Source organism: Lathamus discolor, chromosome 4, assembly GCF_037157495.1.
Source record: "Lathamus discolor isolate bLatDis1 chromosome 4, bLatDis1.hap1, whole genome shotgun sequence".
NCBI lineage: Eukaryota > Metazoa > Chordata > Aves > Psittaciformes > Psittacidae > Lathamus > Lathamus discolor.
In genome coordinates, this window is record NC_088887.1 from 127,695,128 (window position 1) to 127,756,075 (window position 60,948).

A 60,948-nucleotide genomic window follows, 5' to 3' on the forward strand; every position below is an offset into this window, starting at 1 on the left:
GCACTTAGAGGGCTGAAGCTTCGAGTACGGGGATGGTGCCTTTTGGGGTAATGAGTAAACAAGCAAGCTATAAAATGCTCTTTTTCATGGGCCATTCTTGTGCCAGGTTTTTCTGCTGCTCTTCTGGGGGCCACGGTGGCTGATGCGGAAGAAGTTAAACTCCAGCACTCAGCACTCGAGGAATTCGCTTCCCATCTGCCTGTGCAAACAGGGAATGTGGCATTGTTCAATGGGGGAACATGGCATTGCTCACTGGGGAACGTGGCATTCATTGTTCAATGGGGAATATGGCATTCATTGTTCAATGGGGGAACGTGGCACTGCTCACTGGGGAACGTGGCATTCATTGTTCAATGGGGAATATGGCATTCATTGTTCAATGGGGGAACGTGGCATTCACTGTTCAGTGGAGGCATGCGGCTAAACTCGTTAGCACGCCATGAAGAATGGAATCAGGCTATTTCCAACTGCCCCACTTCCCACACAAAGCTCCAGACATCTGTGCCTCCGCTCTCCCTTTGCCAGCTGAATCATGAGCGGGTGAGTTAAATCAGCAGACAGCTTTCCAGGGCTCTGTAACCACCTTCAACATGCAAATAGATTCAAGCCTTTGAGTCTGGGTGTACAGATGTGAACGTGCTCCTCATCCTCATCATTTGTAAATGTGCTCTGGATGCCCCACAGACATCTCTTGCTCACTCTGTGCATCATTGACTGTTCTGGCCTGGGTGAGTAGCCATTAAACTGAGAAACTCAAGCCACGGGGCTGCCCCAAAGGATGGGCATCCTGCCCACCAGTGCTCCTCTGTGAAGCATTTTGATTGCTCCACAGTGAGCAAAGGAAGGAATATTCCCCGCCTGCTTCTCCCTCCTTGTTGAGGCACACAAGCAACGTGTCTGCACACAGGGGAAGGATGGGTTTGCGCAGCCAGGCTGGGTCTGTGCCATGGGGGAGGCTCCGGCCCTGGTGGATGCTCAGCTCCTACCCAGAAGGATGAACACGGAGCCTGTAGACAGAGCATCATCCTTGCTCAGTCATGCTTTACAGAACCGTCTGCCAGGCTCTGTGAGTAAGGACCAGAGGAGTCAGTTTCCCATCTCTGAGCGTGCTCAGCACCAGCCGCTTCAGAGGCAGGAGCGAAACATCCCATTGGCACATCTGTGTCTAGTGAATGATCCTAGGAAAAAACCCTAGTTCTTAAAGCTTCACTTCAAGGCTTTAGATCCTGCCTGAAGTACAGGATCTAAACAGCACCCACTGCTGTTGCAGCACTGGGTGTTGGTCCCTATAGAAATGTCCCATCCCTCCTCCAGACATCAGCAGCTGCATCCCTGCAGTGTCCCTGTGTTCCAGCAAGAGACACCCGGGCTGTGGAAAACACTGAGAGGAGATGGTTTTGGGGGGAAGAATCAGCGATGGATGATGAAGATGCATGTGGATAGATGGACAAACAGGCAGCAAGGGCTGTGCTGGTGATAGCTGCCTGGGTGGTGCGGTGATGGGTTTGGAGTGCACACGGGCTGGGACAGAGCTCTTTGTCCCCACAGTAGCTCCTCTGGTGCTGTTTTGGGTTAGTGACCAAAGCAGGGTTGGGAAAACACCGACGTTTTCTTTACCTCTGAGCAGTTCTTACTCAGCACCAAGGTCTTCCCTGCCCCACCAGCCAGGGGGCTGGGAGCCTGTGGGCTGGGCAAGCTCAGTCTGACCCCTCTGGTCTGAGAGGCACAGAGATTGTCTCTCCAAGTATGTCTGTAATATAACGTGCAGTGTAAAAGCTACCGGCCACGGTTGTTGCTGCAGGGGCGTGGAGCCATTCGGTGCTGCTGCTGCTGCTGCTTGGGGGAAACAACACCTTGATTTACTTCTCAAGAGCAATAAAGTGTCTTCTGCAGGCCCCGAACAAGTACATTAGCATCCATCCTCATTGCCCTTGGGAAAGCACCACAAGCAGATCGCACGGACGGCTGAGCTGCGCTCTGATCACATCCCAACCCCGCCAGCTCCGAGACCTGTCTTCTGCAGCTCTGGCACTCCTGACAGAGAATTCCCTCTAGAGGCACCAGATCCTTCCTTACACTATATATAACTCCAGCAGAGGCAGCGCAGAGTCACTTAAAGAGTGTTTTTGCCTAATTCTAACTAGTGAACTGCTTTTTTTCCCCCTGCTCCTGTTATTTTGGCAAGTGTGGGGATCAGGATGGATAAAAATAGTTACTCCCGATAGTCCTTTGGTTATCCTGCTCCTTCCACTGACAGGAAGCATTGAACAAGAATCCCTTTAAAGGCTCTGGGGTTTGGTTAACCCGTTACAGGTTTAAGCAGGAGGTTTGAGGGCTGCATCTCAATGTGCTGCAGCATTTAACAAGAGAGGAACCCCACGACCGTTTGTCTCCTAAGCACGAAAGGCACCACCACACCTTTCACTGCAGGGACTCCATTCACTGTCCCAGCACAGCCACCCGGCTGATTCTCTTTCTCAACACCTATAAAACCTGCGAACAAGGATTATTATGAGAGAAACGTGAAGCTTTATTTTCTATCCCAGCGTCTGCAGACCTGGGGGCTCCATTCCCATGATGGGTCTGCAGGGGGGCAGGCTGCAGGAGGAGAGGTGGCACCTGATGGCTGAGCAGAAGCACCATTTCCTAATGCTTTTCCCCACCAATTTTCACAAGAACAAATCCTCCTCTCATGGAATCTACTCAGTAACTAGTCTGCGCTGTTGTTATGGAAATTCCCTTCCTTTCCTCCCAAAGCAACAGGATGTGCTCATCCATCAAAGCTTTGCAGTGCTGTCTTGGGTCTCAGAGAAGCTGCTGTGACAGGAGAACAACCCATCAGCCTGCTGGATGAGCTTCCCATCATTTCAGAGCTGACATTCACGGGCATTCAGGAGGTTTCCATCATTTCTAAACTAGACCTGAACCAAATCTGGGCTGCAGATTGCAATTCCCAAGCAGTGAGAGGACACTAAAAGCACTGGACCAGCCTCATGGTCACAGACCTTCTGGTAACCACATTGCCTGGGTGTGAAGGACATCATCTTACCCCAGTTTCCACCTCAGCCTGCTCTGTCCATGGAAACTGTGCTACCCTGTGTGCCAGCAAAGCCGACCAAAGCCTCCACCAGCCCTGCACAATGTCCTCTCCATGCTGGCCCTCACTGACCTTGGGCTGTCTCCACCACTCCAGGGGTGCCGTGGTCCTTGCCCATGGGGATGAACCCCTACCCCCGTGTGTCCCAGCTCCTCCTCATCTCCTTCCCCACCTCCCTGGACTCAGCAGTGCTTTTTGCCATGCCCCTTGTCCAGCTGATGGCTTCCTGCCCTCCGGGGCTCTGTGACCATGACAGCGGGCAAGAGGGCAGCCAAAACAGGGCTGAGGCACCCACAGAGGAGCGTAGTCCTGCCCATACCCAGGTTCTCCATCTCCTCTGGCTGCCTGTGACCAGGGAACACCTTGTCCCGTCCCCTTTGCCCCCATCCCATGGTGACCTGCCTGCCCTCCAGAGAGACGGCGAACAAGAGCATCTGTGCCCTGGACCTTGTTTCCTTCGCCATGGGTTCAGATCTCCGTTCTGTTGCCCTCTGTCGTGGGCTGTGCGACACCTTCCAGCATTGCCTCCAAGGACAGGGCCCTGCAGGTGGCACAGTCTGAGCCTTCTTCATCCCAGAGCTTGGCTTGGAACCCTGCACAGATTTGGGAAAGAGGCACCCCCATCTTCCACACTGTGCCAGGAAAATCACAGAATCACAGAATCCCAAGGGTTGGAAGGGACCTCAAAAGATCATCCAGTCCAACCCCCCTGCAAGAGCAGGGTAACCTACAGTACATCACACAGGAACTTGTCCAGGCGGGCCTTGAATATCTCCAGTGTCGGAGACTCCACAACCCCCCTGGGCAACCTGTTCCAGTGCTCTGTCACTCTTACAGTAAAGAAGTTCTTCCTGATGTTAACGTGGAACTTCCTATGTTCCAGTTTACACCCATTGCCCCTTGTCCTATCACTGGATATCACTGAAAAAAGCCTAGCTCCATCATCCTGACACCTACCCTTCACATATTTGTAAACATTGATGAGGTCACCCCTCAGTCTCCTCTTCTCCAAGCTAAAGAGACCCAGCTCCCTCAGCCTCTCCTCATAAGGGAGATGTTCCACTCCCTTCATCATCTTTGTGGCTCTGCATCCTCCCCCCACCCCACTTCACCCCTGTCTTTTACAGCGCCCAAACGAAGCAGTTCCAGAGGCACCTTCACATCCTGTCGTTCCCTTCAAAACAAGCCATAGGTGAGAAAAGCCGGCAAAGTTCCGCAGGCTCCGAGGGCAGGACCATGGGATAACGCAGTGGGAAGGGCACGGCAGGAGCCCTGCTCTGATTCCCTGCCCCAGGCAGGGTCAGCACACGCTGCCTGCACAGCCCTGCCAGGAGCTGCCTGCTCTCTGTGGGTCTGGCTCATGGGAGGCGTTTGCTGAGCCCAGGTGAGGTGAGGGCGTGTTTTGAAGGATTATGACCCAAAACAACCGTGTTCTCCATGAGAGCTCCAGAAACATCTATCAGTCAGAGCCAGGCCTCTGCTGCCCCAGGTGCTGTAAACAGCTCTGGTTGTCAGCCCCCTTGTGCAGAGAGTCTCCAGTCTTGGTTTAAGACAGGATTTAAGAGTAAGATGAACACAGTCCTGACCATCTTCATGGGGGGGGGGGGGGGGGGGGGAATGTGGTGCATAATAAAATAGCTAAAAAAAGGAATTTGTCACCATTGTCCCAATGAAGGAACAGCAAAGCCTGACCCACAGCCTTGCTCCACGCATCATGAAGGCCCCTCAGGTGGGAGGAGGAGGGCCAGGCATGGCAAAACCCAGCTACCAGTTACCATGGTGGATTTTATTCACTGGGTGACACTGGGAACCGAGTGCTCCATCCCTGGCGGTGTTCAAGGCCAGGCTGGACAGAGCCTTGGGTGCCATGGTTTAGTGTGAGGTGTCCCTGCGCATGGCAGGGGCTGGAACTGGGTGACCTTAAGGTCCTTTCCACCCCGAACCATTCCATGATTCAATGAGGCTATCTCAGCCTGCAAGGGGCGCCGTTGGCACTGCGGGCGCAGGGGCACGAGGGTCTGACACACGCACGATGGCCCCCCTGGGAGCCAGCGGATTCTTTGCAATCCCTTTCTGTCCCCGTGCCCCCCTTGCAGGGGTTTCCCTGCCGTGCACGGGCAGGGAGCGCGCAGGAGGGAGCGCTCCAGAGCCAAGGAACCGCCCGCAGCAGCCCTCGGACCCCAGGAGCGCGCCCGCAGCGGCCGGCGCTGCCCGGAGCGCACAACGCCCCCGGCCCCCCCTCCCCGGCGCAGAGGCAGGGGCGCTGCAGGCGCGGTGCTGCGGAAGGACTTTATTTGGGGCTCGGTACCCGGGGGCAGCTCCTCGCGCTCGGCAGCGCTGGCGGCCGGGCAGGGCCCCCTCCATCCCGCGGGGGATGCTCAGTGGTACTTGCGGGCCAGAGCGTGAGCCACGACACCCACCAGCTTCTGCCAGGCGAACTGGCAGGCGGGGGTGAAGTCCTTGGCGAAGTGGGAAGCCAGGACGATGATGAGGATGTCCCCGAGGAGCTGGCGGAAAAGAGGGAAGCAGAAGGGTTAACGCTGCAGACCACGGCGCAGGGACCGTAGCTGGGGGGACCGTGCTGGACCCACAACCGCTTGGGGAAGGCTCCTGCTGCACACAGCTCCACAGCCTCACCCTGTGCTGCTGTGTCTTTAGCTCTAAACGGCTCCTTCCTTTCTGCAAGCTCTTCCTGCTGCAGGAGTCTCCCCCCCCAGTCCCTCTCCTCCCCACACAGCCCCACGTAACCCACAGGCCGCGCTTCCTTCCTCCTGACTTCTCCCCCGAGGCTGGATTCCCCTCTGGAAAGGACCCTCACATGCTGCACATCCCTCTTCTTCCTCCTCAGCATCGTCAGAGTGGCCCTGGGGCTGCAGGGCTGGCTATGGGGGCTGGTCTGGCTATGGGGCTGCAGGGCTAGGTATGGGTCACTCCATCTTCCCTGGGACTGCTACAACAAAACTCTCAGCTTTTCCATCGAAAACTCGGGGATTTTTGGAAAGTTTCTGTTGATTCTATAATTCTAAAATTGTATTTGCCTCATTCCTTGAGAAGTGACAAGAAAAACAAAAAGGAAACCTTAAAACTATTCCCCCCCCATTGTGGGGATTTTAAAGCACCTTGGCCTGGGGACCCACCCCACAAAAGGAGGTTTTTTTCTCTTTCTCTTCAGATGTAAATGAAGAAAATGATCTGGTTTTACACAGAAGTGTTGGAGGGAGGCTCCTGTCCCCACAGGCAGCACACGCTGGACGAGGCAGGAGCCTGCCCTGCGGCTCTCAAGCTGCTCATCTCACTGCAGGAGCCACAATTTCCTCTAGTGCTGTGCTTGGCTTCCCTCTGCCCCCTCCAGCCAAGCTGCACCTTCCCCTACGGGTCTTTTATCCCCAGCCAGATCTCCTTCAGGTCTCCCAAGACCTCCTCTTTCCCATTGCTGTGCTGGGGCTAAAAACGGGACTTTGGGGTGTGAAGGTCACCAAAACTGTTAAAACCCGCCCCAAACAAGCTGTCGGCTCACACGGGTACCACCAGCCAAAGAGAGCACCCCCTGACAGTGCTGTGGGGGCAACCCCCCGGTTCCAGAGCAAACCCTGCCTCTCCCCACACGCCACTGGAAGGGGCTGGGGCTGCAAACGCGGCTCACCCTGAAGTTCTCGGGGTCCACGTGCAGCTTCTCGCAGTGCAGCTCCGACAGCTTGGAGTAGGTCGCCTTGATGTTATCCAGGTTCTTGACGGCCTCCCCGAAGGAGGTGAGCACCTTCTTGCCGTGGGCACGGACCTTGGGGTTGCCCACGATGGCCGTGGGGCTGGACAGGTTCCCGAAGGAAGAGAAGAACCTCTGTGTCCAGGGGTAGACGATCAGCAGCCTGCGGGGACACGAGGCACGGGCACGTTAATGCTCCCGAAGGGAAGCGCCGCGGCTGCTGTGCCCGCGGTGCAGACCCCAGGGGCTGGACCTACCTGGCCAGGGCCTCGGCTCCGCATTCCTCCACGTTGACCTTGGCCCAGAGGCTGGCAATGAGCTGCTTCTCCTCGGCTGTCCAGTGCACCATGGTGGCGGCGGAGGCTGCGGCGGCGGCAGGAGGAGGACACGGACCCGTGGCTGCGCTGCGGACCCCACGCAGGCTTTTATCCCCTGGAGCAGCTCCTCCCCGCGGGGCCATTGGCTGGGGCGCGCTGGGGGTCCCCGCACGGGGCAGCAGAAGGGGGTGGTCAGGGTGTGGTGCGTGGAGAAGGGGCCTCTCGTTATCCTGATCGCAAGAGCGTTATCCCTGCCCTTCTGTGCAGGCATCCCCCGAGCAACGTGGGCCCCTCTGCAGGGAAAGGGCTGCAGGAGCCGCTGCAGGGCAGCTCCGTCAGGGTTTAACGTGGGGCTTGGTGGCTGTGGGCCGGCAGCCGTGGCTCTCCCAAATGCTGGATTTGCCTCAGCCTCTACCAGCAAAATCATGGAATCAATGAACTGGATTGGGAAAGAGCTTCAGGAGCATCCAATCCAACCACTCCCAGCACTGCCAAGGCCACCCCTGCCCCATGGCACTGAGGCCTCGTCTCCACGGGATGTGAACCCTTGCAGGGCCGGTGCCTGCAGCCCTGCCCTGGGCAGCCTGTTCCAATGCCTGAGCACCCTCTGGGGCAGGAATTGTTCCTCAGCTCCATCTAAACCTGCCCTGGGGCAGCTTGAGGCCGGTTCCTCTTGTCCCATCCCTTGTTCCTTGGGAGCAGAGCCCAGCCCCTCCTGGCTCCATCCTCCTGGCAGGCACTTGTAGGGAGCCATCAGGTCCCCCCTGAGCCTTCTCTTCTCCATCTGAACCCCCCAGGTCCCTCAGCCGTTCCCCAGCACACTTGGGCTCCAGGCCCTGCACCAGCTCCATTGCCCTTCTCTGGATGTGACGGATGCTCCTGCCAAATGCAGCCCCTGGCAGAGCAGACCCTGCAGGTCCCAGCACTGCAGGAGAGCTCCAGCCTCCTTCCTCCACTGGGACCTGTGGTCAACGCTGGTGTTGTTCAGAGGATGCCCAGGCTTTGCCACTGAAATCTGCCTGAACTCTGCAGTAATGTCCTCCCCCTGTAACTGGACCTGCTTGGTTTACTTGTCCCTTCTGGAGCAGGCAGAAGCTCACCCAAATGTTCTCCCCTCAGATGCGATAGGACCAGCCAGGGGCTGTGCTGCTGGACAGGGAGCAACTATCGAACAGGATCCCCCTTTCCAAACTGCTGTAGTGGAAGGTGTCCCTGCCCATGGCAGGGGTTTGGAACTGGAAGGAGCTTTAAGGTCCCTTCCAACAGAAATCATTCCATGATCCCACGATTTTCTGCATAAAACCCCCACGAAACACTGTCCTTGCTGGAAGCAGAGGGGCTTTGATCCTGATCCCAAAGCCCCTGGGGCAATCCACTGTATTCCTGTTGTTCTCCATGGGATTTGGGTTGGGCTAAGTAAGAGGTGCTGGATCTTGTTGGCTGGGCTGTTTAGGTGGCCAGGCCGCAGCAGAGCTCAAGGGTGACCAAGCTCCTCTCCAGACATCAGGGCTTGCTTTCCTCCATGGGCCACCTCCTGCGAAGTGTCTTCTTGGCCTCCTACTGAAAACACCGGAATGAGGAGGAAAATCAGTGCAAAGAAGTATTGAAAGAGACAATATCTACTTCCCCCTGTAGCTGGGGACGTTCTCCTATGGAGTAGGGATGAATTGTCCCTATCAATCAGACTTGCCTACATCTGCTTTTCCTGCAGGAAATCCAGTGCCTGCGGGCTGCTGAGCTGGAGCACGATGATAAATCACATCGAGCACCTCGCTGAGGACAGAGCATGCAGGAAAAATGTCTCTGAGACAAACTGGGAGCAGGGAAAGCACGCAGGGAGAGCGCATCTCGCAGGACCTGTTTGCTGGGACACAGGCACCGGGGTGTCATCCCCTTGCTGGGGATGGGGACTGGAATGATGCCATGGGCAGCACCAGCGGCACTGCGTCCATCCTGCCATGCTGCTGGTGCTGGGGATGGAAACCCTCATCCCTGCTCCTGGGAAGGGGCATCCTGGTGGGAGCATGGACGGGGGGGAGAGCACGGCCCTCCCTGCACTGACCTGTGGGGTCTCCGCTGAGAGCTCTGCTCAGCTCGTTTCTAGCCCAGACACTTTGCTTGCAGGAGGAGACCCGCTTGTTCACGTAGGTCAGTCTGGGGCCTGTCCACAGTCATTTCGTACGAAAGTCTGTGAAAATCTACCAGAAAACCCAAGAAAAATCATCCAGGAACGTGGTTTTTCTGAGCCGGGACGCCTGCCCCTCGTGCCTGCCCAGACCCCCCCCAGGGAGAAAGCACTTTGGGACTGAACTACAAACATCTCCCCTTCCCGGAGTCTGCCTTCACACCAGAAGCTAAATCATAGCATCAGCGCATTTGATAGGACCGGATGACCTCTGCAGGTCCCTTCCAACCCCAACTATTCTATGATTCTGTTCCTTTGAGCACGAGAAGGGGCGTTTATGGTCACTTTTAATACCCTGCAGTGGGTCAGGGGCACAGGGTGGGATGCCCACGGATGCGCATGAAGCAGGGGCAGGACAGAGTGCAAAGAGGGCGCTGGAGACACGGGCACGTGGAGCTGCGCCTCCTTCGTTCCCTTTACAAGTCCGGCACATCCTTGCAGCAGCGCTTTGGCCGCTGCCCATGCCAAGAACAAGCTCTACCCTGGAGACTCCTGCTCGGCAGGCGCCGAGCAGCCGCAGCGCGAGGGCCTCGGCCGATACCCGCCTCCGGGGGGCATTACCAGCGGCAGGGCTGGACCCCACGGCTGCAGCATGGGCGGCGCGGGGAGAGGGTGAATAAACAAAGTCTGGCCCTGTCTTGATAGCAAAATGTTTATCTCCAGCCGGCCCCCGCCCCGCGGCTGCTTGGCCACCGTGAGTCAGCTCTTTTGGGGCAGGCTTCGTGCCAGCAGCGGGGCTCAGGCGGTTCGTTAAAGTCTTCGTTTACTCCCTAAAAAATACGAATCCTCCGATTTGCCTCCAGCGAACACGCGGGTTTCGCACCGAAACACGTCTCCAAAGCAGACTCCCCAGGGCCCGACCGCAGGGGCAGCAGGGCGGCCCCTCCCCGGCGCTCTGTAAGTGTCGTTTCCAAAGGCGGACGCCACGGAGCCCCCCAAACCCCGCACACAGAGCAAAGGAGGTGGCGCTTCCAGGAGCAAACCACCCGCCCTGCTCAAGCGGGCACCCAGAGCCCCGCATCCCCGTGTCCCCCCCAGCCCTCGGGGCTCCCAGGGACACAGACTCAGCGGAGGCTTCACAGATGAGCTTTATTTGGCTGTTAGAAGCTGTTGGCTCCGCAGCAGCAAGTCAGCGGGCGCTGAGGGTGCTGCCAGGGCTTCGGTGCTGCTCTTTAGTGGTACTTGCGGGCCAGAGCGTGGGCCACGGCGCGGACCAGCTTCTGCCAGGCAGCCTGGCAGTCGGGGCTGAAATCCTTCCCGAAGTGGCCGGCCAGGACGATGATGAGGATGTCACCCAGGAGCTGGGGGAACAAGAGCAGCCCGGGGTTAGCAGCACCCCACACCTCCCCACGACAAACACTCGCATCAGACCCAGGGACACCTCTGGGCATTTCATAGGGTTGAAAGTCCCCCTGGAGTCCTCAAGAGGGATGTTAGGCTTGTTCCCTGCCCTTACTCTAAAGATCTGGGTTCTGCCCTGCTCTGGGGGGAGTGAGCAAAACTTCTCCAGGAATTCTGTGGATTAAATTATCATTTCTGCCCTCTGGCTCTGTTTGGGAGTTTCTCGGGAGCAGAACTCACAGCTCCCGCTCCCCTTTTGCTTTCGGCATCTAGCCGCCACCTCTGGCTCCTCGCTCACGTCTCCTTTCCCCTCCGTGCCAAGCTTCACTCTTGCTCCTTCGCCTTCCCTTGGCCAAAACCTCTTCCTGCTCAACGACTGCTTTCACTTTACTCCCCCCTCCTTTTCCGCACTGAAACCACCTCCTCGCCCCCTTCCCGGCTTCGTCCCGGCTTGCACCCTCCACCGGCCCCTCCGCTACCCAGCGCCTCCCAGCCCCTTCGGTGCCTCCTCGCCAAGCGGCGCGTCGGTCCCTTCGCTCTCCGTCCCTCTCCTGCAGCTCCCCCTCGCCCCAGCCACCAGCCCCTCTTCCCCCTGCACTGGCACGTCCTGGGTCCGTGCCCCCCATGGCGGTGGGACGGGAGCCGCGGCGGGCGCTGGGCTCACCCTGAAGTTCTCGGGGTCCACGTGCAGCTTGTCGCAGTGCAGCTCGGACAGCTGGGCGAAGGTGTTCTTGATGTTGTCCAGGTTCTTGACGGCCTCCCCGAAGGAGGTGAGCACCTTCTTGCCGTGGTTGCGCACATTGGGGTTGCCGAGCACGGCAGAGGCGCTGGACAGGTTCCCGAAGGAAGAGAAGAACCTCTGTGTCCAGGGGTAGACGATCAGCAGCCTGCGGGGACACGAGGCACGGGCACGTTAATGCTCCCGAAGGGAAGCGCCGCGGCTCCTGCGCCCGCGGTGCAGACCCCAGGGGCTGGACCTACCTGCCCAGGGCCTCGGCTCCGCATTCGGCCACGTTGACCTTGCCCCAGAGGCCGGTGATGAGCTGCTTCTCTTCGGCTGTCCAGTGCACCATGGTGGTGGCAGGAGGGTAGCGTGTGGCTGCCGCGGGTACGGAGGAGGTCTGGGCTCTTGCTCCCGAGGGGTCGCACGCTGGCGGCCGGTGCTGCCCGGCCACGCTTTTATAGCGTGCGCCCGGCTCCTCCTCCTGCCCCCGCACCCCCCCACTGCCTGCGCCGGGGGGGCCCCGCGGCCCTGGCACCCGGGGGAGGGGACGCGGTGTCAGGGTGGGGCCCCGGGGCACGGCGCCCAGACCCGCACGGGCGCTTCCCTGCTCCCGGCGACGGGATGCAAGAGGGTGCTGAGGCCTTGGGACAGGCTGCCCAGGGCAGGGTGAGATGGAGCCGAGGAGCAATTCCTGCCCCAGAGGGTGCTCAGGCATTGGAACAGGCTGCCCAGGGCAGGGCTGCAGGCACCGGCCCTGCAAGGGCTCACACCCCGTGGAGACGAGGCCTCAGTGCCATGGGGCAGGGGTGGCCGTGGGGCAGTGGCTGCACTGGGGGATCCCGAAGGGCTTTTCCAACCCTGTTTGTTGTATGAGTTTTGTCCACCCAAAGCCCCAGCACGGCAAAGCTGGTGCCTCCTGATGGTGCAAACCACAGTGCTGTGTGGGGGCAAAGCCAAAGACTTGGGCTTGGGGCTGTTGGGTTCTCCCTCTGAATGCACCAGCGTGTGAGGGGTTGCTCCTTGTCCTCCTTCAGGACGTGTCAGGGTTTGGGTTCTCCTTGTTCCCTATCAGCTGTTTCACAGTTTGATAAGTTAATTCTGCCCTGTGAGGGTGCTGAGGCGCTGGCACAGGGTGCCCAGAGAAGCTGCGGCTGCCCCATCCCTGGCAGTGCTCAAGGCCAGGTTGGACACAGGGGCTTGGAGCAAGCTGCTCCAGTGGAAGGGGTCCCTGCCCGGGGCAGGGGTTGGGGCTGGAGGAGCTTTAAGGTCCCTTCAGCACAAACCCACCCGTGACTCCATGGTTCTGTGACCCTGGTTCAAGCCTGGGGCTGCCCCAGTTCCCAGCCCTCTCACTCAACAGCGCTGTGTTTACCGCAGACCTGCCCCGGAGCCTCTGCCTCCTCCCTGATAAGGGGCGGGAGGAATTCACCCCCCAGAAACCTCAAACACTTCCTGAGCTGCTCGCGGTGCCTTGGGGACGCTGCAGCCCGAGACGGGGGCAGAGGCTGGGGAGGGCCGTGGGGCTCTGCGTGGCACAGAGGCTGCTCGGAGGTCTCTGCAGGGCAGTGAGCAGATGCTCTGTCCCTCCTGGACATGCAATTAGAGTTCTTGGCTTGCTTTTACCATAATGCATGGCTGTGTCTCTTACGTTCTGCCTTTAATAATCATAGAATCACAAATCCCAGACTGGTTTGGGTTGGAGGCACCTTAAAGCTCCTCCAGCTCCAACCCCTGCCCCGGGCAGGGACCCCTTCCACTGGAGCAGCTTGCTCCAAGCCCCTGTGTCCAACCTGGCCTTGAGCACTGCCAGGGATGGGGCAGCCACAGCTTCTCTGGGCACCCTGTGCCAGCGCCTCAGCACCCTCACAGGGAAGAGCTTCTGCCTAAGAGCTCAGCTCAGTCTCCCCTCGGGCAGGTTCAAGCCATTCCCCTTGGCCTGGCCCTGCAGGCCCTTGTCCAAAGTCCCACTTAGTCTGAGAATTATGGTGATTTAGACAAAAAAAACCAAAAAAAAAGCATTTTTCCTTCCCTGGAGGAGGTGACGAACGATTGGCCACGTCTCCCCCTGCACGGTTTTGTACAAGGTTTTGTTCCACTTAACCTAAGGCCTGAACATCAGAGCCAGCCACGTTACCCGACGTCTCAGGATTCCTGTTTGTGTTTTGTAACGTGTTTGTTTCAGCTTTGTCTTGGCCGTTCGCCTGAATTCTCCACCTTAGGCAAGTCCCAGTTGAATGAATTCATAGACAAGACCATGTCTCTTATTACCCCGTGTGTGTGAGCATCCCGCTCCCCAACACCGCCGGCGCTTCCCACCCCATTCCCACAGACAGGCGACACCTCCCCACGCAGTGGGTGTTTGTTGGCAGGGACAGACCAGCGGAACCAGAGGCTGCTCCCCCGGGGCTGGGAGCATCCCTGGCAGCAGGGGCTCGGTGGTGCTCGTGGGGCACCACTCGGAGCATCCTCGGCCAGGCAGCCTGGCCGGCGGGCGTGAAGCCCTTCCCAAAGCGGGAGGCCAGGATGATGCTGAGGATGTCACGCAGGAGCTGGCAGTGGAGGGAGAAGCCATCAGCCTGTGGGTGCCTCTTCCCTCCCCACCGTCCCTCCACCGTTCAGTGTGGATGGACATTGGTTATTGGGGAATTCATCCCAAAGGAACAGATCTATCACAGCCCCGTGCTCCTTGCATGGGTGCACCTCCGGCACTCACCAGGATGCCTGGATGTGCTGGATCCTCCTTCCCAGATGCATCCCTTTGCCTGCTGTGCAATCTTCCCTCCGCTTCAGCTTATCCTTTGTTTCCAAATCCTAACCCACCTTCGCTGTCATGGTCAGGTGCCTTTCTGAAGTGCCTGTGCTCATTTTCTGTCCTGATTTAACCACTCCACCACAGCCAAACTCAATTCTTCCCTCCAAACCCTGCCTGGTTTCTTCCCTTTTGGTCTCTGGCTTCTCCAAGCCAACTTTGCTGCCTACCAGCACCTATCTGACTGTGCGTTTCATTCCCATCCTGGGTCTCTCCTCTCACAGATCCCAGCCCCACAACTCCTCCCTGTTCTCACCACATACACCTATTCACTGCCCCTTTCCCTCCAGCACCGTGCCCTCAGCAGGGCCCCGGGGGTTCTCTGTAGGTCTCGGTGACTGTCGGACACCTCAGAGACCCCTAAATCCCCCTCCGGAGAAGAGGAACCTCCCCATGACCCGCACCCAGCTCACCCTGAAGCTCTCGGGGTCCACGTGCAGCTTCTCGCAGTGGAGTTTGCTCAGTTGAGCAAAGCATCTCTTGATGCTGTCCAGGTTCTTGACGGCCTCCCCGAAGGAGGTGAGCACCTTCTTGCCATGGGCACGGACCTTGGGGTTGCCCACGATGGCCGTGGGGCTGGACAGGTTCCCGAAGGAAGAGAAGAACCTCTGTGTCCAGGGGTAGACGATCAGCAGCCTGCGGGGACACGAGGCACGGGCACGTTAATGCTCCCGAAGGGAAGCGCCGCGGCTCCTGTGCCCGCGGTGCAGACCCCAGGGGCTGGACCTACCTGCCCAGGGCCTCGGCTCCGCATTCAGCCACGTTGACCTTGCCCCAGAGACTGGCAATGAGCTGCTTCTCCTCGGCTGTCCAGTGCACCATGGTGGCGGCGGAGGCTTTCCCTGCGGCTTCCCTGAACAATGGAGGAAACGGAGCCAGGGTCTGCCCAGGGATTTTTATACACCAGTAATGGCCTGTGCTAATCCCAGTTCACGGAGCCATTGACTGGGGCTGCAAAAGGAAAGACAGTGATTTTGGATGCTGTCCAAGGGGAAAAGAGGCCCTTTCCCCCCTCTGTCTTTGAGTGGACAAGCATCACCGCATCCCCATGCACTTGTGTTCACAGCCCATGTGCAGGCTGAGCTGCCTGTGTGGCTCCTCCCCAGTCCAGGCATCCGATATTGCAGAGGTAGCTGGAGGCTGGGGGCTGAACATGGGGTGCAGAGCCAAGAAGACACACACTGATGTTCAAAGAGTTTGTAATCTCCTCCTTGAATGTGTTTTCAGACCCTTAATGGTACCCTGCACTCCTGGGACACAACCTGAACCTGTCTCGTTGGGCATCTTCCACCCCAGCTCAAAGGACCAGAAGCTCACTGGGAACCAAGGATTGAATGATCACCCCAAATCTAGGCTCCAAGCTTTAAATGCAAAAGTCTCCTTTCTTATCTGCCCTAGCAAAGAGCTTCAGAGTTGTTGTCCATCGTCATTGGAGGGCCATGGAGCTGCTGCGAGGGCTGGAGCAGCTCTGCCCTGGAGCCAGGCTGAGAGAGCTGGGCTGGGGCAGCCTGGACAAGAGAAGGCTCCTGAAGGGGAGACCTGAGAGCAGCTCCAGTGCCTAAAGGGGCTGCAGGGAACCTGGAGAGGGGCTTGGGACAAGGGCCTGTAGGGCCAGGCCAAGGGGAATGGCTTGAACCTGCCCGAGGGGAGACTGAGATGAGCTCTTAGGCAGAAGCTCTTCCCTGTGAGGGTGCTGAGGCGCTGGCACAGGGTGCCCAGAGAAGCTGTGGCTGCCCCATCCCTGGCAGTGCTCAAGGCCAGGTTGGACACAGGGGCTTGGAGCAAGCTGCTCCAGTGGAAGGGGTCCCTGCCCGGGGCAGGGGTTGGAGCTGGAGGAGCTTTAAGGTCCCTTCCAACCCAAACCATTCCATGACTCCGCAACCACTGTCCCTGCTGTTCTGAGCCTAAGCTCTCCTGTCTCCCAGGAGCTCATTTTATTTCAGAGCTCAGCTGCCCCGTTGCTGTATGGAGCTGATCGAATGTCCCCCAGTCTAATAAGTGGGTGACACAACCGGGCATAGTTGTGAGGCTGACTAAGTCACACCTGGGCTGTGCACCAAATGATGTCCGAACCAAGTGGGACCCATGTTTGCACGTTCAGACTCCTGGCAGAGGCGTGCAGTAACCCTTGTCTGCATGGCACGGGGTGAGTGCTTTTGCTCTATCAGCCAGCAGCACCGACACGCTCCTGAGAGCTGACGCAGCAGAAGAGTTCTCATACCCCAAGAGAAATCAGCTTTGTCCCGGCACAGCAGCATTTCTGCTGCTGGTTTTGCTGTCATGACCACGTTGCTTGTTCACATTAAATGACTCAGCCTTGCAGGGCTGATCTCCCACCTCATGCAGGATGGAGCCTGTTCTCTTGCCTTCTTGGCAACTGTCGTTACAAATCTGAGGAGCACTATGCTGTCTCTTATCTGCCTGCTCCAGATAACACTGAGTTCTTCCGGCAGATCAAAACTACCCTGCAGTTACTATAGCTTCAAAAGAGTGACTTTTTTCCACCTTCCTGTCTGACAGGGCACTTCAGTCCAACGTGTTTCTCACTAACAGGAGAGGCTGTCAAAGAATCAAAGCATTCTTACCAGTGTAAGATGCGCTTTAAGTCATGCAAGGAGGCTGTGGCAAAGCCAGGGACGAGCCTGCCTCGGTCTGTAACGGGTGACCTGGCCTGAAGCTGGGTTCTCCCACTGCAGCTCTAGTCCTGCCCTGTGTCGGTTCATGCACACGCTCCATCAGTTAACACAGACCTGAGAATCGAGGAGGCTGCAGCGTCAGTAACTGCTCCATGGACACAGCTTCCACGCTGTCAGCAGAGGTGGGGGCATCCACCCCGCGCTACCCCAGCACCATCCCGTGAGCGCAGTTTCAAACGCCCATCCCGGGCAGGAGGTGCTAAACCAAGAGGAGCATCCAGAGGTGAACAGCCCCGGGGGCTGGCTGAGCTTCGCCTCATCCCTCCCTCCTCCTCCAGCCCTGTCCCCACCAGTCCATGCAGCTCCTCCTCAGCCACTGCTGCTGTGGCAGCATCTCCAGAGCTCCCGGTGCCACTGACAGGCAACATCCTCCCATCCTGGCAAGTGATTCCTCCTAAGTGCTTTTCACATCATCTCCAGCAATTACATTAGTGCCACAGGGCAGCCATCAGCTGGGAGAAAGGGGAAAATGAGATTAAATTCCCTATGAAAGACTTCCCGGGGCTCTTCGCTTGTCACATTAGTCACCACAAAGACATTCTGAGGCCAGCAGAAGCACTGGGCAGGCCCAGGGGCTGTTCACAGCACACAGGCCGTGGTCCATAGCGCTGTCAGAGGCACCAGCTCACAGCCAGATACGGCCCCAGAGGTGCCTCAGGGGTGTCAGTGTGCTCCCAGCCAGGACACCAGGAGGATTCAGAGCCCGGTGTGCTGGGGACAGCAGAGGTGCTGGCCAAAAGCAAAGGTCTGGGAACCCAGACAGCCCATACAGTGCGGACAGCACATATAGCCCATACAGCCCAGACAGCCCATACAGTGCAGACAGCACATATAGCCCATACAGCCTGGACAGCCCATACAGTGCAGTCAGCACATATAGCCCATACAGCCCATACAGCCCATACAGTGCGGACAGCACATATAGCCCATACAGCCTGGACAGCCCATACAGTGCAGACAGCACATATAGCCCATACAGCCCATACAGCCCATACAGTGCGGACAGCACATATAGCCCATACAGCCCATACAGTGCAGACAGCACATATAGCCCATACAGCCCGGACAGCCCATACAGTGCAGGCAGCACATATAGCCCATACAGCCCTGACAGCCCATACAGTGCAGACAGCCCATACAGCCCATACAGTGCAGACATCCCAGACATCCCCTGTGCTCCGGCTGCAGCTTCTCCAGGATCCACCTCACCCATTTTAGAGGAAAAAAGTTCATTTTAGCACATTTTAACCAGCGCTCGATGTGCTGGGAGCAGGGACCGGGCCACCAGCGTGAGGATGCTCTGAGCAGCCAGCACAGCCCTGTCTGCTGAGGGGGCTGTTTGGTGGCACAGGGAGGGAGGGGAAATGCTCATCACAACGTGGCAGGTGGAGGCAGTTTCTGTTGCTGTCTCTGCATTCACAGTCGGAGGCAGGTCCTTCCTCTGGTGCACCCACAGCAACACTTGGCAGCACCCTTATCCCAGAAGGAAAGCTGTCTGCCTGGATGGGTGTCACTGTGCTCAGGACTCCTCCCTGGAGCATCCTGCCAGCAAGCTGAGCCCATTGGTGTGAGTGGAAGATGCCCACAGTCACTCTTCACCTCATGGCCCCACACTGATCCATGTCCACTTCCATGGACGGGGACATTCCTCCTTACAGGAATCCATCAATGGCAAAAGGCAACTCCCCCGAGACAAGCAGAGTTTGTTGGTCACTGATTGCAGCAGTCCCGCGCCAAGCTTCACCAGAGCCCTTATCAGCAGGAGCGGGGGCAGCTGTGCCCAGCCTCCACCACCTGGAGCCAGGCCAGACCCTTCTCTGCTCCAGAACACGCAATCTCCTGCGCCTTGAGCAGCACGGCTCGAGGTGCCTGGTTACCGCTTCATGCCATAGAGTGAGCCACGGAACCACAGAAGGGTTTGGGCTGAAGGGACCTTAAAGCTCCTCCAGCTCCAGCCCCTGCCCCGGGCAGGGACCCCTTCCACTGGAGCAGCTTGCTCCAAGCCCCTGTGTCCAACCTGGCCTTGAGCACTGCCAGGGATGGGGCAGCCACAGCTTCTCTGGGCACCCTGTGCCAGCGCCTCAGCACCCTCCCAGGGAAGAGCTTCTGCCTAAGAGCTCAGCTCAGTCTCCCCCCGGGCAGGTTCAAGCCATTGCCCTTGGCCTGGCCCTGCAGGCCCTTGTCCCAAGCCCCTCTCCAGGTTCCCTGCAGCCCCTTTAGGCACTGGAGCTGCTCTCAGGTCTCCCCTTCAGGAGCCTTCTCTTCTCCAGGCTGCCCCAGCCCAGCTCCCTCAGAAGATGTATTCCTGTATCACGCAGGACAGGGTCTCCCCAGTCCGAGCACCACACGTCTGTCCTTGCTGCTCTTTCAGTTATTCCTGATTGAGCACTGCTGGAAGAGATGTGCGGAATCCTCCCTTTGCAGTGCAAAACATTCTCCTATTGAGCCAGCCTGGGTAAAGCAACAACCTCTGCTCAGGCCTGTTTACAGGCTGCCCTCACCCCTCCCTTGGATCATACCCACTTCAGGTACCTGGTTGTGATCAAAATGCACACAAGTCGTGGCAGGAGCATTCTCACTGCTGATCCAGGAGGTGCTTTTGCTCAGCACTTGCGGAACACACCAGCACAGGGACGGGAAGGGCTGGATTTCTGCCCCATCTGCGCTGGCTTCAGTGAATCTCCATGGATTTATCCCCTTGCACGCACCACGGGTTGGGAGGCTGAGGGCCAGAGAGGCCCTTGTTTGCCCTGGAGCTGGTCCTCTGCACACTCCCGGGTGATTTCAACAAGCTCAGAGGCACTGCATGGGCTGGGACGTGCCCATCACTGTTCCAGAGGCCAGTATCCCCCAAGGTCCCACCGGAGCTCTGTACGTGATGGGCCCCCCAGCATCACTCTGTGCATGATGGTCCAGCCCATCTCCCCCCTTTCCCTCCCTCCCACCCCACAGGAAGCCTGAGAGACACCAGAACACAGGAAGAATTGCAGAAAATGTGGGGTTTTATTGACTGTCACGGCCACATCGCCCTGCGGGGGGCTTAATGGTACTTGTAGGCCAGAGCATGGGCAACCACACCGACCAGCTTCTGCCAAGTGGCCTGGCAGGCAGGGGTGAAGTCCTTGGTGAAGTGTGCGGCCAGCACGATGATGAGGATGTCTCCCAGGAGCTGCAGAGAAGGAAGGGAAACGGGTCAGTGCGGTGCCGAGCACCCTTCCCCTGCCAGGACCCCATCGCTGGTGGGTCCTGGAGGCTGCGACCCATTGTCAGTGTAGGAAGAGTCCCGTGCTGACAACAGACGGCAGCAGCCGCCTCCTCTGCCTCTTCCCACACGTTTTTTCCAGCTCTAGACATTATTCCCAGACACTTTCTGTCTCTTTCCTGCTGTGAAGCCCCAGGACTATGTGGGCTTGAGCAGTGTGGGGTCTGCTTCCTACATCCCGAAGTCAGGCTTGGGCAGACTGAGCCAGAAGCTGTCAGCCCCATACAGCCCTCTCCATCCCACCAGCCTGACACCCCCCCGCTCCCACAGTGACATCTCCCCACTGCACCCTCATCTCTTGTGCTTCATTCCCCTCCTGCTCCCTTCCCTCACGGGCTGACCTTGTCTCCACACTCAGACAAGTCCCCTCTGTCTCTGACACCAGTCTGCATCTCTTCCCACTGGTTCCAGCCCCTGCCCATCCCACGCTTGCTTTTCCCTCTCCTGCCCTCTCTGCCAGCCTTGGAAAGAGGGGGATAAGTGATCCCAATCCTTGGGGCCAGGAGGAGTCAGGGAGAGGATGCCTCAGCACAAAGGGACTTCCCTCCATGCTCCCCATCCTCATCCCACTCGACCTCCTGGCATCCTTCTGCTCTTCTCAAGCAATGTCTGCAGGAGCCTCCAGGCTTTCAGAGCATCACCCCTTGCTTGTCCCGTTTAACGTGCCCGCCCTGTCCCCCAGTTCCATCCAGGCCCCTTGGTACCCAAAACACACTATTGATGCCTGCTTGAAACCCCCCCAGGCACTGATGCTCTCGGGATGGAGGGGGGTCAAGCCCCGAGCTCGGCTCACCCTGAAGTTCTCGGGGTCCACGTGCAGCTTCTCGCAGTGCAGCTCCGACAGCTTGGAGTAGGTCGCCTTCAGGTTGTCCAGGTTCTTGACGGCCTCCCCGAAGGAGGTGAGCACCTTCTTGCCGTGGGCACGGACCTTGGGGTTGCCCACGATGGCCGTGGGGCTGGACAGGTTCCCGAAGTTGTCAAAGAACCTCTGTGTCCAGGGGTAGACGATCAGCAGCCTGCGGGGACACGAGGCACGGGCACGTTAATGCTCCCGAAGGGAAGCGCCGCGGCTCCTGTGCCCGCGGTGCAGACCCCAGGGGCTGGACCTACCTGGCCAGGGCCTCGGCTCCGCATTCCTCCACGTTGACCTTGGCCCAGAGGCTGGCAATGAGCTGCTTCTCCTCGGCTGTCCAGTGCACCATGGTGGCGGCGGAGGCTGCGGCGGCGGCAGGAGGAGGACACGGACCCGTGGCTGCGCTGCGGACCCCACGCAGGCTTTTATCCCCTGGAGCAGCTCCTCCCCGCGGGGCCATTGGCTGGGGCGCGCTGGGGGTCCCCGCGGGGGGTCGGTCCCTCCATGGGGGTCGGGTCCGTGCGAGGTGTGGTCTGCAGGGACGGCCCCGGCACTCGATCACCGGGCTCAAGACACGGCTCCCTCTTATCTCCTGCCCTGCCCTGCTGACCACAGGAGGAACAGGTCAGCCCATGGCCTGCGACAGGAGCTGCTGCGAGGGCTGGAGCCAGGCTGAGAGAGCTGGGCTGGGGCAGCCTGGACAAGAGAAGGCTCCTGAAGGGGAGACCTGAGAGCAGCTCCAGTGCCTAAAGGGGCTGCAGGGAACCTGGAGAGGGGCTTGGGACAAGGGCCTGTAGGGGCAGGGCAAGGGGAATGGCTTTAAGGAAGATTTTATCTTATTGCATTCCTGAGGTAGAGGACATGGACCAGGGATCATGCCCCTGTCCTGAGGGGGATCCTGCCCTGAGCACTTCAATGCACATGGGTGATGAGCCGCCCTCTTGGTGCCTCAGTTTCCCTGCAGGAGCTCTCCCTGTGGACCAGCACAGGGGAACACTCTGATCCCTCAGAGCCGTTCCCTGGGACAGGGAGCAGGGCGCTGTGCTTGGGACCAGGACAGGTTTCAGGAGCAGTTGGCACATTTCACACCCCCCATGGCTGGAAACGGGGCGAGAGGGGAGGAAGAAGAGGGGATGGGTATTAGGGCACGGGCAGGACATCTGCAAGGGCCTGCAGGGCCAGGCCGAGGGGAATGGCTTGAACCTGCCCGAGGGGAGACTGAGCTGAGCTCTTAGGCAGAAGCTCTTCCCTGTGAGGGTGCTGAGGCGCTGGCACAGGGTGCCCAGAGAAGCTGTGGCTGCCCCATCCCTGGCAGTGCTCAAGGCCAGGTTGGACACAGGGGCTTGGAGCAAGCTGCTCCAGTGGAAGGGGTCCCTGCCCGGGGCAGGGGCTGGAGCTGGAGGAGCTTTAAGGTCCCTTCAGCCCAAACCATTCCATGCTCCTATGTGCAAGGTTACACGCACTTTACAGCAGCCTCACCCCAGCAGCACCCAACCATTGAGGCTCCACAGCGTTTACAGCCTCTCTAAACCTGAAGGACGTTCCTCTGATGGGAGGGATGACCGGGGTTAGGAACTGAAGCCTCCACGGACCCTTCTGCACCGGAGCACACTCTTCGGGATGCTGAGTGCCGGTGCTGGGGCTGCAGCTCTGGACACACAGGGAATCCATTTCCCTAAGCAGGCTCCTTCCATGGGGCAGAAGCCTGGAAAACATCAGTCTGTTGGTCCAGCCTGAACCCTGTGTGGAGACCCACGGGTTTGCAGCCATGGTTGGTGTTAATGGAACAGGGATCATGTCCTCATGCTCCAGTGCTGAGGAATCCCTCTGGGATGCTGTGACTGGGCCCAGGTTCCTCTGCTCTGCTAATGTTTGTACAGCGTGCACAAGGCCGAGACTTCACTGGCCTCTCTCTGCTTGGAAGTTAGATGCCTTGCAGCAGGAAAGCAGGACATGTTACAGCCCATCATAGAATGCAGGCTTGGAAGGGACCTCCAGGAGCATCTGATGCCATGAAGAAACCCCAAACTAGACCAGCAACATCCATTCCACCAGTTCCAGGTCTGACCAAAGGCTGTAGTTTGTTTCCCATTGACCTACAGGGGTGTTTTTCAGGCTTCAGGTGATGCTGTGCTCCCACGCTGGGCAACCAACGCCAGCATGCACGGGCTGTAGGGCATCCTCAGAACAGCATGGACACTGGGTCTGTCTGAAGGCAGTTTAGGAGGTGCCACTCAACCCCCTCCAGTTACAGATCAATACTGGTGCATTGATCCCACTGGGGACACCCCGAGCATTGGCAGGAGCCCATCACTGTGGCCCAGTTGGGGCAGCGCAGGTCTGTGGTCATGTCCCAGCTCACTGCCGCAGGCTGCTGCCATCATCCATGTGGGGGTGAATTCCTGAGCCCAAGGCAATGCCCAGGGGCCCTTCCCCACTCGGTGGCCGCTCTGATAACACCCCTGAGCCAGGCTGCTCCCTGCAGATAACGGCACCAGCGCCCGCTCAGCCCCTCACCTCCAGAGACAGAGACACCATCACCCACCCTCAGCCCCCCCGAGCACGCAGGCACTGCCCGTTTCAGCAGCGTGGGGCTCAAAGAGTGAAATCAAACATGTGCAATGCTCAATCCATTGCTAACATTCCTGTCATGCCCATGGCAGGGGGCACAGCGCTGACCGAAGCAGCTGTGTGCTCAGCTGGGGGGACAATGCCCTGCCATGGCCCTTCCAGATATTCCTTCTCATCCTGCAGCCTGAATTCCACTGCTTGCATTGGAAATGAAATCCAGGCTACATCTAGGTCTATTATTAGGGGTGGGTTTGCCTCAGCTGCAGTCGGGGTCTCGCTTTCAGCTCTGCAAAGCTGAACTCTAAAAGAGAACAGATAAATGATGCTTTTCTTCTGCATTCAAACCATCAGCATGGGAGTGCTCAGGGAGGGGTGGCAGGGAGCTGGGTGTGAGGCTGGGACAAGCAGGACAACATCCAACAGAGGCGTGGAGGAAAATACTAACTGCAGCATGAAAATCAACCCGAACTGTGGTTAATGAATGCGGTTTTCTGCAGAAAAGCGGGCAGAGACGTGGCTCGGAGGGAGCATCCGCAGGCCCCGGTCCCACGCTTCGTCCCACTCAGGGTCTGGTGTTGCAGGGAGCAGGACCACAGGATGGGTAATGATGGTCACAGGGAGCTGAGGGCAAGGGGAGGGCAGAGAACACAGGAGGCTGAGGCTGTTTTCATCAAGCCAAGCTCATCTGGTGCTGCTCCTCTGTATTGATTCCTTTTTAATGACTTGGTTTATACCCACTGAAACTCTTTAAGCTCTCTCAAGTCCGTAGGGCAGGCACTATAAAACCAGGAATAATGGCAGGTGAATCAGCCAGATAATTGGGTTAGGGTCACGTATGAGACTCTGGATGTGGAGGGTCCAAAATAGCAATAAGCTGTTACAGCCACCCTGCGAATTCCTGCATGAGCTTCAGCCTGCCCCAGCCCACAGCTTCTACTGGGTCCAGTCCAGCACCGGCGCTTTGATTTCACCTGAAAGCTTCCCCCAGAGCAGGGCTCATGCACTGACCCTGCCAAGGGCTGCTCCAGGAATGGTGCTGGCGACTAAAGGGGCTTCAGCCTCACGGCCAGGACCAGAGCAAAGCCTTCCCAAAGCCTTCCCACCGACATGAGGAACCCAGAGAGCGGCTGCCCTAACCCACTCGGATGGATGCGGTCAGTGCTGACTTCGGGCAGGCTGGTCTGAATCACCAGCTCCCACAGCTTCCCCTGGCTGGCACTGGTGGTCTCCAGCCTGAACGTGAGAACCAAGGGGAATGCCTGAAAATGCAGGTTTTTCCTTAGGAGAGAAAGGGAAAATAGAAACGCCCAAAACCAGGGGCACCAGTGGAGATGTGGAGCAGACTGGAGTGTACAGCAGGCAGGCAGGGAGCCGGGTGTCAGTGCTGCAAGGAGACATCTCCTGGGGCTGTGGCTCTGCTTTCAGCACAAAGACATCGCAAATCCCTCCTGTGCCCTAACAGCCTGAGGGGAAACCCAGCTGCAGGTTCACTGAATCCCTCTGCCCTGAGGTGGATCTGCGGTACCAGGATCCAGGTCTAACCCTCTGTACTCTGTGGGCCCACGGAGCATCCCTTGCTCTCGCTGCTCTGGCTGGATTTCATGCCACGCGATGACCCACTGATCACACAAGCAGAGGCCTCCACGGGTTAATTCCCTTCAGAGCCTTTCACTTCATTGATTTGGCTTTGCAGGAAATCTGGGTCTCAACCACGACAAAATCCAAACCTACCTGGAGGTGGGGGCTGCCTGCAGCAGAAATGCAGGGGGGACCCCGGGCCATGGCAGATGTGACCTGAGCCTGTTCGTACACCCCTGTCCCATAGCCCTGCAAAGGGACTCCCCAGGACAGAGCCCTAAAGCCAGTCCAGTGTCACAGGCTACAGGGGGTCAGAGCGCAGTGAGGTGAAGGAAGGAGAGGATAGGGTGAGGCGTAAACACCAGGATATACAGGGAAAAGCTAAGGATTGAATTAAACAGCTTCTGAGTGGCCTCGAGCACCAGAACTTGGGTAAAAGCAGCTCTTTTACTGATGTCTCATTGAGGCAGGTTTGTCCTGCCCATAACCAAGGGGATGGTTTGTTCTCAGCCCTTACTCTTGCTGGGGTTCCATCTGCTCAGCACAAACAGGACACAGGCTGCAGGGAGGAGGGTTACAGGCACCCCCTGCCCCGGGCAGGGACCCCTTCCACTGGAGCAGCTTGCTCCAAGCCCCTGTGTCCAACCTGGCCTTGAGCACTGCCAGGGATGGGGCAGCCACAGCTTCTCTTCCCCCTTGTCCTGTCACAACCTGCTCCAGTGGAAGGTGTCCCTGCCTGTGGCAGGGGTTGGAGCTGGATGAGCTTTGGGGTGCCTCAACCCAACCCATCCCACGGCTCTTTGTAAGCCCACAAAGCATGGAGCACTCTCTGCTGCTGCACCACTTCTCCCAGAGCTTTGCTTTGCACGGGCAGCATCCCCGGCCCCAGCAACACACCACAACAATCGGTATCAGCCCTGCAGAGGCTGGATGGGACCCCACCGCCCTGGCCATGCCCAGCTCCCCTCTATCACCGTAGGGCAGCCCATGGGCGCCCCACGCCCTGCGTGCCCCACACCAGATAGCTCCTCACCACCCTCGCTGCACCCCGAGATAAAGCTGTGCTGCAGATGGGACAGCCTGGCCTCTGCCCCTGAGTGTACCACAGATGGGCTCTACTGGTGGTGGGGCTGGGCTCCATCCATGGCACATGGACCCTGTAAGGAACACCTCCATCCACACAGCAGCTCCCACACAGCCTCAGCACCCTCACAGGGAAGAGCTTCTGCCTAAGAGCTCAGCTCAGCCTCCCCTCGGGCAGGTTCAAGCCATTCCCCTTGGCCTGGCCCTGCATCCCTTGTCCATCCCTTCCCTCTCCTCTGCTCATCTCCTGCTCTGCAGTGCCCAGGGCCCTGGGAGCACACATTCAGGGGTCCCCACATTGCTCAGGGACTGGGATCAGCTCCCACCCTCCTGAGCAGCTCTGTTGTATGTGTTGTGCTGTGACCGCTGCCTTTGGGCACCAGGCAGCGCTGAAGGAGACCCTGAGATCCTGTCCTGGGATACCTCTCACCTGCCCTATGGGACAAAATGAGAGCAAAACTCCCACGGATTTACCCCGTGGATACCAGGGCTGCACAGTTCATGACTCCATGAAAATCAGACCCACAGAAAAGGTCCCTCCTGGGGTCCATCCAGCTGAAATAAGTAATTACAATACCTCAGGGTAACAGCACCGTGACTTACAGTGCCCTGGTAGGGAAACCTACAAAGCAAGAAGCCCTCAGGCAGTGACACAGCCCCATGGGTGACTCTGTCCCTGCAGTGCCCCTGTTCTGCTGCCTCTTGCTGGCAGCTCAGCTGAGCCATGGCTAATACAAACCCGGGACCTGGTGGTTTGCAGCATCCCCGAGGTTCTGCAGGCACAAACAGTGTCTGGAGCTGGTGCTTCACCCCCCCACTGCTGCAGGGCCCAAACCCACAGTCACCAGCTCAGGAGAGCAGAGAGTGGCCACAAACACCCATTGCCCAGGGCTGGGCCCAGGGTGCTTTAAGTCCCAGGAAGGGAAGAGCCGCAGAGCTGAAGAGATGCTGGCACAGAGGGTCAGGATCAGCCCATGGAGCACAGAGGGTCCATGCTCACCTGCTGTAGAGAGAAACCCGAGTGCCCAGCCATGGGCAGGCTGGAGACCATGCTCAGGACCTCAGACAAGAGGCATGAATCATAGAACCATGGAACCCAGCCTGGTTTGGGATGAAGGGACCTTAAAGCTCCTCCAGCTCCAACCCCTGCCCCGGGCAGGGACCCCTTCCACTGGAGCAGCTTGCTCCAAGCCCCTGTGTCCAACCTGGCCTTGAGCACTGCCAGGGATGGGGCAGCCACAGCTTCTCTGGGCACCCTGTGCCAGCGCCTCAGCACCCTCCCAGGGAAGAGCTTCTGCCTAAGAGCTCAGCTCAGGCTCCCCTCGGGCAGGTTCAAGCCTCTGAAATTGCTGGGGCTTGTGCAGTGCTCCCAAGGCCCACGTGGCTCCAGATCCCAGGAGCAGGCATCAGCCACATCCTTTGCTCCATTGCTAACAGTGCCCAGTGCTGCCTCTTCCATCAGCCCTTGCCCATGGCCGTGCCTTGGGGAGCACCCTCATACTGAAAGGTGAAGCTGCTCTGCTCCCCTCCCCTCAGCTTCCCTCATGTGTGGTCACCAGTGGAGCTCGCGGCTCCTTGGGCAGACTGAGATGAGTCTTGCTGCAGAACAGCAGAGGATGCACAGGAAGGTGTTTGGTGGTTCTTGTGCTGGGCAGAAGGCACACATGTAAACCCCAGGGACCCCAGAGTAAGGGCAAGACGCCTTGCTTTCCCCCTCAGCATCCTTCCTCCAAAGAGCAAGTTAGCTCCAAAAGACCTCCCAGTCCTTAGCACCACTGCTGCAGGTGCAGCTGCTCTGCCTGTCATTGCTCAGCAGAACCCTGCTTTAACCGCAGACACCCACCCAAGAGCCCCTGGCACCGGATGGGAACCACGAGAGCCGTGTCCCATCCCGTCCAGGGCACCAGTGAGAGATGTCCCTGTGAGCAGGGAAGGCTCTCATGGGGCCAGCCAGTGCATGGCTGAGCTCAGACAAGGACCTTCCTCCTCCTGTCTGTGGCGCAGCACCGGCAGGGTCAGTAGCACATGGCTGGTTACGTTCCCCTGATGCCATTCAAGCAATTGGTGCTGGCAATGGACAGAGCCAGACCCGTTTCTGTGTTGGGACTTGGATTAGGAAGGGAGACCTGGCCGCAACCTGGCCCCAACCACTTGTTCAAGTAGAAAAAGGGGCTCTGAAAATGGGGTGGCACCGGGGGCAAACCCTTTGTAGCCATCGGCTAGCTGTTCGAGGGCTGCCTGCACCATGTACCCCCCACAGGAGAGGGCAGCCCCTGCCCCAAGTGATGCACCCAGAGCCTGTGCTTGGGGCAGAAGCTCCAGCTGCCCTCTCACTGCCCTCCCGAAACCCTGGTGTTGAGCAGCAAATCCCAGCACCTTTGCGGTGCCAGCACTGCCGGGTGAATCAGGGGCTGGCCTGGACGTGCTTCACAGCACCAAGCCCTCATCCCAGCACCATGTACCAGGCATCTCCCAGAGTGTCCCAACAACACCATGTCTGTGGGGCTGAGCTGAGATGGAGGTCAGGGGATGTCCCACAGACCCTGTTTCACCCCAGCCCAGAGGACACTTTATTCTGAAGGTCCCCTTCAGACGTGGAATCCCAGACTGGTTTGGGTTGGAGGGACCGAAAAGCCCCTCCATTCCTAACCCCTGCCCCGGGCAGGGACCCCTTCCACTGGAGCAGCTTGCTCCAAGCCCCTGTGTCCAACCTGGCCTTGAGCACTGCCAGGGATGGGGCAGCCACAGCTTCTCTGGGCACCCTGTGCCAGCGCCTCAGCACCCTCACAGGGAAGAGCTTCTGCCTAAGAGCTCAGCTCAGGCTCCCCTCGGGCAGGTTCAAGCCATTCCCCTCGGGCTGTCCTCCCAAAGGCCCCCGGGCAGCTCTGCCGGCAGCAGCCCGCAGCCGGGCTCCCGTCGCCGTGCCCGGTGCCCGGTGCTGTTCCTGCCGTACCGCAGCGCCAGGCTCCCGCTGCCCCCGCAGCAGCGCCGCGCCGCGAGCACCGCACCCGCAGCCCGGTGCTGAGTCACGGCAGCCGCTCCCGGCCGGGCTGCGGGGGGCGATAACCGAGGCGCAAACAGGCGCGGGGGGGCCGCGATAAGAGCCCGGGCCGGGGCCGCGCTCCCGTTGTGCTGTGTCAGAGCCGTGACGCAGCAGAAGCGCTGCGGGCCGAGGGCTGCTGGAATCGCTCCTCCTCGGGCAGCGCAGGCTGCGCACCCTGCCCTGGGCCCCAGCACTGCCCCCCACGGGCGGGCAGAGCCGCGGCAGGGCTCGTGCTCCCCAGGGGATGGGGGTTTGTGTTCGGCACCGTTTGTCTGCCGCGACTCAGCTCCCGTGAGCCGCAGGGCACGAGGCTCCCCCGGGATCTCCGGTCATTGCAGGAGCCGGTGTCTTGCACGAGCCCCATCCAGGCAGGCACGGTCTGGATCTGAAGGCACCATCCCTGCCCTGGGAAGCTCCTTTTGCTTCGTGTTTCCTTCCCCTAGTGTGAGGGGTCCCTGCCCACGGACTGGGTTGGAGGTGCATGATCTGAAGGTCCCAAGCCATTCCATGATTCTGTTTGGAATGTGGCCCTCCCTGGGGCAGGCTCTGTGCTGAGGCATGGATGCAATGGGGTGATGAGGACCAACAGACCTTCAGGCCGACACAAGCAGAAGCGAACTCTCTCTTCCCAGGCAGGGAAGCTGGGGCAGGGGTTGGAGGGAGGGGTACAGAAAGCAGGGCCGGTCACACGGGCCCTGGGGCAGGATTGTCCCCCCCGGCCCCGCTGTCTCCCCACAGCCGCCCCCCCACCACCGTGAGTGGTGCCCGTGGCTCTGGCCGGTGAAGGTATGAAGGCAGGCTGAGGAAGCTGGGGCTGTTCAGCCTGGAGAAGAGAAGGCTGCGTGGGGACCTCAGAGCAGCTTCCAGTGTCTGAAGGGGGCCTATAGGGATGCTGGGGAGGGACTCTTCGTCAGGGACTGCAGTGACAGGACAAGGGGTAACGGGTTCAAACTGAAACAGGGGAAGTTTAGATTGGATCTAAGGAGGAAATTCTTTCCTGTGAGGGTGCTGAGGCACTGGAATCGGTTGCTCAGGGAGGCTGTGAGTGCTCCATCCCTGGCAGTGTTCAAGGCCAGGTTGGATGAAGCCTTGGGTGGGATGGTTTAGTGTGAGGTGTCCCTGTCCATGGCAGGGGGTTGGAACTGGATGATCTTGAGGTCCTTTCCAACCCTAACTGTTCTATGATTCTATGATTCTAAGGTGCATCGCGGCTGCGGGGACCCGGCCCCGCGTCCAGACCCCGGTGCCGCTGTGTCCCTGGGGGCGGGTTCGGTGCTGGGCGGCAGCGAACCCACGGCCATGGGAGGGTTCCTGCTCCCTCCAGCGCAGGTGAGACCCCGGCAGCCCGCGGAGCCCGGGGCAGGGCGAGAGGGGAAACTGAGGCACGGCCCTGGACACCCGCCTGTGCGGGCGTCTGTGCCTCGGGTGGCACCGGGCACCCCCTGCGCTGCGAGGACGGGGCAGGGGTGCCTGGTGGTACCAGGGCCCCACCGGACCATGCTCCGTCAGCCAGAGGACACAAGGACACACTGCGGCTCGGATGCACCAGTCTGGGAGCTGGTTTTCCAGCCGGGACGTGTTTGGTGCTCACCACTGCTCATCTGGGGCTTCATCCAAAGGCGTCTCTGAAGCACAACACGGGTTTGGTCCCCGTGTGGTGACGGGCAGAGGGGCACGGAGCAGGGCTGGGGAATGAGCTGACCCCGGCTACTCCAGGCTTGATTTATGCCACTCGCCTACAGAGATGGCACCAGCGTGAAGCCAGAGCAGCAGCACAGCCCAGTGCTCTGCATCCCCATCCGCACACCCACCCCCTCAAACACCGCTGCAGGTCCATGCTGGACCTGCCCATGGATGGCCCCTGGCCCATGGGATCCATCCTCTCTTGTGGGGACAGGCCAAGGGGGGAATGGCTTTAACGTGCCCGAGGGGAGACTGAGCTGAGCTCTTAGGCACAAGCTCTTCCCTGGGAGGGTGCTGAGGCGCTGGCCCAGGGTGCCCAGAGAAGCTGTGGCTGCCCCATCCCTGGCAGTGCTCAAGGCCAGGTTGGACACAGGGGCTTGGAGCAAGCTGCTCCAGTGGAAGGGGTCCCTGCCCGGGGCAGGGGTTGGAGCTGGAGGAGCTTTAAGGTCCCTTCCAAACCCAAACCATTCCACGATTCTATAGACCCCTCCCTCTGCCCCTTTATCCCCTGGCACAGGCGGAGTTGTTCCTGCAGTGGGTTCTTCCACCACCCCTAACGCTGCATCTCAGGCAGAGGAACCGGGAGCTCGGCTCCTGCCCTCGGATGTGCTCCTGGCTCCAGGTACTGCTGCTGCAGATGTTCCTGGTGCTGCAGCGTGTGTGCACGGGCTGTCCTTTGGAAAGGGGCCCCTTTGTGCTGCTCTGCTGTCCCCTGTGTCCACAGCTGGTGCCTGTGCTTGCAGGGACCAACCCTCCCTTTCCATGTCCGTGTGAATTGCGTTGTCCATGTGTAGCTGTGTGGGATTTCCACCCAGGATGGAAACGTGCTCTGGTTCTCTACGTTCACCCTGGAAACAGGGCAACGGCCACCGCTCCTGGGCCACCATCCCTGGCTGGCGTCAGTCTGGTGGTGAGTGTCTGCCTGCAGCCTGGACTGCTCCCTTGGTCAGCAGGGGCTGCGATGCTGCAGTATCAAACCTCCATCGCAAACTCAGTGGTTCAGGTCTGTAAGTACCATTTCCCCATTGCAGTTCCTCCTTGCAATAAAATCACATCCATCATCTCCCCATGCACTCTCTTTCTTCATTGCTGCTGTGCTAGGGACAGGGGGAAGAGACACCCTGAGGAATACAGCACTAAATGCTCCTTTAGCTACTGAAATCTGACCATCCACATGCACTGGGTGGCTCCCGAGCTCAGTGCTCCGCATCAATACCCCATTTCCCTTCCCCGCCGAGGCCATTAAAGCATTTTGTTTCCATAATTTCCTCCAGGCACATAAAATCTTCCCAGGGCATTTATTTTATTAGTGTGTTGTTTTCAAAAGGCTTCATCCATCAGTAGTAAAACTGATGTAAAACCCATCCCGGCATGTAGGGAGCTGCTCAGGAACCTTCTGCCTCTCACAGGAATCTTCCTGAGGGCTGAGAGGATCCCAGACTGGTTTGGGTTGAAGGGACCTTAAAGCTCCTCCAGCTCCAACCCCTGCCCCAGGCAGGGACCCCTTCCACTGGAGCAGCTTGCTCCAAGCCCCTGTGTCCAACCTGGCCTTGAGCACTGCCAGGGATGGGGCAGCCACAGCTTCTCTGGGCACCCTGTGCCAGCGCCTCAGCACCCTTAAGCTTTAGGGATTTGAGGAAAGAATGGTGATATCCTTGCAACTGTCTGAGCAGAGAAATAGGTATTTAAAATATGGATAGACCAGATATTTTTTAATGGAATGGTTCTGCACTTACTGCAGTTTCCAAACCTGTGGAACCCACGGCAGACAGTCCTTCAAAGACAGAGGTGGGGACCAGTGTTAGACCTGAGGAGAAACCTGCAGGAACTGTGGGAGGGCGACTCTAGAGATTATGGTCTTTGAGTGCTGTCCTCACCCTTCCTGGCAACATGAGCTTGCAGAAGGGAAGGCAGCTCCATCTCGCCTCCCTGATTTCCAGTGCCAAGAGACGATCGTCTTGTCATTTCAAGGCCTGGTTGGACGGGGCTTGGAGCAAGCTGCTCCAGTGGCAGGGGTCCCTGCCGGTGGCAGGGGTTGGAGCTGGAGGAGCTTTAAGGTCCCTTCGACCCAAACCGCTCCATGATTCCGTGATTCTCTGAGCTCGGGCCCACAGCGGGGTCAGCGCGGTTGGAGCCGGGTTCCCCCCTCCGGACAGGAGCCTCGGCAGCAGCTCCCGGAGCTGTGGAGCCGGGACCCCGCCGAGCCCCATTCCCCCTCCCCGGGATCTGCCCCAGCCCGGCCTGGGCCCCATAGCGCGGCTCGCGGCTTCCCTCTGCTGGGGGACGCGGGGTGCAGGACGCGGGGCGCAGCGCCCGGGATGCTCCCGGTCCCGTCAAGCCAGGCCCTGCGGCCGCAGCCCGCGGGGCGCAGGAGGGGCCAGATCTCCCCTCTGGACGCCACGGCTGAGGAAGCAAACCCATGGGGCCACCCAGGTTGCCCCGTGCCAGGCGCACCCCGCGGGCTCCAGCCCCGCGTCAGGACCTTCACGTTCGTTGGGTGCCCTTTTTGTCTTCCTCTTCCCGTTTTCCTCCTCCTTCTGCAGCAGGGACAGAGCCCAGGAGTGGAGTGCCCATGGGAAGGTGCTCGCCTGAGTGGCCACTGAAGGCGTTTTGCGGAGGAGCCCCGGTTAAGCCTCAATCAGAGCAAGGACGCGTGCACAGAGACCCGCGCCCGCCAATAGAGCTGCTGTGTTCCAGGGGTGCCTGAGCTTTCTTTTGAGACTTTTAGGTTGCAGACCCAACAGATGAGGAGCTTGGCACCCGTGTCTGCTCTTCAGACGTGGCCACCAGAGTGGAGCAGGAGAGGAAGCCCTGAAAGCTGCTGGGCAGTGCCAAAACCCAGCGTCCCCGGGACTTGAGCAGTACAAAACTGATTTCCAGGCTTTAGAAAGCAGGTCTGCTCGTGCCACAGGGATGCCATAGGGGTCACAGGCGGTTGAGAACCTTAAGTAAAACCATGAGCACTCAGAGCCACTCTGATCTCAGGTTTATGCGCTACGTCTGTGCTGGGGCTGGGCAGCCCTGAGGATGCACGTGCCAGGAGCGGTGACAAGGACCCATTGCCAATATCCTGATTTTGAGATGAGCTTGAAAAACTGCTCCTGGAATGTCACAGCTTTCCTGAGAAAGGAAAAAGAAAGGGGAAAGAAAATGTCTGGTGGAAAGAGAAAACATCTGGCTGGAGCCAGCCTGTCTGGTTTGAGTTCAGCAGCTGAAAAGAGATACAGTGCGTCATTTAAGGTGCCCAGGTCTGACTCATTTCATTGAATCGTGGAATGGTTTGGGATGAAGGAGCCTTAAAGCTCACCCAGTTCTCCAGGTGCTCTCCAGACAGTCCCTATGCTGCATTTATGTGTGAGTCCCAGCAAGGGGACCCTGGCAGTGCTCAAGGCCAGGTTGGACACAGGGGCTTGGAGCAAGCTGCTCCAGTGGAAGGGGTCCCTGCCCGGGGCAGGGGTTGGAGCTGAGGAGCTTTAAGCTCCCCTCATCCCAGATCATTCCAATTCTCAAAGCTGCAGCAGCTGCTGGGGTGCACAGGGAAGACTCTGCACACGCAGACCCTCTGCACGCTGGGTCCCTGGAGGGTTGTTGGGTGCACATCTGGTGCAGATGTGGCTGGAGGAGGCCAGACCAGGGAGCTGTGGCACCGCGCGGGGCAGGCAACCTGCCTGAGTCCCCACCAGGGCAGCTGCATGCGTGCGTGCGGAATAAGCCAGTCCCTGCCTTTTTTAGTCTCAAATTGCTGATCGGATTTCCTGCTCGGCGCTGCCTCTGACTAGACTGCAGCACTGATGAAAGAGGAGGAATTAGTGGGGAACCACAGACCAGAATTTGGGAGAATGAAGGACTTTGAGAGGCCGAGAAACAAGAGACTGAAGGAATTACTCAGTCACTCTGTGGACAGTGAAACCATCAGTTGAGGTGGGAACCCTCAGGAAATGTTCCTGCCTTGAGTAAAAAGCAGGCGGTTGGAACTGGATGAGCTTCAAAGTGCCTTCAACCCAAACCATTCCATCGTTCTATGATTCAAGGGTAGGTCTTGACCATTTATGTCTTGTCCTTACCCCTATCTCTGTCCCCCAAAGCTGCGCATCAGCTCATCCTGGAGGAGCAGCCAGTGCAAAGCGCGGTTGAGCCTTCCCATGGCTCACGCCAGGAGATGGCAGAGGCAGAGCCTTTGCTCAGGAAGGTGTCTGAAGGCAGGACCTGGGGAGCACATCCACGGTGTAATGGGTGTGAAGCGCTGGGGAATGGGACGCTGCAGTGCCGGCAGCAGAATTAACTCCTCCCTGCTCCCAGCCCTGTTCGGTTGGTTACGTGGAAGCCCAAACACATGGTAAGTTCATGGGTTAATGGTGCATTAAGGAAGGAAGATCCCCAGCTCCCTGTGCACGGCCCATCCTGAGCACAGCAGCAGGTTTGTGCCCTGGAAACACCAGCCTCATGGTGCAGATAGGGAATCCCAGGCTGGTCTGTGCTGAAGGGAGCTTAAAGCTTCTCCAGTACCAAACCCCTGCCACAGACAGGGACCCCTTCCACTAGAGCAGGGTGCTCCAAGCCCCATCCAGCTACGCCTTTACTTTCATGCCCGAAGCCCCAGGCAGACCGATGGCAAAGCCATCCTCATGGTGGGTCTCCAGCCCAGCCCGTGTCGGAGGCGATTCATCCAGCAGAACCCCCACCCAAGGCCCTCGCTTGTCAGTTCCTCTGCAGACCCACGGACCTGGCTCTTGAGAGCACCCATCTCGTGCCAGGCTGTGCCCCTTCCTGCTGGTTAATCTTTAACTCCCCTTTGTACCCACTGAGAGTAACTGTTCTTACTGATAACCCCTTCTGCTCCTGTGTCCCTGCTGAGCCGAAGCACATTCCTGATCTTCCTAGCACAGTATTCATGGAGATATTGAGGGCTCTGCTACAATATGTTTAATTATTGAAGCATTTCTCCCTTTTTCCACCAAGGAAAGCAGACACATCATTCCCCATTAGACAGCATCGGAAGGGAAAGTTAGGTCTGGTTTGAGTATCTATGCAGTTATATCGTTGTTAATGAGAAGACATGAGAGAACTGAGCATCTACCCTGTGCATCTACCCTGTGCATCTACCATGAGTGTGTGATCACACTCACGGCCACCTTCCAGCTGGAACTCCAGTGTCCAGGGCTTAGAGTTACCCAAGTGATGAGTTTGCCCTTAAAAACACAACCTGAATCCTCGCTGCCGCTCTGAGCTGTGCGACTCCATCACCGCGCACAGGGCTTTGCCCAGCCACCCATGGCTAAACCCAAACCAGCCTGGGGTTAAGAAGGGCTTTGCTGCCGGCTGTGGGAAGAACAAGGATGGTTGGTAGAAACGGGATGAAGCTTTGCTGATGTTCTGTCAGTAAACTGCTGCATGGAGGAGGTGAAGGCGGCAAATGGATACCAGTAACGAAGGAGTTGCTGAACTGGGAGATTCAGAGTGCACCCACTGTCCAGACACGGCCTCAGCGGTGCTGAACTGGTGGGGAACCATTCAGTCCCAGCCCCTGCCGTGGGCAGGGACCCCTTCCACTGAAGCAGCTTGCTCCAAGCCCCTGTGTCCAACCTGGCCTTGAGCACTGCCAGGGATGGGGCAGCCACAGCTTCTCTGGGCACCCTGTGCCAGCATTCCACCATGGGCATAGTGAAGAAAGAGGGTTCTGTGCCTGAACCGTGTGAAAACAAGGAAACCCCATCTCAGAACTGGGATTCAAGGCAGGCAGCAAACAGCATCAAAACACCAGCTCTGGATCCCATAGGATGCTAAAAGCTGCATTTGACAGAAACATGGGATACACGCCAGAGATCTCGGAGCCGTTCTTCTCAAGCTATATTTAGTTGGGAACGTTGCTGCCGTTCCGACTGGAATTGCAGCTTGGAAGGTTTTAAAAGGGTTTCTGGCTGTGGGTTCATCTAATAAAAGACAACCACGAGCTAAATCTGTCTGACATTCACAGCTCCACGCTCGCAATGCTATTTTATAGCTGCAACAAGCAGTACCCCTGCTCGCTCTGCAGCCTGAAACAGCCCTACCCCATCACTTCCCACAGGCACCAGAGTCTTCCTTCGGGACTTGTGTCCAGCAGTTCCCTTCGCGCTTGCTGGATGCTGGCATCAAGGATATGCTTTGGATATCCTTCCAGGATATGCCAACCAAAGCATGTTGACATCAAGCATAAAGCATGTTGACTGATGCTTAGGAAGGAGCTGCCTGTGTTTCACATTCATTTCCATCAAGGACTGTTAGGGAGGGAAGAGATTCAAGTCTTATTTCCCATATTCCTCCTACCGTGAGATGGAACAGGGCTGGAGACCTGAGCAGCAGCAGCAACAGCCCTGGAGGAGATGAGGTTTAACATCATTTTCAACTGAGCCCTGAGGCGCAGGGATTTGCTGTGCTGGGAAATGCTGCTCCTCACTCCAGGGGCTTTCCTTGGGGCGTCTGTTCTCCAAAACGGCTAAAACTGTCTCACGTAATGAGTTAGGACTGTTCAAAGCCACAAGTGCTGGTGGACAAAGGCAGTGTGGCTGAAGGAAAAGGCCTGAGGAGGCACAGCACCTGTGAAAGCACTCCAGCAGGAGCGATGATTTCTCCCCCTTGGTCTCACCTGTGCGAACAGTCGGGAAGCCCCCAAGCATCGTCCAAAACATCACTTCAGTGTGGGTTTAACGACTGAGCACAGCGGAGACATTAGGAATTTCTCCTTCCTGTATGCGAGCAGCTTGTAGCAGCGATGCTCTGAAATTCTCCAGACATCCACAAGGATGCCGGTTCTTGTCTCTCGTCTGTACCTGCCCCATCAGGGTATCGCAGGCAGATGGGAAGTGCCTCGTCTTAGTGGGGCTACAGCTATGCCGAAGAAAGAAGTAATACAAACCCGTCCCTGCATGAGCGAACTTCCCATCGAGCTGCCACGAGCCAGGCAAGTGAATGATCATGGAAGCACAGGGAGGTTTGTGTTGAAGGGACCTGCTCCAAGCCCCTGCGTCCAACCTGGCCTTGAGCACTGCCAGGGATGGGGCAGCCACAGCTTCTCTGGGCACCCTGTGCCAGCGCCTCAGCACCCTCACAGGGAAGAGCTTCTGCCTAAGAGCTCAGCTCAGTCTCCCCTCGGGCAGGTTCAAGCCATTCCCCTTGGCCTGGCCCTACAGGCCCTTGTCCCAAGCCCCTCTCCAGGTTCCCTGCAGCCCCTTTAGGCACTGGAGCTGCTCTCAGGTCTCCCCTTCAGGAGCCTTCTCCTCTCCAGGCTGCCCCAGCCTTCAGGCAGCTCCACACCACTCCAGCACATGGAGCACAGCAGGGAAGGAGCTGTCAGTGCCCAGATCTCCATCTGCCCCAGAAGCTGCGTCATTCCTACCCCCTCAGACTCCTACATTACAGATCCCAGACCCACCCCCTCGCAGGTCTCCAGCAGCCTTGTTCCACCCGCTCCATAGGGCACAACTTGGGCACAGCAAGGCTGGTTCAGAGCAGTGGTTTATTGTCATCCCCACCCCTGAGGGAGCCAGAGCAGGCTGAAGGACCAGACCCCAGAGCTCAGCAGAGGACACTGAAGCAGCACAGACGGGAAGCAGCTCCTCCATCAGAGCAAAGAAGTCATCACCCTGCCTCGGATGGTGAGGAAATCACTACCTCAGTCACCAGCTGGGAGCAGAGGCAGATGAAGGTGCAGAGACAGATAAAGGTCCAAGAGCACAACTCACGGAAGCACTTCCTGGGGTGTGCACCCAGTCTGGACAGAACCAAGATCCCTGGGCCAGCTCCTCCTGCAGGGCAGCAGCAGCAGCCATGTCCCTGTGGAAGGAGTCATGGGGACCCCCACCGGTGGGATCCACAGCCCCCAGCTCCATCAAGGAGCACCACGCTGGCCAGAGGCAGCAGGACCAGGACGGGCCATGGCAGAGCACCCTCGGCTCCACTGCTCTTGGGAGCCACGGTCTCCATCCCAGCAGATCTCTTTTTCCATGCATAGTACTTGGCCACAACCACATTGGGGTTGCCCTGGGCAGGGTCAAACCACATCTGGATGCAGCGCCCGCTGCCCCGCTGCTCCGTGGTGTATCTGTAGGAGTTGGACCAGATTTTCTCACACAGATCTTTTGGCCGGGGGAAGACTTGGCTGAAGGGTCTGCACATGGAGCCCCAGGGACAGCGGTTCGTGCCTGGGGACAGACAGCACCACAACGGGAAACAACAGCGTGAGCAAGGACCCTTCGCCTTTATCCTTTCACCTGTGGGGATGAGGCCACCAGCCCATCACTGCACCCTGGCCGATTCCTCAGCCTTCTGGTTGGCACCCCCATAGACAAGTGAGAACTACTTATAGAACACAGCCTGGTTTGGGATGAAGAGACCTTAAAGCTCCTCCAGCCCCAACCCCTGCCCCGGGCAGGGACCCCTTCCACTGGAGCAGCTTGCTCCAAGCCCCTGTGTCCAGCCTGGCCTTGAGCACTGCCAGGGATGGGGCAGCCACAGCTTCTCTGGGCACCCTGTGCCAGCGCCTCAGCACCCTCACAGGGAAGAGCTTCTGCCTAAGAGCTCAGCTCAGGCTCCCCTCGGGCAGGTTCAAGCCATTCCCCTTGGCCTGGCCCTACAGGCCCTTGTCCCAAGCCCCTCTCCAGGTTCCCTGCAGCCCCTTCAGGCCCTGGAGCTGCTCTCAGGTCTCCCCTTCCCGCAGCAGAGGGGCAGGATCCCCTCCCTGAGCTGCTGCTCCTGCTCAAGGGGTGAGCCCAGCACAGGGGGGGGTCTGGCTCCAAGCTCACAGTGTGTGGGTCATGGGGGTCTCCTACGGAGCAGTGATGGGCCCTGGCTCCAGCCCTGCCCAGGCAGCAGGGACACAGCCGGGGTCTCGCTCCACTCTTCCACCAACCTGTGGCCCAGTTCCAGCCCTTGTGCCAGTTCTCCTTGCACGTGACGTAGTCCTTGCAGTCCTCCCACCACCGCTCGCAGTCCTCCCGGCACAGGGGCACGTGCAGGATCCTCTCCCGGCGCCAGCTGCTGTCGGCCTGCGAGGGATGGGACCACGCTGGTGCTTTGACCCTTGAGTTAAGGGGCAGGATCTGCCCCATCCCGGACACCCCCAGGGCCACCCATTGTGCCCTAGAGCTGACCCCAGGAGAGCTTCAGCCCCAGCCTTGGCAAGCAGCAGCTCTCCCATCACTTAGGGCTGGCCAAGCAGAGGCCAGCAAAGTCCTTCAGATCTTCCCACCCACCAGGAAGGTTCACAGCATCCCCACGCACACCAGGGCACACAGCCCAGCATCTGGCCACCACAAGCCCTGTTGATCCCACCTGGTCAATCCACGGCCCCAGGTTGGGGGAGCACTCGTACAAGCACGTGTCCTGGATGAAGTGGCGCTTGCACTGGGGGGGCATCACCCCGCAGTGGTTCCAGTTGAAGCTGTACAGGTAGGACTGGTCCTTGTGGGCCTCCCGGCTGGTGTTGGCCGTGCAGCAGGCGTTGTCCTTCCAGGGAGCACACTGCAGAGGAGCAGGGGACAGGCTGGTCAGGGAGCCAGAGCTCTTCAACGGGCCGGAAGAGTCTCTAAAGCTGGCAGAGGGCGCAGACAGCAGCATCTTTCTTTGCCATCCTTCACCTTGTTCTGAGCTGGGGTACCACAGCTTGGGGAAGGGGAACCTTGTGGCTAAAGGTGGGGGGGACACTGAGATGACAGACTGCTCCTACCACAGCCATTGGTTAGAGGAGAACACCAAAAGCCAGTCCTCAAATCCACCACAGGGTTTCTTCCTCAGGCAAATGATTTCCAAGCACAAACCCAGCCCATATCATCTGGGGAGGGGGATACGGCGACCCCGACAATCCCACCCAACACATCAGCAGGGTCTTACCTGCTCATAGAGCATCCCCTCAGGGCCGGGCTTGGTCTTGTGGTGCTTGGCATCCATGCAGACGTTCAGCAGGGAGTCCCTGGCAGGTACCACAGTGCAGGCAGCCAACAGCAGGAGCATCGCCCGCCCCGTCCCCATCCTCACAGAAGCAGGAGCTGATGGAGCTGCAGGAATGGGACAGGGACAGGGCAGGAGGGGTTTGCCACAGGCGGCAGAACACGAGGTGCTGTGGGGGCAGAGACTCCCAAGGACACACCAGAACATCAACAGCCCGCAGCAGCAGGCGAAGGACTGAGATCAGGCACACGTTGTCCTCTGCGCAGCACCACAAACACAAACAGACCTCTCAGTGCTGGGGCTGTTCAAGTGTTAACCTCAAGCATCCCTGATGGGGACGTGGTGCGGTGAGACCCCTTCAAACCGGGCCCTCTGCACTGAGCCACCCCACAGAGCTTCCAGCTCCCAAACCTGCAGCCGGACACTGCCAGCTATGGGAGGTCTTCAGCGAGAGGCGAGGAGGAGGAGGAGGGTGACGGCACCGTCACACCAACGCCTCGTGCGGGCCCGGAGCTGCGCCTTGCTTTGAGGGGATGTTAGATGGGGAAAGCATTGCCTTTGCTTCATCGGGACCTTCGGAGACCCGCACCCGAGGTCCCCAAAGGAGGCCGGACTTGAGCAGTGAGAACCAGCTCACACAATCGTGGCTCATCCTCCCCTACCCCTGAGAGGCGGAGGGGGCTTTGAGTCATTCACTGACAGAAACAACCCAGAACAAGCCCCCAGAACCCCCCCCCAAAAAAAAAAAACCCAACCAAAACCCCACAAAGTGCCCCAAAGCCCCCAGAATAACCCCCAACCCGAGGCCGCTGCCCCCCCCTTCTCCCTCCCTTCCCTTACCAACAGGGCACAAAGGTTTAAACCAAATTACCTTTTAAGAAGCACTTTGCAAAACACAGGAGGAAGCCAAATCATTTACAGCACTAAAATAGCATAAACCAGCCCAGGAGGCAGCAATTACAGAGCTGAGGATGCAGCCACAGGCAGCAGAGGACAAGGAAGCAGCCACCCCACGTCAGAACCCGACCCCATACATGTAAACCCCCATAACCCCATCACCAACCTCAGAGCCCAGGGCACCTCCAGCCCCTCTGCAGCACCTCAGAACCACCCAGCCCAGCAGCCTCCTGGGGCAGCTTTAATGGGGCAGCTCCTGACACAGGTGCTGGCCCTTGGAACCACCTTCCCCTGGTGTTAAATGAGGTTTAACTTCGCCCAGCACTCGTTACCTCGGAAGCGGCTGGTTTGGGGACAGCCGGCTCCTCCGGGCCTTGCAGCAGCAGCAGCCTCGTGCTTGGGAAGCAATCCAGGGTTTCCTCCCAGGGAGGGCTCTTATCGGCCTTGGCCACTCACAACAACCTCTCTTCCTCCGCTCCTGTTCGACCGGTGGGTTTTGATTTGCGCCGTTGCCCCAGGGAGGGGCGCATCCAGGACCCTGCACCGGCTGAGCTTCGCAGGTCCCTTCCAACCCGAAGCAGCCCGCGGTTCTATGATGGTGTGAGCCTGCTTTAGTGATGGACGACGACCCCCATGTGTCCGTTCTGACCCAGACATGTGCTGCTTTAATCTGTCATTAGCTCCCTCTCTCATCACAAGTGACAGGAGCAGATCTCCCCCCACCCACCTCCGAGCCTTTCCCACCTCCTCCCACCTCCCCTCCGTTGCCTCTTCCAGCAGAGCCACATTCTGCTCACCCTTTCCCCAGCGCAAGCCCTTTGCTCCCGAGGCCCTGAGACTGCAGCAGCAACCCCGGCGCTCGGCGTGTCCTGGCCTTGGCCTTGCTCAGGAATTCCTGGTGCGGGGTTGTTCGGGGGAGCGCTGGGCGCCGAGTGCCTTGCGGCACCTTCAGGGCAGCGCCAGCTTGTTCCTGGGAGATAAGTGCCGGCCACCAGCCCATCGCCTCCGGTCGGCAGGGCTCCGGAGCCCCCAGCACATCCTCTGTTTGTCTCAATGGCTTCTTCCTAACCTCCTGGTTTGTGGTTGGTGCCTCAGCCCTGCCCGAAGCACTGAGACCCCCTAAACCAGCACTTTAAATGCTGTTTATTTGAGGTAGCAATAGAAAGAGAGGGTGGAGGAGATAGAATCAGGGAACCATGGGATGGGTTGGGTTGAGGGGACCCTAAAGCTCCTCCAGTTCCAACCCCCTGCACTGTATCCTCATACGTAAGGGGATGGGTGGGTACATCCACAGTGGTTCCATACAATGATTTTCCTTGTGCAACCCATCTCTGGGGCATGGGATTGAGTTGCTTTGGATGCTTCTTCCCCGGGGTCACATTTGGGGGAGCAGATGCTGGGGAACTGCTCCAGGGTGTGCTGAGCACCCCAGGGCCTGCAGCAGCAGGGACCTCAATGCTGTCACCTCCACTGCACTGCTCAGTGCCACCGGAGACCACAGCTCCCATCGGAGATGCTGCTCGTGTCCCACGTGGCTCCCACTGCCCCTGTACAGAGCAATGAGTGTGTTGTTGTGATCAGAACCTCATTAGGGGCTAAAAGCAAACACACTCCATGCCTAAAGCCAAGAGTTAATTGGTAGTGTGATTGAAAAGGGGCTTAGCACAAGAATGAGTTAGTCCAGAGCCAGCTACTGCAGAGAAAAGGAAAGAAATTAGCCTTTCTCTACAGAAAAGTTGTAATAATAAAAATGACAGCAACAACAATGGAATAAGAACGATGATGTTATACACACTGCCCAGTTTCCAGCTCTTCCCCGAGTCATGCTCACCCTCTCACTGCTCCTCTGTGCCTTAAGGTGAGTGCTTCGGTGGTGGTGGATGTTAGATCAAGACATCAGAATCTGGATCCTTCACAGGGAATATGATATCGACGTTCATGGCTTCTTCTTCCTCACTCTAAGGCCACTTTGTGACATTCTTAACGTGCTTTTCCACCCTGCTCTCCCTTCACTGCTCCACAAGACCACATCACGTGCAGAGTTCCCAAATACGCTGCATTTTATGCATGTTTGATGCTTGTTCTTTGCTCTTTCTCACCCCAAACCATTCTGGTCCAGCCCGAGCCCGCATTCCTTTAACTGACCATTCCTGAGCTGTCAATAGGCCCCCAGCTCTTACCACCTCGTGCCTGCACGCTGTGCCGCGTACCCACGTCTCAGGCTCTGCCACAGGCAGAATCCTATACCAGCACAGCACTATAGCATCATGTTATAAATATCTTATTTGGCACAAAAGAGGTGCTTTTTGCTGCTCTCTGCAGCAGACTGCACCAATGGATGCGCCATACAAGGATGAGGAAGAGCCGTGGCCATCAGCAGAGGACAAATTGCCGTCATTGCTAACTCTGGTGAAAATAAAGCTTCAGGAGGGTGAGGACGGGTTCACGGGGAGCAAATCTGGCACAGCTCAGCCCTGGGACCTGGCACAGCTCAGTACAAAGCCCGTGGCCAGCAGTGGATGTGCCATGGTGCTGGGCTATGGGTCCCTGGCAGGACCTGGGCCACAGCCAGGGGGATGCTGAGGACACCTTGGATGGGATTCAGCATCGAGAAGGGGGGAAGCCCCGGGGTCTGGGATGCCCTGTGCAGACAGGGGCCCACCAGCAGCACACAGAGGCGCTCCATGGATGCAGCCGTATTTAACATCTCACGCTGGAGCTGCATCCCAGTGCTGAGTCCTTCAGGAGTGAATCAGCTACAGGAAGAGCAGAGAGAACCCCAGGTCCCTGAGGGAACATCTGAGGTTTTCCTCCTTTCCTCACAAATCTGGTTAAAATGCAATTTAAAAGTGAGCGTAAGAGGGGGGTTCCTGACGGGCACAGGAAAGAACGGATGTGTTTCCCCTTGGGCAGACTTTGCTGTTTCAGACTTTCCTCAGGGTTGTTCCATCCACCACAATCTCTGTTCCCTGAAAGACTTCAGACTCCGAAGGTGGCTCTAAAATCCCAGACTGGAGATGCTACGGCAACTTCTGGATCACTTTGTGAGAGGGGATAAGGAGCTTCCTGAGCCCCTGCACAGCGGGGGCATGGTTCAGGGCAGTGGATGTGAGCAGCATTGCTCATGGAGGACAAGGAACATGGGTCTGCCCAGAGCTCAGGGGAGAAGAGGAGCTCTCCTTGCTGCTCACAGGGATGCTGAGCACTGGGTGGTGATGGAGAGGCAGCAGATAGAGACTGCAATAGGAGGTTTGTTCTGCTGCTGCTCTGCAGGGAAGATCCACTCATTTACTGGTGTGGGTGACACACTCCCATGCTCCGCTTGCTGGAAGAGAAACCGCCTCTGCTTAATAAAGTGCTTTAATAGCCCTGAATGAAGAGGCAAGTTCCGGTGAGCCAAGAGAGGGAAACCTGGGAACAGAAAGCAAGGAAGGAGTAAAACAAGAAGGGAGACAGCTGTAAGAGATACGTGAATGAATCCAGAGCCAAGGGTGATCCTCCTTGGGTATTAAAGCTCCTTCTTGACAATGAAATGTCTCAAAAGCCTCTTCCCACCGCTTTTGGGTACATCCCATGGAGGTTCTTGTCTCAGCCCTATGGTAAAGGGCAGAATCTCTTTGGGAGCCACAAAACAAGGCGGAAATTGGCCTCTAAGCACCCAAGGTGGGGAAATAAATCCAGGGGCACACGGGAATGCTGGGAATGGGCTCCTGAAGTGTGTATTTTGACTCTTCTGCAGCAGATTTGTGTTACTATGGTCACAGAATCATAGAACCATGGAATGGTTTGGGCTGGAAGGGACCTTGAAGCCCATCCAGTTCCAGCCTCATTTCAATGGTTCATAGAATCATAGAATCATAGAATAGTTAGGGTTGGAAGGGACCTCAAGATCATCCAGTTCCAACCCCCTGCCATGGGCAGGGACACCTCACACTAAACCATCCCACCCAAGGCTTCGTCCAACCTGGCCTTGAACACCGCCAGGGATGGAGCACTCACAACCTCCCTGGGCCATTCCAGTGCCTCACCACCCTCACAGGAAAGAATTTCCTCCTTAGATCCAATCTAAACTTCCCCTGTTTAAGCTTTAACCCATCACCCCTTGTCCTGTCACTACAGTCCCTGACAAAGAGTCCCTCCCCAGCATCCCTATAGGCCCCCTTCAGACACTGGAAGCTGCTCTGAGGTCTCCACGCAGCTTCTCTTCTCCAGGCTGAACAGCCCCAACTTCCTCAGCCTGTCTTCATACGGGAGCTGCTCCAGGCCCTGATCATCCTCGTGGCCTCCTCTGGACTTGTTCCAACAGTTCCATGTCCTTTTTATGTTGAGGACACCAGAACTGCACACAATGCTCCAGGTGAGGTCTCACCAGAGCAGAGCACAGGGGCAGGATCACCTCCTTCGCCCTGCTGGTCACGCTCCTTTGGATGCAGCCCAGGATCCGGTTGGTTTCTGGGCTGCGAGCACACACTGCAGCCGGCTCATGTTCATTTTCTCATCGACCAGCACCCCCAAGTCCTTCTCCGCAGGGCCGCTCTGAATCTCTTCTCTGCCCAACCTGTAGCTGTGCCTGGGATTGCTCCAACCCAGGTGTAGGACCTTGCACTTGTCGTGGTTGAACTTCATAAGGTTGGCATCAGCCCACCTCACAAGTGTGTCGAGGTCCCTCTGGATGGCATCCCTTCCCTCCAGCGTATCAACCGGACCACACAGCTTGGTGTCATCGGCAAACTTGCTGAGGGCACATTCAACATGGTTCTGTTTCTTCCTTGCAGCTATCGAACAGGGAATCTGCCCAGGGAATGTCGGTGGCATCTGAACTGGGAGGTCCGTGACTTTGGCCAGTTTCTCCAGTCCGTTCCCCTCAGAGTGCCGCAGCTCCCGTTCCTGTTCTACCGGCGATAACAAGGTACCTGCTGCCCGCCAGAATGCACGGTCGTGGACCCACTCGCGCAGAATCGCCTTGTGAACCGCTGCTGCTGCCCTCCTCCGCCGCTGGCTGTGTACACGAGGCTGTTCTGCCTCAGACCCTTTTTCTCCTGGTTTCAAGTGGTTTTGGTATGGGTGAGCGGCTGCTGGGCCCCCAGCCCCGTGTTTCATAGCCTGATACCTCGCACCAGGGCCAACTGAGTGGTCCTCGCTGACACATCTGCTGGAAAAGTGGCTTTTCGCCAGGCCCCGTGACAAGGTGGCGTCAGTGCAGAGCTCCTTCAGGCACAATTCGCACACTATTTGAGCATGGAGATCAATGGAAATTGCTTGGACACCCACAGGAGCAGCAGAGGCGTCTGTCTCATCCCCACTAATGCCATTTATATCCCCATCCCTGGCAGTGCTCAAGGCCAGGTGGGACACAGGAGCTTGGAGCAAGCTGCTCCAGTGGAAGGGGTCCCTGCCCGTGGCAGGCAGCTGGAACTGGAGAAGCTTTAAGGTCCCTACATCCCAAACCATTCCATGATTCCAGTGTGTTTTGTGCCTCTCCCTGTTGCTCTTCTCCTTGAGCTGCAAAGCTCCTAATCTAAAACTCAGTGAGCTGATGCTCCCACCTTCCCCTTCATCCTCAAAGGGACCCAGAAGGGTTTTGGGAAGAGCAACAAAACCAAGCAAAGGCCAATGACAGTTTCCATGCAAGGAGGAGCTGCTTGAACCAGGACCTTCGGCCTGGAGGAGGAAGGGGAAGGCTCAGGGAGGGCTCTGTACCACCTTGGGTGGGTGGATGGAGGAGGATGCTCTGGTGTAATCACTCCCTGGTGCTTCATGCAAGAGTAGGAGGAGGCATCCAGCAAGCAGCAGGTGGCAAATGGAAGCCCAATTACAGGAGGTTTTATCAGGATTAAGCTTTGGAACGTTTTGTCGGAGCCAGCAGCAGCACGAGCGTGCAGGGGCTCAGCTGAGCGGGGACATAGCCACAGGAGCGGGGATCGAACCCATTAAAGGCTGTTCCACACCAAAGTGCTCCTGGCTCAGGAAGCGCTGGAGCCTCGGATCGATGGACATGGGCAGAGAAATGATGGCTCCCTGTGGAGGGGCCGTTCTCGCCCCCAGGCACTGCCCAGGTCACAGCATGGCCCAGGCAGACCCTGAAAACGCTGTTTGAGGTAGCGAGGTGAAGAGAGAGGGTGGTGCAGAGAGAGCCCTGGCAGCCTGGCGTGGTCTGGGGGGAAGGACTCTCGACCAAAGCGCGGACCTGGCGAGGGCAGCGCGGTCCCAGGAGGCCAGTGCCGGGGCGGACGTTGCTCAGGGAGCTCCGCAGCTCCCTGCGGGTGCAGCGCAGGACCCGGTTTCCACACACCCCCCCCCCCCCGCGATGCAACGAGCGAGCGGCCGGCACTGAGCCCATCGTGCGTAAATCACCGCCCCTGCGGGAGAACGGCCCCAGCGTGAGCCCGAGCACCCAGCAACGGCTCAGAGCGGCAGCGGCACCGCGGCGGGCGGGGCGGCAGGGGGCAAGAGAAGCGGCTGCGTCCAGACCCGGGTCCGTGTAAGAGGCGGTGCCGCGGGGCTGCAGCGGGATGGTGGAGGGGAGGGACTGGGGGTGTCAGGAGAGGCTCCCGTCAGCAGCGGAGTGAGGAAGCCGGGAGCAGGGAGTTAAAACGAGGAACACCCGGCTGTGCACTGGAGCTCCCGTCGGAGTGCTTGGAGGGGCGCAGGAGCAGCCCAGGGGTTGTCGGGAATGAGCAGAGGAGAAATGGGACTGAAAACCAGGCTGGGAGAAGGAGCCCCCGGGGACGGCTCCAGCAAGGGAAGCGAAAGGGACTGGGAGCTCGTTGATTTCCTGAGGAATACTGAGGGAGCATTGATGGAGCACGGGGCGGGTGCCAGGGAAAGAGCAGCAGCGAGCGTGGATTTACTGGGATCAAACTGTGACAAAGCCATCTCCCTTCCCCTCTGGATGGGAAGCGTGTTGTGATGGGGTGGAATAATTTAACCTGCCTGGGCTGAAATTGTGCCTGGACACGTTTCTCACATTCAGAAGCAAGGAAGGGGAGAGGGAAAGCAAAGCTCAGTGGGAAAACAGACTTTTCCAAAGCAAAGTTCTCAATTATCCGTCGTCAAAATGCAGCAAACAGTGGTCTGAAGGAACCTTCTCATTCCTGCAGTGATTCACGATTGTCTTTACTGAGCTTTTAAGGGAGCATCAATTTCGTTGGGTCTTGTCATGTAACTTGGGGTGGTAGACCTGATCTTGCGGAGGAGACCTGGGCTTTCATCACTGCATTCCATGTGCACATTCCGGACTGAGATATTATTATCCCACCTATTTGTCATGTCTTTTGTTGCTCCAGCATCCTGGTGTTGGGACTGGGAGATGGCTCATGAATTAGGCAGGGAGAACAAGGCAGGAAGACTAAAAGTACCACAGGGGAAGGTGACATTCAGAGCATTCTGACACACTGGATGGGAAACCAGGAATGCCATGCACATGCTGGGAATGGGAGTGTTTGTGTCAGTAAACACCAGTATCAAACTGGTTCGGGCTTCCTGAGGGAAACTCCTGTGTTCCAGTTTGTGCCCATGGCACTGGGAAGAGCCTGGCTCTGTCCTCTTGCTGCCCGTTTTCATGTATGGCCGATATCCCTCCCCTTTAAATACTGGGATGTGAGGATAAAGTCTCCCTGGAGCCTTCTCCAGGCTGACCCAGCCCAGCTCTCCCAGCCTGGCTCCAGAGCAGAGCTGCTCCAGGCCCTTCATCACCTTGGTGGCCCTTTGCTGGACTCAGTCCAGTCTGTCCATGTCTCTCCTGTACTGGGAAGCCCAGAACTGGAAGCTGAATTCCAGATGTGGCCTCACCAGTGCTGAGCAGAGGGGAAGGATCCTCTCCACCACTGGTTTTCCTCATCCCAACCCCAGCAGCAAGGAAGAGCTGGCTGGAAGTGCCCACATCACAAGCAGTGCCTGGAGGTGACAATGTGAAGAACAGTGCTAGAACTGAGAAACAACAGTTCCCTGGCCCCATCAAGGCTGAAGTCACATTTGCTTACTCCAAAACTCAAGAACAGACACAAAAGGGCCTTCTGGAGAGGTGAATGACCCAAGGAACTTGAGCACAATGGAAGAAGAAACCTCCAAGTATTCCTGGATGAGACACAGGAGGAGGTGATATAAGGACATTCTGGTATTCCCAGAACCAGGAAACAAAACTAAACCACCCACAGCTGTCTCTGCAGCAGTGTTTTCTCACGGAGGAGGCAGCTTTGGCTCATTCCACAGCAGCAGGAGACATGGTGCCTCTATGGGGAGGAACCGATGTTGGCAGAAAGTGACCCCCAAAACCCTTCCCCTGGCAAAGCAACCTGACCCCATGTACCAGGGGTGCCCTGCCCAGCGCCGAGCACAGTGGGACAGTGGCAGCTTCATCCCTGCGGTGATGCCCTTGGGGATGCTCCCCAGCACCCTGCTGGGTTTCTTGGCTCACTGCTCACTGCTCACTTCTATGGAGCTGGGTCCCTCAGGGCCCCCAGGTCCCTTCCCCTGATCTGCTCCGTATGGGCACGTCCCAGCCGGTGCTGCCCACACTCACAGAACCCACCTCTGCTGCCCGCAGTGAGCGTCAGTAACGCTTTGTGCCTTCTGCCTTCATCCACCGCAGGGGCGCGGGGCTGCAAAGCCCCTGGGTCTCCTGTAGGTGACCGTGTGGCACTTTGGAGCACGCAGCCATGGTTTCCACTGCACCATTAAGCTGCACCATTAAATGAATGATAAAGTCATGATGAATTAGCTGCACTTTGCTGTGGAGATAACAGTAAATTATAGATGAACCTGCGGCTTGAGCCTGCTCCGACTCAAACGTCAGCTTCCTGGTCCCCAGGAGCTTCAAACAGGGAAACGGGGCAGGATTTACCCACAGTTTGTTCATTAAACCACAGCCCCGATGCGTTATCTGTGAGTGATGAGAAATAAGCAAAGTCCGGCAGGAAACTGTCAGGTTCCACCTCAAAATACTAGGGTATCAAGGCATTAAACATTTTTGGGGCTGTTTTCAGTCACAGTAACTCAAATGAAAAGGGTGTTTTCTGCCAGTTAATGTGACCAGCCCCATAACTGACTGCACGGGGCTGCTCCAAGGTGATGCTCTGCAGCTTCGGGCCAGGTCTGCAGCCCTGCTCTGGGCAAAGCATCACCCCGATGCTGCTCGTTGCTGTGCAAGTGATGCCCGAGAGATGTCTAAGCTGTTGGCCAGATACCACAGGAAAGCAGCTACCCTGGGTAGGCTTGAATGGGATCTGAGGCAGAAGCTCCTCCCTGTGAGGGTGCTGAGGCGCTGGCACAGGGTGCCCAGAGAAGCTGTGGCTGCCCCATCCCTGGCAGTGCTCAAGGCCAGGTTGGACACAGAGGCTTGGAGCAAGCTGCTCCAGTGGAAGGGGTCCCTGCCCTGGCAGGGGTTGGGAATGGAGGGGCTTTAAGGTCCCTTCCAGCCCAAACCACTCTGTGTGATCCTATTGAATCATAGAATCAACTGGGTTGGCAAAGACCTTCAGATGATCAATTCTAACCTTACCCCGGTCCCCACTAAACCGTGTCGAATGCAAGAAACCCCTGCAGCTAAGGGGAGATGAGGTCTGACGGGCAGAAGAACGGGGCAGCACACAACTTCACATGCACCCTGCTGCATTTAGTGTGTGCTGAGGTGGAACGCAGCCGCCCGCAGAGGAGGAGCCGCCACGGGTTCACCAGGACGAGCTGCTCACGGTGTCTTGTTTGCTGCCCGGGCCTTGGCCAGTATCTCAGCTGCTGCGTGGAGCTCTCCATCCGCGTCCAGCAGCGCCCGCAGGTTTGCGCCCTGGTCCTGGAAGCCCATGGCGCTGAGCTGCTCCAACTGCTGCTCAAACACGCTCTGCAGCTCCTCCTCGTCCATCTCCACCTCGTCCTCTGCTCCCTCCTCACCCGAGACCCCGCTGGCGTTGTCCTCGGTCTCGGTGCACGGGGGCGAATCGCCCATGCTCTCCAGCCCCAGCTCCAGCTGCGCATCCTCCAGGCTGAGCAGGAAGTCCGGAGCCTCCACGGAGAGGGTCTGGAGGCCGAGCTGGATCTGCAGCAGCGCCTGCAGAGCCTGCGGGTTCCGCAGCACGGACGAGATCTCCGCCTGCTCCAGCTCCGGCGGCAGCTCCTGTTGGTCCAGCGGCGGGGAGCTCCCGTCGCTGGGTGCGTGCGGGCTCAGCACCGCCTGCGCGGGGCTGCCGGGCTCTGCCAGCACGCAGCCCAGGTTGTACATCAGCCCCGGGGTGCCCGCCAGCTGCCGGGCCATGCTCCGCACCGCGCCGGAGTTGGGCACCGCGGCGCCCAGGTTCAACAACGCGAAGCTCCCGTCAATGCGGCCGGGGAGCTCTGGAGCAGTGCCGCCGGCGCTGCCGCGCTCCAGAGCCCAGGGGTTGGGCAGCGGGCTCCGGTTCTCGGTGTGTGCCGGCAGCCGCGCTCCGCTCGGCAATGGGCTGCGCTCCGGGGAAGCAAAGGGGTTGCGGACCGTGTGCTCCTCCACGGCGCCCAGGATGGGCTCCTCGACCTCCCGGTAGAGCTGTTCCAGGGCGCTGTACCCGCCAGGGATGCTCTCGAGGTTGTTCATGGCCAGGTCATGGTTCCTGATCATCTCCTGCATGACGGCGGGGCTGCTGAGGGCCTCCAGCGTCTCCCTGACGGTGTGCGGGTTGCTGAGGATGTGGCCAATCTCGGGGTTCTCCTCCACCAGCTGCTGCAGCTGCGGGTTGGACTTGATGAGGCCCCTGGCGAGGCTGGCACTGACCATGGGGCTCTGCAGCACCTCGGTGAGGAGGCCGGGCATGGACACGTCCTGCTCCTCAATGCTGCTCACCAGGTCCATCACTTCCGCGCAGTCCAGGCCCAGGAGATGGACGCCTGTCACCCCGAGGAGGAACCCCATCAGAAACGTGTTGTTCCTGATGGTGCGCAGGTCCAGGCCTGAAGTGAGGATCCTGGACAGGAGATCCTCCATGGTCTGCGCCACGACCTCCCGGCTGGAGGCCAGCATCTCAGACAAGTTGTGATGGATCAAGCCCGGGTCTTGCAGGTTGTCCATGCTTCCCAGGCTGGAACGGCGGCGGCTGGGAGGTCGCACCAGCGTGGTGGCTCTGCCTTGCTCTGCCGGGCTGTCTGCTGGTCTGTTCTGGGACCTGATGACCACATGGATGCTGACCCCACTACGAACTCCGTGCTGGCTCAACGTGTCCTGATCCTGGAGGACCTTCCCAGCAAACACCAGGACCAGCAGCTCGGGGGGTGCTTGGAACCGCTTGGACACTTCCTCCTTGAGCTCCCGGATGGTGCTGTCCTGAGCCACCTCAAACTGCTCCTTCTGCCTGAGGGTCTTCACGATCACACTGATGCTGCCCGAGGAGCCCACGGGGACAAGGGGCCGGCTCGCCTCCGCTGCCCCTTTCCCTGCGGACATGGTGGCTCGGGACCGGGCCGAGCTCTGCCGCGCTGGAAGGCGCCGGCCGCGGGCGGCAGCGCTGGCGCGGGGTCGGGCAGCGCTGTCCCCGCCGGATGGTGCCCAGCGCCCGGGCGCTGCCCCCACGCTCCCGCCCCACTGCGGCCCCTCCACGGCAGCGCCGCGAGCCCCCGCTGTGACATCACACAGGGAGGGCACGGAGCTGCGGAGCGGGGCCAGAGGAGGCCGAGGGGATGCTCAGGAGCTCCCGCGTGGGCCCAGGCTGAGAGCACCGGGGCTGTTGAGCCTGGAGCAGAGAAGCTGCGCGGAGACCTCAGAGCAGCTCCCAGTGTCTGAAGGGGGCTGCAATGGTGCTGGGGAGGGACTCTTCATCAGGGACTGCAGTGACAGGACAAGGGGTGATGGGTTCAGACTGGAACAGGGGAAGTTCAGGTTGGTGATAAGGCAGAAGCTCTTCCCTGTGAGGGTGCTGAGGGGCTGGCACAGGGTGCCCAGAGAAGCTGTGGCTGCCCCATCCCTGGCAGTGCTCAAGGCCAGGTTGGACACAGGGGCTTGGAGCAAGCTGCTCCAGGGGAAGGGGTCCCTGCCCGGGGCAGGGGCTGGAGCTGGAGGAGCTTTAAGGTCCTTCCCAACCCAAACCCTCCCATGACTCTCTCCAGCCAAGGAGGCAGCTCTAAACCCAGGAGCTGCCCTGCTCCAGGGGGGATGTGGCGGTGGCCAGGTCTGGGACCAAGCTGCCCAGGTCAATGTGCCGTGGTCAATGAATCACCAGCTGAGCCGTTAACATCCGCAAGGCCGTGCGTAATGGGCAGTAGCCGGCGGACTGGGGTGATTTATGTCTCTGACGTGGTTAAACGTTACCTAAATACCCACAGGAGATGGAGCCAGAGCGTGCGCGCTTTCAATTCCACTTCCCGCTCTTGGGGGACCATCCCGTCCCCCCCAGCTCGGCTGTGGGCGGGTTTGGGTGGCAAAGACCCCTTCGGGGGGATGGGGCTCGGCTGAGTTTTCCTCGGCACATCCCCGAGCGCGGGAGAGGTGAACGAGATCTCAAAGGGGACGGGAGGGAAGCGGGCGTCAGTGGAGCCGCGGCGAGGAGCACTCCGACCTCAGTGGAGCCTGCGGCGGGCTCCTCATGGTTACCAGCACTGCGGAGGAGTCAACCCGTTCCCCTTGGCCTGGCCCTGCAGGCCCCTGTCCCAAGCCCCTCTCCAGGTTCCCTGCAGCCCCTTTAGGCACTGGAGCTGCTCTCAGGTCTCCCCTTCAGGAGCCTTCTCCTCTCCAGGCTGCACAAGCTGCATGGATCTTGTCTTACCCTCCAGCACTTCCCAGGAGCAAAGGCTTCTTTCCACGGCCTTTACCAGCACACACAACACTGTGACCACCCCTGCGGAGCACCACGGAGCACCTGGCAGATGCTTTGCCTTCATTACACCAAAAGATGACCAAGAACCACCCCCAGCTGAGCCCAGCGGGATCAGGGCACTGCTGTCTCCCCATGGGCTCCCTGTGGCACAGCTGGGACCTCCCATTGGGCTGAGCATCATCCAAAGTGCTCCCTCCAAACGCCCCTTCCCTTGGCTCTCCGAGCACCCACGGAGCCACCTCCACCGGAGTCCCCGTCCCTGGCACAGCCCCTCCGAGGAGCAGGACTTGGCCTCCGCCTCCGTCCGATTCTCTGTCTTTGCACCATCTACAAACCTCAGCAGCAGCGATTGTATCGTGGCTCCTGCAGCACCGGTAACAGCCAGAGAACCACCAGCCCCCACAGCCCACCAATCCCCACTGAATCCCACAGGAATGTATGGGGAAGTAGCTCTCAGAGGGGAGCAATCGCTGAGAGAAGGGTCTGCAGTTCCCAAACTCCATCAGCATGTGATTTACTCATCATTTATTGATGGCTTTGCTACAATGAGGTAGGTCTAATAACATTTGAAGGTAAGGCAGCGCTCAGGGTTGTGCTCTGGCCCCAGGAAGCTTCATCACCCACGTGTGGAGCTCAGCAGGAGATGAAATGAGATGATTCTGCAGCAGCTGAGCACCACAAACAGATCCTGATTGCCATTGATCCCATCCCTGCCCTTTCCACTCTTTATTGATCAAGTCTCATATTCACTTCTCCACTGTTTCACTTGGAGCTGATGCCAAATGGAGCCACCTCGAATTTCTCTGCAGTCCCATTTTAAATGTAAGCACAAGTCGGAGACTTGTTCCTGTTTGTTTCTGTCCTGGTTCTGCTGAGCCTGGGGTCCTGGAATCACGGAATCCCAGAGTGGTTCCGGCTCCAACCCCCTGCCATGGAGCCAAGAGGGGAGGAAGGAGCCAGGAGGCAACAGGGGCTCTGCTGGACCCCACGGTTTGTGGCCTCGGCCACAGTGACCATGGGGTGTGGGGTCAGGATCCTGGGCAGAGGAAACAGGGCCTGGGCTCCTCCAGTGGCATCACCATAAGCGATGGGAAGGGGAACACAGCGGGGCAGGGTGATGGGGACGAGGAAGGACATGTACTGTGGCTGCCAGTGAGCCTCAGCACCCAGCACCAGCAGGAGATGGTGGCCCCAGAGTGCCAGCAGCATCTGCCCTGGCTTAAGAAGAGCCCTTCCAGTGAGAATCATCAGGAGCACCTCAGGAGCAGCCCCGGTTGTCACCTGCACCACGTGCACGTGCAGAGCTGGAGGCCAGACAGGCACGTGGAGGTCTTTGTGGTGCTGCACCACCATGGAAGCCAATGGTCCCCCTGAGAAAACAGCTTCGTACCGGAGAACTTCCACTCTCCACATGGTTTGAAGATGTCTGCGGGTGTAGCCACCGCTGGAAAAGCTGCTGCTGCTCCCTGGAGCTTCTCAGAGCTCTTCGATACCGGCACTATTCAAAACAAGCTCTTATTTCTAATCAGTCTCTGCCTTCACCTCCCTTCCCTCAGACGCCTCCTCCAGGGCATCACAGCCATGCTGAGCACCAGAGGTTCTGTCCCGCAGTGACGGCGCCTCGGGGCTCTCTGCAGCCCTCATGGCCCAAGCGTTTCCTCCAGCACATCAAGACTTTGTCTTTGTGCCTCCTCCCTCCAGACTCTGCTCAAACCCCAGCCCAGAGGCCAGGAGCCGGCACCGCTCCAGCCATGAGCAGGTCCGACCCCCCCGACCCCATGACTGGCATTAACCTGCTCCTCCCCAGCCGTTTGAGGCTAAAACACATCGTGAGTTAGAGCCAGCCCCAGAGAGGGCACCTGGGCCCAGAGCCACCAGCTCATCACATCTTAGAACCAGACTGGGTTGAGTGGAAGGGACCTTAAAGCTCCTCCAGCTCCAACCCCTGTCCCGGGCAGGGACCCCTTCCACTGGAGCAGCTTGCTCCAAGCCCCTGTGTCCAACCTGGCCCTGAGCACTGCCAGGGATGGGGCAGCCACAGCTTCTCCCTTCAACCCATTCCAGTGTCCCACCACCTTTACGGAGCAGAACATCCATCAGCACTGTGCTGTCAGGATGAGAGGACCAACAGGTCCCATCAAGCACACGCTGCCCAAGTCAATGCCATGCGGAGCACGGGACAGAACAACCTCTGTGCTCTGGTGGCGGGAGGTGGGCAGGTGGGAGGGTGCCGCGGCTCTTCCATGGTCTTGAGGAGCTCTGGTCCAGTGCAGGCTGCAGGAACCAGCAGCCTCCTGACAGGTCTGTGGCTGCTGCCGTCAGTGTCTCCATTGCCCTCCATGTCCTAACCATGCACCAAACCCCACCATGAAGGGGTGCAGAGCCCACCCCCCTTCCACCAGAGACCTGGAACTCTGACAACGTCCCCTGAGGCCTCCAGAGCTGCCTCTGCTCCCACAGGTCCTCGTGAGCGTGGAGGAAGGTGCGTGGGACACTCCGGCAGCGCTCAGTGCACCGGGGCCAGAGTCCTGCTGCCCTGGTCACGCGTGAGGTCCGCCAGAGCAGAGGCCTCGGTCTGCATGGACAGCGCTGCTGGGGAGGGAGAGGGGAGGAAAAGCTGCTCCTCGCTGGTCACGTTGATGATGATGTTAAACTCAGACCCTATGGAGATGCCCAGACCTGTCCCTGCTGCTCCTCCAGCCTTACCTTAGTGCTCCCTCTCCATGTCTGAGGCAGGTCGTCACTGACCTCAGGGAGGAGGAGGTTATTGATGCAACTGGTATATCCATCAGGAGAGAACAAGCTCCTGAGCTCAGGGAAGCTGTTTTGGTGTTGGAGCAACAAAGCGGAGGGGGATCGCACGCCACACACCAGAAATGGGTCTTGAGGAGGAACAGACTTCACCCTGAGCTCAACACTGAGCACAGCGCTGCTGCAATACCCTGTGGGGTGTGTGGGGTGCAGGAGAACTTGTCCCTTTGCTCACACTCGAGAGGCTTGAGTTGAGCTCTGGACATTGTGGGTTGGGGGATACATTCCACAGGACAAGAAACCCTTTCCTGACCTCCCGGGGCTCTTCAGCATGTACACACCAGCAGCAGGAGGTCCCTCAGCAGTGGAGGCTGTACCCATGCAGACAGGAGGACAGAGCATCCTCTGTGCCACGGCACCTCCAGCTCCGGTTCATGTGCCATGTGCTCTGATGAGGTGTTCACCATCCAGGCACTGAGGTAACAGGCGAAGAAACAGGCACGAAGCTGCAGGACAGCAAACCCCCGCAGCAGCAGTGGTGGTAGCTCAGCAGATCTAAGAGCCTTGGTGCTCCTCGGCTGAACTCTGCCCAGTCTCTGCTGGACGGACCATCCAGCAGAAGCATCTCCAGGGGAAACGAGGAGCAGTGAAGGAGCTGATGACCCAGGCCCACGTTTCCAAGATCCCACCACCCTCGGCTTCTCTTGAGCATCTTCTGTTCCTCCAGCAGTGCTCAGCACCTTCTCCCCCAGCCAGGACAGGGGCACCTCCCCTTGGGGCAGAAGAGGCGGGTGACGCGCTCCCGGATCTGCCGCGTCCTCACCCCGTACACGATGGGGTTGAGCATTGGCGGGACCACGACGTAGAGGTTGGCCAGGAGGATGTGGACGTGGCTGGGGATGTGGTGGCCGAAGCGGTGCGTGAGGAAGGAGAAGAAGGCGGGCACATAGAACATGAGGATGACGCAGAGGTGGGAGCCGCAGGTGCTCAGGGTTTTGACCCGTGCCTCGGGGGACGGGAGGCGGAACACGGCCCTGAGGATGAGCGCATAGGACACGGCAATGAGCACCACGTCCAGCCCCGAGGAGAGCAGGGCTGTGGTCAGCCCGTACCACACGTTGGCCCGGATGTCGGCGCAGGCGAGGCGCGCGATGCCCATGTGCTCGCAGTACGTGTGGGGCATGACGTTGTGCCCACAGTAGGGCAGCCGCTTGAGGAGGAAGATGGGGGGGAACATGATGCAGAAGGCGCGGATCACGGCGGTCGCGGCCATCTTCCCGATGACCGAGGGCGTGAGCGTGGCCGCGTAGCGCAGCGGGTGGCAGACGGCCACGTAGCGGTCGAAGGCCATGGCCAGCAGCACCGAGGACTCCACGATGAAGCTGAAGTGGGTGAAGAACATCTGCGTGACGCAGGCGTCAAAGGAGATCTCCCGTGCGCTGAACCAGAAGATCGCCAGCATTTTGGGCACGGTGGTGGTGGAGAGCATGAGGTCGGCGACGGAAAGCATGGCCAGGAACAGGTACATGGGCTCATGCAGGCTCCTGTCCGTGGCGATGACAAAGAGCAGGACCGCGTTGCTGAACACAGCGGTGATGTACATGAGGCAGAAGGGGACGGAGATCCAGACGTGGGACTCCTCCATGCCCGGGATGCCCGTCAGCACAAAGGTGATTGGGTCAAAGCTGCTCTCGTTGAGCTCGTACATGGTGCTGCCGGGCTCAGGGCCAGCTCTGTGCAAGAGAAGGGACAGCTGAGGCCTCGAGAGCCTGGTCTCAGCCCATCACACATACAAAGACGAACAACACGTAGTCTTCAATTTCCATTCACCTTCCATCCTGAGCCATTCCTGAAGGCCAAAGGATTGATTCACTGTGTTTTGCTACACAAAGAAATCCACTCATTTGATCCTATCAACCCTACAAACTGTCTGTAAGGAAAACATCTTCTCTGTGCCTCCATTTGTGCCACAAACCAGGCCAGGCCCTCCCCATCTCCACCTCCCCATCTCCACTGCCATAAAAAGGCTTCTCAAAGTCAAAGGAGTCAAAGAGGGGAGCCTGAGCTGAGCTCTTAGGCAGAAGCTCTTCCCTGTGAGGGTGCTGAGGCACTGGCACAGGGTGCCCAGAGAAGCTGTGGCTGCCCCATCCCTGGCAGTGCTCAAGGCCAGGTTGGACACAGGGGCTTGGAGCAAGCTGCTCCAGGGGAAGGGGTCCCTGCCCGTGGCAGGGATTGGAGCCGGATGAGTTTTAAGGTCCCTTCATCCCAACGCATTCCGTGCCTCCGTGGCACAACAGTGTCTCTGTTCAGGTCAGTGACCAGGTCACCTCCGAGAGCTCCTTGTACGAACCTTCAGGTAGGAACGAAATCTGCACCAGGGCCAGCACTGAGAAGTGTCTGGAACGTGGCTCCCATTGAACCCCCACCTCTGAAGGTTGTGACCACCCCAGAGCCCTCTGTAACACTTGGACTTGATGATCTTAAAGGTCTTTCCAACCTCATTGATTCCATGATCCTACACTGGCCATGTTACTCCCCATATTCCCACCTGTATAAACACATCCAGCTCATTGCAGACACCACAAATTGCTTTTTGTTCCTCTCCCCCATCCCACAGGGATCACAGAGACAGACACTGAGGGGGAAAAGACAGCACAGGGCTGGAATTCCTTCCCATGCCCAGACCTCCTGACAGACCTGAGCAACTCTCCCCCCTGGGAGATCCCTGCCTTTCCATGGGATCCCAGCCTGGTTTGGGTTGAAGGGATCTTAAAGCTCATCCAGCTCCAGCTCTGCCATGGGCAGCGACACTTTCCACTAAAGCAGATCAACAAGACCTTCACCTGCCCTTCCCGGGATACGGAAACATCCCGCTCACAAGCCCCTCTATTCCCTCTCTTCCCAAAGAAGGAGGCATGGCCCCCGATGGGGTTTGATGGAAAAGAACTCACCAAGGAGCAGCCCGAGGAGGAAGGAGGAACCTCAGCCCCAGCTGCTGGGGTCACAACTCTCCCGATCCAGAATCCCAGCGGGAACATCAGCCCGGTGCCTTGTGGAGTTTTAAATGCTCAATGCATTAACCATTAACAGCAGTAACACGGCCCGCCCGCCCGCAACATTCCTGCTCCCGGCATTTGCATTCCAAGATGCTTTGCTCCATCCTCACCCAGGCACTAGCGCCTGAGCACAGGCAGGGCTCAAAGGGACATGCTCCAGCCTGGAGAAGAGAAGGCTCCTGAAGGGGAGACCTGAGAGCAGCTCCAGTGCCTAAAGGGGCTGCAGGGAACCTGGAGAGGGGCTTGGGACAAGGGCCTGTAGGGCCAGGCCAAGGGGAATGGCTTGAACCTGCCTGAGGGGAGACTGAGCTGAGCTCTTAGGCAGAAGCTCTTCCCTGTGAGGGTGCTGAGGCGCTGGCACAGGGTGCCCAGAGAAGCTGTGGCTGCCCCATCCCTGGCAGTGCTCAAGGCCAGGTTGGACACAGGGGCTTGGAGCAAGCTGCTCCAGTGGAAGGGGTCCCTGCCCGGGGCAGGGGTTGGGGCTGGAGGAGCTTTAATGTCCCTTCATCCCAAACCATTGCATGATTCTACTATCTCTGATGTTCAGGATGTCTTTTATCCCCCATGAATGAGATGAGCTGAACACACTCTGCCTGCAACCAACA

The 60,948-nt window shown here is 58.5% G+C and overlaps 6 protein-coding genes across 12 annotated transcripts; all 6 read right to left on the reverse strand.

The window, feature by feature from the left end:
• Positions 1–5,400: 5,400 nt before the first annotated feature.
• LOC136014163 (hemoglobin subunit epsilon) lies at positions 5,401–8,943 on the reverse strand. Its single transcript, XM_065679010.1, has 3 exons — positions 7,058–8,943; positions 6,741–6,963; positions 5,401–5,604 (listed from the first exon to the last, which is right to left on the reverse strand). Exons 1-3 carry the CDS (start codon positions 7,258–7,260, stop codon positions 5,476–5,478), a joined length of 555 nt encoding a protein of 184 aa, XP_065535082.1. The 5' UTR covers positions 7,261–8,943; the 3' UTR covers positions 5,401–5,475.
• A 1,429-nt stretch (positions 8,944–10,372) lies between these two features.
• LOC136014162 (hemoglobin subunit beta) lies at positions 10,373–11,805 on the reverse strand. Its single transcript, XM_065679009.1, has 3 exons — positions 11,625–11,805; positions 11,308–11,530; positions 10,373–10,603 (listed from the first exon to the last, which is right to left on the reverse strand). Exons 1-3 carry the CDS (start codon positions 11,714–11,716, stop codon positions 10,475–10,477), a joined length of 444 nt encoding a protein of 147 aa, XP_065535081.1. The 5' UTR covers positions 11,717–11,805; the 3' UTR covers positions 10,373–10,474.
• Positions 11,806–12,059: 254 nt separating this feature from the next.
• Positions 12,060–18,570, reverse strand: LOC136014164 (hemoglobin subunit beta-like). 4 transcript variants are annotated; one of them, XM_065679011.1, is made up of 5 exons: positions 18,472–18,570; positions 16,762–16,926; positions 14,907–15,127; positions 14,590–14,812; positions 12,060–12,304 (listed from the first exon to the last, which is right to left on the reverse strand). In XM_065679011.1, the coding sequence occupies exons 3-5, from the start codon at positions 14,996–14,998 to the stop codon at positions 12,155–12,157; spliced, it is 465 nt and encodes a 154-aa protein (XP_065535083.1). In that variant the 5' UTR covers positions 14,999–15,127; positions 16,762–16,926; positions 18,472–18,570; the 3' UTR covers positions 12,060–12,154. The 4 variants fall into 4 exon arrangements, with proteins under 4 accessions (XP_065535083.1, XP_065535086.1, XP_065535085.1 ...); XM_065679014.1 differs by lacking the exon at positions 18,472–18,570 and having other exon boundaries at positions 14,907–15,029; positions 16,762–16,859; XM_065679013.1 differs by lacking the exon at positions 18,472–18,570 and having other exon boundaries at positions 12,213–12,439; positions 16,762–17,316.
• Positions 18,571–19,856: 1,286 nt separating this feature from the next.
• LOC136014165 (hemoglobin subunit rho) lies at positions 19,857–21,944 on the reverse strand. The gene is made up of 3 exons (XM_065679015.1): positions 21,245–21,944; positions 20,928–21,150; positions 19,857–20,041 (listed from the first exon to the last, which is right to left on the reverse strand). The coding sequence occupies exons 1-3, from the start codon at positions 21,445–21,447 to the stop codon at positions 19,913–19,915; spliced, it is 555 nt and encodes a 184-aa protein (XP_065535087.1). The 5' UTR covers positions 21,448–21,944; the 3' UTR covers positions 19,857–19,912.
• A 16,479-nt stretch (positions 21,945–38,423) lies between these two features.
• LOC136012869 (folate receptor gamma-like) lies at positions 38,424–42,616 on the reverse strand. Of its 3 annotated transcripts, XM_065675914.1 has the most exons (6): positions 42,564–42,616; positions 42,099–42,356; positions 40,813–40,976; positions 40,255–40,443; positions 39,833–39,968; positions 38,424–39,125 (listed from the first exon to the last, which is right to left on the reverse strand). In XM_065675914.1, exons 3-6 carry the CDS (start codon positions 40,948–40,950, stop codon positions 38,770–38,772), a joined length of 819 nt encoding a protein of 272 aa, XP_065531986.1. In that variant the 5' UTR covers positions 40,951–40,976; positions 42,099–42,356; positions 42,564–42,616; the 3' UTR covers positions 38,424–38,769. The 3 variants fall into 3 exon arrangements, with proteins under 3 accessions (XP_065531986.1, XP_065531985.1, XP_065531988.1); XM_065675913.1 differs by lacking the exon at positions 42,564–42,616 and having other exon boundaries at positions 42,099–42,437; XM_065675916.1 differs by lacking the exons at positions 42,099–42,356; positions 42,564–42,616 and adding an exon at positions 41,933–42,017.
• A 12,459-nt stretch (positions 42,617–55,075) lies between these two features.
• LOC136012870 (olfactory receptor 52B2-like) lies at positions 55,076–60,313 on the reverse strand. Of its 2 annotated transcripts, XM_065675917.1 has the most exons (3): positions 60,239–60,295; positions 59,118–59,136; positions 55,076–59,020 (listed from the first exon to the last, which is right to left on the reverse strand). In XM_065675917.1, exons 2-3 carry the CDS (start codon positions 59,132–59,134, stop codon positions 58,021–58,023), a joined length of 1,017 nt encoding a protein of 338 aa, XP_065531989.1. In that variant the 5' UTR covers positions 59,135–59,136; positions 60,239–60,295; the 3' UTR covers positions 55,076–58,020. The 2 variants fall into 2 exon arrangements, with proteins under 2 accessions (XP_065531989.1, XP_065531990.1); XM_065675918.1 differs by lacking the exon at positions 59,118–59,136 and having other exon boundaries at positions 60,239–60,313.
• Between the last annotated feature and the right edge of the window lie 635 nt (positions 60,314–60,948).

What these genes read in the sequence shown, in the direction of transcription:
- LOC136014164 (XM_065679011.1), bottom strand. Translation starts at nt 14,998, where the DNA reads ATGGTGCACTGGACAGCCGAGGAGAAGCAGCTCATTGCCAGTCTCTGG. An exon ending in GGAGCCGAGGCCCTGGGCAG is followed by an intron (nt 14,813 to 14,906) that starts GTAGGTCCAGCC and finishes GTGTCCCCGCAG; the next exon opens with GCTGCTGATCGTCTACCCCT. An exon ending in TGGACCCCGAGAGCTTCAGG is followed by an intron (nt 12,305 to 14,589) that starts GTGAGCTGGGTG and finishes GCCCCCACACAG; the next exon opens with CACTGTGGTTTGCACCATCA.
- LOC136014163 (XM_065679010.1), bottom strand. Translation starts at nt 7,260, where the DNA reads ATGGCCCCGCGGGGAGGAGCTGCTCCAGGGGATAAAAGCCTGCGTGGG. An exon ending in GGAGCCGAGGCCCTGGCCAG is followed by an intron (nt 6,964 to 7,057) that starts GTAGGTCCAGCC and finishes GTGTCCCCGCAG; the next exon opens with GCTGCTGATCGTCTACCCCT. An exon ending in TGGACCCCGAGAACTTCAGG is followed by an intron (nt 5,605 to 6,740) that starts GTGAGCCGCGTT and finishes CTTTTCCGCCAG; the next exon opens with CTCCTCGGGGACATCCTCAT.
- LOC136012869 (XM_065675914.1), bottom strand. Translation starts at nt 40,950, where the DNA reads ATGGGGACGGGGCGGGCGATGCTCCTGCTGTTGGCTGCCTGCACTGTG. An exon ending in AGGGGATGCTCTATGAGCAG is followed by an intron (nt 40,444 to 40,812) that starts GTAAGACCCTGC and finishes GCTCCTCTGCAG; the next exon opens with TGTGCTCCCTGGAAGGACAA. An exon ending in TGGGGCCGTGGATTGACCAG is followed by an intron (nt 39,969 to 40,254) that starts GTGGGATCAACA and finishes CATCCCTCGCAG; the next exon opens with GCCGACAGCAGCTGGCGCCG.
- LOC136014162 (XM_065679009.1), bottom strand. Translation starts at nt 11,716, where the DNA reads ATGGTGCACTGGACAGCCGAAGAGAAGCAGCTCATCACCGGCCTCTGG. An exon ending in GGAGCCGAGGCCCTGGGCAG is followed by an intron (nt 11,531 to 11,624) that starts GTAGGTCCAGCC and finishes GTGTCCCCGCAG; the next exon opens with GCTGCTGATCGTCTACCCCT. An exon ending in TGGACCCCGAGAACTTCAGG is followed by an intron (nt 10,604 to 11,307) that starts GTGAGCCCAGCG and finishes TTGTTCCCCCAG; the next exon opens with CTCCTGGGTGACATCCTCAT.
- LOC136014165 (XM_065679015.1), bottom strand. Translation starts at nt 21,447, where the DNA reads ATGGCCCCGCGGGGAGGAGCTGCTCCAGGGGATAAAAGCCTGCGTGGG. An exon ending in GGAGCCGAGGCCCTGGCCAG is followed by an intron (nt 21,151 to 21,244) that starts GTAGGTCCAGCC and finishes GTGTCCCCGCAG; the next exon opens with GCTGCTGATCGTCTACCCCT. An exon ending in TGGACCCCGAGAACTTCAGG is followed by an intron (nt 20,042 to 20,927) that starts GTGAGCCGAGCT and finishes CCTTCTCTGCAG; the next exon opens with CTCCTGGGAGACATCCTCAT.